The sequence below is a fragment of the Mustela nivalis genome (genome assembly GCF_964662115.1).
Source record: "Mustela nivalis genome assembly, chromosome: 4".
In the NCBI taxonomy this organism is placed as follows: domain Eukaryota; kingdom Metazoa; phylum Chordata; class Mammalia; order Carnivora; family Mustelidae; genus Mustela; species Mustela nivalis.
In genome coordinates, this window is record NC_139023.1 from 30493936 (window position 1) to 30554883 (window position 60948).

The 60948-nt window shown below is 35.5% G+C and overlaps 2 protein-coding genes across 3 annotated transcripts; one reads left to right on the forward strand and one right to left on the reverse strand.

The window, feature by feature from the left end:
* Positions 1-8062: 8062 nt before the first annotated feature.
* GNPDA2 (glucosamine-6-phosphate deaminase 2) lies at positions 8063-32392 on the forward strand. 2 transcript variants are annotated; one of them, XM_082728501.1, is made up of 7 exons: positions 8063-8208; positions 11640-11800; positions 14884-14985; positions 16470-16652; positions 21815-21999; positions 25528-25702; positions 31381-32392. In XM_082728501.1, exons 2-7 carry the CDS (start codon positions 11677-11679, stop codon positions 31440-31442), a joined length of 831 nt encoding a protein of 276 aa, XP_082584627.1. In that variant the 5' UTR covers positions 8063-8208; positions 11640-11676; the 3' UTR covers positions 31443-32392. The 2 variants fall into 2 exon arrangements, with proteins under 2 accessions (XP_082584627.1, XP_082584628.1); XM_082728502.1 differs by lacking the exon at positions 8063-8208 and having other exon boundaries at positions 11640-13971; positions 14020-14985.
* A 2436-nt stretch (positions 32393-34828) lies between these two features.
* On the reverse strand, positions 34829-58956 carry GUF1 (GTP binding elongation factor GUF1). Its single transcript, XM_082728492.1, has 17 exons — positions 58514-58956; positions 55974-56085; positions 55673-55821; positions 55326-55406; positions 54141-54218; positions 52894-52977; positions 48434-48498; positions 47343-47546; positions 45893-46032; positions 45040-45163; positions 44211-44343; positions 43036-43179; positions 41939-42072; positions 38807-38908; positions 37401-37520; positions 35820-35856; positions 34829-35005 (listed from the first exon to the last, which is right to left on the reverse strand). The coding sequence occupies exons 1-17, from the start codon at positions 58676-58678 to the stop codon at positions 34868-34870; spliced, it is 2010 nt and encodes a 669-aa protein (XP_082584618.1). The 5' UTR covers positions 58679-58956; the 3' UTR covers positions 34829-34867.
* Positions 58957-60948: the final 1992 nt, after the last annotated feature.

Here is a 60948-nt window from a genome sequence, read left to right on the forward strand (position 1 = left end):
AATATTAGAGCAGAAATAATCAAAATAGACAACAGAAAACTTCAGGTATCTCTGATGAACATAGATGCAAAACCCCTCAAAAAAATGCTAGCAAAACAAATTTAACAACATATTAGAAGGATCATACCCCATGACCAACTGGGATTTATTCCTAGATTCAAGGACGGTATAACATAAATCAATCAATGTACTAGATCACATTAATAAAATAGAGGGTGAAGATTGTGATCATCTCAATAGATACAGAAAAAAAAAAACATTTGATGAAATTCTACACCCTTTCACAATAAAAACTCTCAACAAACTAGATATAGAAAGAATTTACTTGAACACAATAAAGGTCATATATGATAAGCCCAAAGCTAACATCATATTCAATTGTAAAAAAACTGGAAGCTTTTTTTTCTAAGATCAGAAAAAAAACCAAAGATGCCCACTCTCACCACTTCTAAACATAATACTGGAAGTCCTTGCAAGAACAATTAGGCAAGAAAAAGAAATAAAAGGTATCCAAATTTTAAAGGAGAAAGGAAGTTATCTGTTTGTAGATGACTGCATTTTATATGCAGAAAACCCTAAAAACGGGGCACCTGGGTGGCTCAGTGGGTTAAAGCCTCTGCCTTCGGCTCAGGTCATGATCCTGGGGTCCAGGGATCGAGTCCCGCATCGGGCTCTCTGCTCAGTGGGGAGCCTGCTTCCTCCTCTCTCTCTCTGCCTGCCTCTCTGCCTATTTGTGACCCCTCTCTGTCAAATAAATAAATAAAATCTTAAAAAAAAAAAAAGAAAAAGAAAACCCTAAAAACTCCATAAACTGTTAGATCTAATAAATGAATTCAGTAAAGTTGCAGGACATAATACTAATCAATATATAATAATAGTTGCATTTCTTTATATTAACAAAGAACTATCCAAAAAGGGAAATTAAGAAATTAAGAAAACAATCCCATTCACAATGTTATAAAAAGTTAACCATGCAGGTGAAAGACATACATTTGAACTATAAAACACTGAGGAAAGAAATTAAAGACAAAAATAAATGGAAAGACATCTTATGTTAACGGATTGGATTGGAAGACTTAATATTGTTAAGTCTTGCATTCATCTGCAGATAATTTCCTTTTTCTTTTAACAATAAGCCAGTGACAGAAGGGCAAAAATTGCATGATTCTACTTTATATGTGGTATCTAAACATAGCTAAACTATTGTAGTGGGCGATACTTTGTTGCTTGCCAAAGGCTGGGGATAGGAGAAAATGGCAATTTGTTGTTTAATGTATATAAGGTTTCAGTTATGCAAGATAAACAGGTTCTGGAAATTTACTGGGTAATGTATTGTCTATTATGTTAACAAAACCGTACTATACACATAAATATTTTGTTAAAAGGGTAGATCTCATGTTAACTGTTCTAACCACACAAAAAAGGAGGCAGGGAAGAAACTTTTGGAGGTGATGGGAAAGTTTATTTCCTGGATTGTGATTTTCTTGGGTGTATGCATAGGCGCAAACTTATAAAACTGTATACATTAAATATGTGCAGTTTTTGTATATCAATGATACCTCAATCTATTTTTTTAAGAAATAAATTCAAAACAAAGACATGGATAGGTTAAAAGTAAAAGAGTGAAAATATATGCCATTTGAACACTAATCAAAAGAAAGAGTGGTGAAAATAATACCAAAGAGATAACAGAGCAAAGAACATTACTGTGGATAAAGAAAATCCTTTCATAATGATAAAATGGTCAATTTTGTAATTTTGTCTGAAAGCATTTTCACCACATAATTGGCATAAGGCAATTTTGCTATACAAGATAAAATCAGAAAAGATAAAAAGGCATTCATTAAAAAAGACAAACACAAAAAAGGAATAACAAAATTAAAAAGACTCTTGTGAAGTATGAAATATTTGAATATACTTAAAATGTGTGTAGATTCATGTCAATGCTGTGCAAATAGTTGGTTTTATTTTTGTGAACTGTAACTAAGCACTTGTCTTCAAAGTCTTTCATTCATAGTATGAAACATTATTTTTGGCTTGCTAATTTATCTCCTCATTAAGTACTGTGCTAAAAGACAAATGAAACCAAACTTCAACCAGTTGATAAAACCACACTGCCAACCAGTTTTGTCGTTGTTATTGTTTGTCTTTTATTGAAAAATTGCCTTGTGGCCAATTAAATATTTAGTGAAAATGCTTTTGGCAGGTCTATGGAAAAGATGCTTACTGTGAAAATACCGGACATGCCTTGGAAGAAGCAGCCAAAAGGCTTGTCTTTTACTTTATCAAACTCAGAACTTTCATCTTGTGCTAGAGCCAGTCCCAGGGGAAAGAAACATTTGTCAAAAACATCACAGTCAAGTGTTCAGTTGCTTCTGTTTGAAAGACCATGACCAAGAAAAACCGTGTCCAAGTCAGGTTTGTCTCAGCAATGCAAGGTGTATTTAACATTCAAAAATCAATTACTGTGATTCACTAAACCATACTATAAATGATGCAGGGAATATTTGATAAAACCTATGTCCATTCTTAATTAAAGGGAGTTGGGGGAAACTGGAAGGGGAGGTAAACCATGAGAGACTATGGACTCTGAAAAACAACCTGAGGGGTTTGAAGTGCGGGGGTGGAAGGTTGGGGGAACCAGGTGGTGGGTATTAGAGAGGGCATGGATTGCATGCAGCACTGGGTGTGGTGCAAAAATAATGAATACTGTTATGCTGAAAATAAATAAAAAAGAAATTAAAAAAATAATAAACACTATCAGCCATCAGTGAAATGTCTAATAATAGGGCTGGGCTTAGAGTCTTTCTGAATCTGGAAATTTGCTTCTACAATACAATCCCCACCCATTCTACCTCCTTCCTAAAATATAATCTGTTAGTCTCTTACTCATTCATGAAGTTTAAGAGGCTCCCCATTGTTTACAATAAAAATCTAAGTTCAATGCATAGTCTACAAGGTACTTCATTTCACCTCTCTCTCCAGATTCAACTTCTGCTAGTTTTTCAAATATAATCTACTCCTAGCTCCATGAGAGTTGTTCAGAATTCTATGCTTTTTCCTTTCTTGGCTACATACTTTGTGCAAGCTATTTCCTGGGCTTAGAGGGTCTTTCTATCATCCTCAATGGGAAAAAGCTTGCAGCTTTCCCGTTGAGATCAGGAACTTGACAAGGATGCCCACTTTCACCACTCTTGTTCAACATAGTATTAGAAGTCCTAGCAGACAACAAAGAGAAATAAAAGGTATCCAAATTGGCAATGAAGAAGTCAAACTCTCTCTCTTCGCAGATGACGTCATTCTTTATATGGAAAACCCAAAAGACTCCACCCCCAAACTACTAGAACTCATACAGCAATTCAGTAATGTGGCAGGATACAAAGTCAATGTACAGAAATCAGTGGCTTTCTTATACACTAACAATGAAAATACAGAAAGGGAAATTAGAGAATCGATTCCATTTACTATAGCACCAAGAACCACAAGATACCTGGGAATAAACCTAACCAAAGAGGTAAAGGATCTATACTCGAGGAACTACAGAATACTCATGAAAGAAATTGAAGAAGATACAAAAAGATGGAAGACCATTCCATGCTCTTGGATTGGAAGAATGAACATTGTTAAAATGTCTATACTGCCTAGAGCAATCTACACTTTTAATGCCATTCCGATAAAAATTCCACTGGTATTCTTCAAAGAGCTGGAGCAAATAATCCAAAAATTTGTATGGAATCAGAAGGGACCCCGAATCGCTAAGGAAATGTTGAAAAACAGAAATAAAACTGGGGGCATCACGTTACCTGATTCAAGCTTTATTACAAAGCTGTGATCACCAAGACAGCATGGTACTGCCATAAAAACAGACACATAGGGCGCCTGGGTGGCTCAGTGGGTTAAGCCGCTGCCTTCGGCTCAGGTCATGATCTCAGGGTCCTGGGATCGAGTCCCACATCGGGCTCTCTGCTCGGCAGGGAGCCTGCTTTCTCCTCTCTCTCTCTGCTTGCCTCTCTGCCTACTTGTGATCTCTCTCTGTCAAATAAATAAATAAAATCTTTAAAAAAAAAAAAAAAGACACATAGACCAGTGGAACAGAGTAGAGAGCCCAGATATGGACCCTCAACTCTATGGTCAATTAATCTCCGACAAAACAGGAAAAAATATACAGTGGAAAAAAGACAGTCTCTTCAATAAATGGTGCTGGGAAAACTGGACAGCTATATGTAGAAGAATGAAACTCAACCATTCTCTTACACCGTAGACAAAGATAAACTTAAAATGGATAAAAGACCTCAACGTGAGACAGGAATCCATCAGAATCCTAGAGGAGAACATAGGCAGTAACCTCTTCGATATCAGCCACAGCAACTTCTTTCAAGATATGTCTCCAAAGGCAAAGGAAACAAAAGCGAAAATAAACTTTTGGGACTTCATCAAAATCAAAAGCTTCTGTATTCTCTTTCTGAAAAAAAAATCCAGCTAACCCTGATCTACTCCTGACCTAGCTTCAATCTGTTCTTCTTCTTCTTCTTCTTCTTTTTTTCCCCTTACATACAAATTGGATCATGGTTTACCCTATTAAAACATTTTGGAGCATAAAGAAATCTCAGAGGTCACAAATTCCAATATGTCATTCTTATTTTTCTTTAATAGCTCTATATAGTCTACATCCTTAATATAGCTTTTACTTAAATCTTTCCCTCAGGCCCCCTTCTCATGAGAGTGGGAAGCTTAAGTCAATTATTTTCAGGTTCATCAAACTGTTTTAGTGTTTTCTTAGTCATCTCAAACATGAATTCTGTCCTGGGTGGCTCAGTTAAGCTTCTCCTTTAGGCTCAGGTCAGGATCCTGGTGTCTTGGGTTGGAGTGCCACATAGGGCTCCCTGCTCAACGCAGAGTCTGCTTCTCCCTCTCCCTCTGCCCCTCCCCCCTGCTCACGCTCACTTGCTCTCTCTCAGATAAACAAAATCTTTAAAAATATATACACACATATGTGTACGTGTGTGTGTGTGTATACTTTCCTTATTTTCTGAGTATCCCCCCTTCCCTACATTTGACTCAGAATGCAATCTAAGGTAGAGACACTACTACTGGTATTTATATCAGTGGAGGCATCTCTACTGGTGTCATTTTCTCTTCTCCGCTATCCACTAAAATGATAGTTATCTCTTCCTGTGTATTTTTAGTCTTTGACTTCTATCCCTGTTGGTATCTGCTGAAACATTTTTTGCCGTTGGCCTCCATTTGCATGATCTATGTTGACTAAAACACTGCTTCACGTTCTCTGTCAGCCAACTTAAGCTGTATGTCAGCTACTCAGGATTACAGGGTATGACTGCTGTCTGATGCTTCTCTCTGTGCCCTGGAGTCAACCAGGGTTGTCACCAGACATATTTTCCTGTCGCCTACATAGCCACCTCCACTGAAGCACTCCTTTGGCACTGTAAATCTGTCATATTCTGAGTGACAGCCTATTAAAATTTTTCTTTCAAACTCTCCATCCAAAACTTTGGTTCTAGGGACCTTTCTGTTAATCCCGCCATTCCTTGGGGATTCATTTGGAGAGCAAGAGACAGGTCCTTTCTTGCTCAAGCCATGTCTAAATATAAATATAAAGTTAAAACCTTAATTGAAGTCTCATGACCGAGAACACTTGGCCTTTTTTTTGGATTTGCTGGGTGACTTCTATATCCCCACAAGACTTACTTTACTCCAAGCAAGGACTGTGTGTTTTACTCATGTTTAGCACATAATATGAGCTTGGCAAGTGTTTTTTGAATGGACAAATGAATAACTCAAATGTCTCTGCCTTTGTCAAAAACAATTTTTCTGATTAGCAGTGGGTATTTTTATTTTTTTAAAGATTTTATTTATTTATTTGAGAGTAGAGAGAAAGGGACACCACAAGCAGGAGGAGAGGGAGAGGAAGAAGCAGGCTCCTTGCTGAGCAGGGTGCCCAGCATAGAGCTCGATCCCACAACTCTGGGATCATGACCCGAGCCAAAGGCAGACACTTAACCAACTGAGCTACCCAGGTGCCTCAGGTATTTTTCTTTTAATTGTGGTAACCCCTTACTTTAATCTTGATACAAAGAGAATGGCATATAGGTTTCAAGAGGTGAGAAACATCAACTTGAGAGAAAAGGAAGACAGGATATTACATAGGGCAATCAAGGCAGATTAACCATAGTCAGTACCTACAGTAGGGGCAGAACTTACATTTCTAGTGTCAGAAACACAGAAAGAAGTAAAACCATGAGGAAAGAATGCATAACACAAATATCCTTCTATGCTCCAGTAATATTCCCTGCAAAGCTCTTTTTTTATTAAGTTGCAGGTCTTTTTAACTACAATAGATGTAAAATAGATTTTTGTTAGATTCTAAGTTATAGTACTGGAAAGGTGTTAAAAATTGCTGTAGTAAAATGAACTCATGTCTATAGTGCTAACAAATGTTGTCCTCTAATCAGTTCAGGAGAAACTTTGCTGTGTGAAGTCTTATCATTGAGAAGGAACCTCCTACTCTTGCCTGAAGAACTGTAGAATTTGACCCTGAGAAAGGATTTACAACCCATGTACAGAAGTTCGGACAAAGACTTTAAGGACCTAGCATTTTTCATTTATCTTAACCTCGTCACATTCAATGAAATAGTAGGTTGAGTAGTCCGCTTGTCACCTCATGGTGGTAGTCAGATTATATTGTTCCTAATAGAACCCAAAACAGTGTTTCTAATGGAAACATCAGTGAGGCCATAGGACCCTTCTTTTGAGTGACTGCTGTTTTAACAATAATTTCTCTATCCCTGCTTCCTTCCTTCTCCATCCTGAACAAAGATCTGTGATACCAGTTTAGCTGATTCTGCTTCCTCTACTTCTTCTTAGAATGGTTCAGCACAAGTCCATGTCCTATTAAAATCCTGAGCCCAGCGCAAGCGGCTCTGAAATGTACCATATGGTGTATTGATTATTTTGAATTAAACTCGAGGAAAAACCTGTGCAAGGATACCGAGACCCTCCTGTCACCTCAAAAGCAGAAAACCAACCTGCATGAAAAATACCCTACCTGTACTAAGAAAAAAAGATTCCAGGGGCACTTGGGTAGCTCAGTGAATGAAGCCTCCTACTCTTAATTTCCAATCAGGTGATGATTTCCAGGTCCTGAAATGCAGTCCCACCAAGGGCTCTGAGCTCAGCACCAGTCAGCATGGGATTCTCTCCCTCTAGCTCTGCCCTGCTTCCTACCTCTGGTGCAGGTGTCCGTGCTCTTTAAAAAAGGGGGGGGGGGCATTCTTATCACCAGAAAGTGACTTTAAAGTTGAGAAAGCTGTAGAAATAAACCTTGTTACATTTTTACTAATCTACAGCCTCAGCCTAAATTCCCCTTAGTAAACTCCCAAAGGCCTGTTTTCCTTAAATTCCTCACAAATTTACTGTTTAAATGTGTGAAAGCTACCTGACTTGGTCATTTTTGTGTGTGTGTCTGAACGTTATTGGTTTTCTATGCATGGATAAAAACAAAACAAAACAAAACTATGTGTTTTTTTTTTTTTTTTTCCTCCTGTTAATCTAGGTCATGAAAATTGAATTCTCAGGCCAGCTGGAAGACGGTGAGGGCTAGAGGAAGAATTCTGCCCTACAGTGTCCTTCTAGGTTTATTCCTAGTGAGCCACTCCAAGGCTTCCCAGGGTTTACACTTCGCTTTTCTGCAGCACGTAACAAACTTAACTTTGATGAGCTTATTGATAAGAGGCTCTTAGGAAACAGTGAATAGCTGTGCGCGCGGAGTAAACGTTCAATAGCTTAGAGATACAGATGAATTCGTACTGCTATTTTAAGGAACAATTTAAGTAATGCTTATGTATGAGCATGGCAGTCCTACCTACTACATTCCATAAGCCCAGAGAATCTACCTCAATTCAACCTTTGAGAGTTGATAGAAAGAGTAGCGGCAAGGTGATGGCCCAGGAACTGGAACCTCCGGTGTAGGCAAGAGATGTGTTCTAAGAATCTCCGCACAGCCCATCCCTAGAGCGCTAGGGGTGTGCGCACGCGCAGTACCCGCGGGCTGCGCCGCCGTCCCTGCAGCGCCTTGGGTTTACATCCGGGTCTTTGGGCTTCACGCGCCGCGCGCCGGCTGGGGTCGCTCGGGGTTGCTGGGTTCTTGTTATTTCCGCTGTTCCAACATCGGAAGTGTCGTTCGGTCGGCAGGTGAGTCCGGGGTGGGGACCAAGCAGGGGAGTCGGGCGGGGAACGGAGAGGGCATTGCCCCCTAGGGTGGCCTTTGTGCCGAAATGGGGACGTGCGGCTGGGGCCGACTGGGGTCCTGGGAGCTTCGAGGCGGGGCGAAGGGTGACGCGCGGCTGCTGGTTGCTGCCCTTCGAAACGGGGCCTCAGCGAGCGGGTGCCTGTTCCTTCCTCTGCTTTGGAGGCGTTCTCCTGACGTTTGTTAAAAATCAGGAACGGTCGTCCGCATTTGTTGTAGTTCGTTGTGGTTTGCGGAGTGACTGGGGCCAGCAGCCACGGAGCTGAGGGGGGTGTGCAGCCCTGGCCTCCTGGGCAGGGACCACAGGCTTTCTCCGCGGCTTCTCGCGGCTCGCAGAGATGCGGCTCCCCTGCCCTGCCCTTCAGAGACATTTTCGGGTCTGGTGTAGAAAAAAGGCTCAGAGCAGGGATTTCTGAAGTTCAGAAGCCAGTGTAGATTATAGAATAGCTGCAGGCTAAGTCGTGTGCAGGTTCCCATCCTGCTCCAGAGTTCTGAGGTTGGTGTTCAGCAGCCCGTTCTCCAAGTTAGTGCACACTCAGAGTGAATCAGCAGCAGAGGAAGGAGAGGGAATTGAGGGAGTTGGGACGGGGCTTAGGGGCGGCGGCGGCGGGGGGGGGGGGGGTGAGCAATGTCATTTTTTGTGAGTGCTCTTTGGTTGTGATGCCAGAGAACTGCCCAGAGCCACCCCCACTTTGAATCCGTGAGGATTAGCAGAAACACGTTTTTTTTAAGCTGCATAAGTGTGACCAAAACATTCTGCTTAACTTTGCCTGGGATGATTCATTTGAGACTTTTCGTAACCAAGTCTGAGTTCTCTGCGTTTAGAATAAACAAAACTTGCCTGTACCTGATCTGAGAGACTTCACTTCTTTGCAGTGAGATCTCTTCCTGTGGTGGTGGTTTCGAAATTTAACCGGATTGTAATAATCATCTGAGCTATTTATGAAAGGGCAGATTCCTTGGATCCCATTTCACGTCTGTTGAAAGACTTGATGTCCAATGAGAGGGCCTGGGAATCTCTGTCTTTAGCAGGCGTCCTAGGTGCTGCTTTTAAGGCACCTGTGGAGCATAGGTCTTTCAGTCAGGTAGACCCTCTACCATTAATAGCTTTATAAGTTTAGCAGTAAAGTCCTGAGTTGCAGTTTTCTATATCTGACAAATGAAGAGTTAGTTTTTTGTTTTTTGGTTTTTTTTTTTAGATTTTATTTATTTATTTGACAGAGATCACAAGTAGGCAGAGAGGCAGGCAGAGAGAGAGAGGAGGAAGCAGGCTCCCTGCTGAGCAGAGAGCCCCATGTGGGGCTGGATCCTAGGACCCTGGAATCATGACCTGAGCCGAAGGCAGAGGCTTTAACCCACTGAGCCACTCAGGTGCCCCTGAAGATGTTAATTTCTACCCCAGAAACTATTCGAGAATTCTAAGCCCTTACTAACAATCCTCCAATCCCCCAATCTTTTTTTTTTTTTTAAAGATTTTATTTGTTTATTTGACAGAGAGAAATCACAAGTAGATGAAGAGGCAGGCAGAGAGAGAGAGAGAGAGGGAAGGAGGCTCCCCGCTGAGCAGAGAGCCCGATGCGGGACTCGATCCCAGGACTCCGAGATCATGACCTGAGCCGAAGGCAGCGGCTTAACCCACTGAGCCACCCAGGCGCCCCCCAATCCCCCAATCTTAATCATTTTTGTGACTACAGAACTTAGTGCTTGCCATTGAATAGGCCCTCAGAAGTGTGTTGAATTGAGAAAAGAGCGTGCCCAGAAGACAGAAGGCACTTGGAAAATTCTAGTCCTCTTCCTCCTTAACTTACAGTTTGTGTGTGTGTTTTTTTTTCTTTTTATGAATAATCAGTTTGGTGAATATTCTTGTTATAAGTAAGTATATCTCTTGCTGGCCATACTTATTAGAATTAAGTCTGTTTCTTTATGGCCAGGAAATGTTCCTGATTCTTAGTGTAATTTTGAAATTGTTTCTGGCATTAGTTCATTAATGAATTTAAATAGAGGTCAAGTCCATTTATGTTGGAGTGAATTTATGACTTACTATGTAAATTATTGTCTGTAAAAGCTATTTGTTTCTTGTTACTATGCCAGAATTTTAAATTATGGTGATCATAATTTCTTGTTATGCCAGAATTCTAAATCATTGTGTTTTAAGGATAGCATTCGGGTTTCATATATTCATTGTAATAAGACTTACTATTCCCATTAATTTCAAGAATTTGACTTAATTTTGTATGTAAAGTGTATGGGAATTCGGGACTGCTGAAGCCATTTTACAAGGATTGGTATGGGTGATAGATGCATCTAAGTATGAAACTAAGAATTAAAATATGGAAATTATGGTTCTAGAATACAGTGTATGTGTTATAAATCTTGTCAGTATAAAAATAATACACTCTACAGAAATCAGGGGTTGTGAGTTGTGGTAGTAGGTCGGTCCACATTGTGTAAAATGGAATTATAGTTTTTAAATGACTGATCTCTTAATATTTGTGAAATATTTTGTCTTAACCTTAAAGTACTCATTTAGGAACCAAATTTGCTTTTTATGAAGAATTTTTCTTTTTCTTCAGAGATCAGCAGTTTTAGTTCACTTTTTCTTTTGTTAAATTTAGGAAGAATTACATGTTATGCTTTTTATTATGAAACAGCATATTTAGTGTAATCTCACTTGAAAATTTCTATACATTGTACTTATATGTGTGCACATTAGATAGACATCTAGAATGTTGTTTACTAATAGTAATAGTTTTTATTTCTGAGTGTAGGATTTGGATTGATTTTTTTTTTCCTCTAATACCTTTCTATACTGAAAGAAATTTATAAAAAGTGTCAAAAACATTTAACAAAGGGGAGGCTTGGTTTTTACAGTATTTATAGGGAGAGTTCTGGATTTTTAGCAAGTAACCCAAAGGATGCTAAGTATTCCTTACTATTAACTTGCATTCAAGAAATGAGTACTGCTTTGTTTGCCTTTAGGTTTGTTTTATGTTGCTTTATATAACATCCCTCTCAAGACAGTGTACTGTGGTGTCTTATAAAAACTTCAAGTTTGCCTTGATGTCATTTCTGGCTTTGTCATTTAGTAACTGTGATCAAATTATGTGACTTCTCATCTAAAAGTGGGTGTTATATTTACTTCAGAAGATTGTTGTATGTACTTAAATTACATAAGCCACTGCTCAGAACTCAGGGTCTGTTTAACAAGAAAGGCTATTACTATTTTAAAAGTATAAGTTGTATTTGTATATAAGTTTGTCTTTCTTAAATAATGTCCTTTTTAAAGTCATCAGTTTTAATACACATATGTTTGCATGTCTGTAAATTACTTAAAGTGCTCTACAATGGAATTTTCTCTACAATGGAATTTTCTCAGGTTTGAATTCTTGTCCTGGAACCTGTGCATCACCATAATGAGGCTTGTAATTCTCGATAACTATGACTTGGCTAGTGAATGGGCAGCCAAATACATCTGTAATCGCATCATTCAGTTCAAACCTGGACAGGACAGATACTTTACATTGGGTTTACCAACAGGTAAGATGCCATTTTGGTTCCATTTTAGATACTTAAAATCATGGGATGGAAGAGTTTCCTTTAGTAAAATATGTTTCCCCTTTATTTCTTGCCATATCACTTATTGAACATGTTATAACTATCTGGTATCTGTGTTTCATTACTGTTTCTTTTATATTAAAATTATATATCACTTACCACTCCAAAATGCAAAAGGAAATATCCTAACTTAAGTGATGGTCATAATATTTTTGTACCTTTATCTAGTCATCTTTTGTTTTATTAAGGATGTTACTTTCATTATTTATATAATCAATTAGTAGATTAGCCTTTCTAATGCCTGACATATGTACTCTTGCCTCTTGGTTTCAACTCCCTTGCCTCGTACACTTTATTATCTTATTAGCCTTTTATAATTTCTGTGTTTATTTTCTTTTTATTATAGAAGTATTATGACTGAAAAATTGAAGACTGGTATGTCATCATGACAGGGTAAACATAAATATGAATTACATATTTTATTGTATTTAGTTGAGGTGTTTCTTAAAAATTAACCAAGTGGTGTCATTGATCTCATGGCACTTACCTTGATATTGTTGACTTCCACAGGAAAGATTATTGGACATGGAATCAGAGCTACCATTTTCTTGGTGACTGCCAGGCATTTATTCCACCTCCCTAATCTTTGATTTCCTTACCTTTAAGAAAGATAAGGATAATAATGGCCAATAATGCAGTTTGAGGCTCAGTAAGGCAGTGTTTATGCCACTCCCTTGTATAGTGTAAATAACCATATAAATTTAAACTTCCCATAAGTGTGTCTTATTTAAACAGTATTTTTTTCCTTCTGCTCCAAGCACCATATGTGCTAACTATGTAAAAGCTACAATCATAGTTTTTTCCACCTAATTTCCATGAAAGGTATTGTTTAGCTTAAGTTATTATCTTGCTTTTTGTCTTTTGGTCTAGGGCAGTCAATCTTGTGAAAATGACAGAGGGATTTTTAAAAATTGCATACACCAGACTGGCACCCTCAGCACCCACATTTTAGATACATGAACCCAAGTGGTTGGACATGACCTCTGTATCAGTCTGCATACTGCATACCTGGGCTGCAACTGGCTAGCTACTTTGATCACACTGTCTTAAATATGAAGTAGAAATAAACAATATTAGCTTGGGGGCAGAAAGTCTTCAAAGTCATGAATTCAGGCAGTTCTAAACATTTATTCATGTGTTTAAATTTACAGGTTTGGCTTATTTTGGGATAATTTAACTGCTAGTAATACACCTGCCAGTGACATATCTTGGAAAACCTTTGTTGACATTTTCCACTTCCTTCCTTCATTGACCATTGATAGTATTAATCATGCTCTCTCCTCCTTGCTTTTGAAGTTTGAACATAGATTTCTGTAATTGTGTATAGCCTCCCATATTGTAATCATCCCTCCACCAAGCACAGTTTCTGGGCAATCTTTTCAGTGCTTATTGATGTGATCTTAACAAGCTTCACATGTAAGGGCCTGCATGCTTCTTGCCTCCCAGACTTATTCCCTGATTCTCTTACTCTGAGTCATGATAGGAAGAGTAGACTACTTGTAGTTCAAAGAATAGGCCTGGCCTTGGTGGCTTTACCTTCACTCATGTTGCTAGTATGTTATATAATGAAAACTACATGAGCTGTGGAACCAGACAGAATCTCTTGAATCTCTGCCTGCATTACCGTATGATTTGGCACCATATGATTTGGCAAATTCCTTAATCTTTTTGACCCAGTTCTTCATTCTCAAAATGGGAAAGATAATACCAGTTTCCCAGGGTTGTGAGATTTAAATGAGCTGATGTATAAAAATACTGGTATATAGGATCTAGCACATGGTAAAAATACACATATTAGTGGGCCATAGTTCTTTGAGATGGAATTGTAAAATTTGTATAAATTATTGATTACAATTTAAAACAGTATGTTTGCATTAGCTTTAAGAAACTCTTTTTGTCTTCTCTGAACCTATATTTAGTATTTATAACCACTTGTATTATTCTTTTATCTCAGATAAAAGGCAATCTTTTTACTATCATGGAATTTCCTGGGTTTTTTTTTGTTGTTGTTGTTGTTGTTTTTACCAAAGACTATTTAGTTCTGTCATACTTCTGTCTGCCACTTGAGTAGAAATTTTGTGTGCAAATTTTTTGTTTTGTGATGGTGGATATTATTAGGAATTAATCAATACTCCCATCAGCACTGGGAGGGCCAGATCACTTGTTAAGAATGCAGTCAAGCTGACCTTCCAGTTTTTAGTTAAAATGAAAAAATACAACAGATTTGAAAATGGAAGCCGTCTTCAAGTGGATAAATTTATTAATCTTTTTTGTGCTATGTCAAGAGGTACTATCAAACTTATGTTAGTTTCATAAAACATGTAAAAGAATCACATTTATAAAACAATTAAAATCAAGAACTCAGATGAAGGATCCAAAGCCAAAATCCCATTTCCCAGAGGTCATTTTACTTTATATATTTTAGCTGATACATGCTGAAGATAACACAAAATAGGAAACAGAGCCTCCAGTTAAAATCATAAAGGCTAATGTTCATCAAAGAGTCCTTACCAATTTCTGAGTCTATTTTGAAAGTAGAGGCAATATTTAAATTTAGCTCTGGTTTCCCTTTTGATTGCATTAAATGGTCAATTTGACCTTTTGATATTTGTTTATATGATACAAATCCTGAAAAAAAGCTTTTTCTCAAAAGGTGAGGTGTTTATTTTTCTTTTAATTCAAATGTGCTTTCTATAAGTTTCTAAGCTTGGAATATAGAACATTAATTCCAAATAGTGAACAACTCTAGAATAATTTTCTAACTATAATTTCTATTGACAGATTTCCAGTTTTATTCAGCAAATTCTAATTTACTAGGATTTCAGGGTACTTTGCAAATGTATATATGATTCAAAATACATTTGTTAATTGAATGTGTATTTAAATTATTGTTTCCCTCGTAAATTAAAGATAGAGAATATCATTAAGAGAGTAAAGTAAATATAACCTTTTAAAAAAATAGATTATTCATGTTATGTTAGAAAATGGAATTTCTTTCTTTTTAGGGAGTACACCTTTAGGATGTTATAAAAAACTAATAGAATATCACAAAAATGGAGACCTTTCTTTTAAATATGTGAAGACCTTTAACATGGATGAATATGTAGGTAAGCTGTATTACTTGAATATATTATTTGGATGTGTTATATTTTAAATAAAATGAATATTGTCTAAGAATTAGTATATTATTTGCATTTATGTTTTGAATGTAATATGATTATTTCTAGAAGATAATGTACTGCTTTGTGATGAGGTTGGGAGTTTATATTTTTAAGAACACTATATTTTTATGATGCCAATACAATATCCTGAAGGAATATGGGACTAGAAATCAGAAGATCTGTTTTCATTCTTGGGCTCTGCCACTTACCAATTCTGCAACTTTGAGCCAGTACCTCAGTTCTTTCTTTTTTTTTTTTTTTTTTTTCCCTTAAGGCAAAGTTAAAACCAGTGTTGTGGGAATAGAGTACCACATATGTAAAAGTAATTAGTAAAATAAAGATTTTTCAAATATAAGCATATTTATAAGTATGGCTATGAAGCTTTTGTTATATTGATTGTTAACTTGCTTAACAGGTAAGATGTATGATGTGAATAAACTCTTGTTTTAAACTTTGAACATAGGAATCCTTTTTTTTTTTTAAGATTTTATTTATTTGACAGATCACAAATAAGCAGAATAGCAGGCAGAGAAAGAGAGGGGGAAGCAGGCTCCCTGCTGAGCAGAGAGTCCAATGTGGGGCTTGATCCCAGGACCCTGAGATCATGACCTGAGTTGCAGGCAGAGCCTTAACGCACTGAGCCACCCAAGCACCCCAGGAATACATTTTTAGTGGTAACCTAAGTGATAGCCAAAGAATTGTGATTTGAAATACTTTGCATGCATATAGGAGAAATAGGTGAGAAACATTGACCAACATTTCAGATGTATGGCCAATTAATTTATGTTGAAATTAACACATAACTCAGTTCCATTGGTGGAAGTTAGTGCGCTTGAGAAATGGAGGACAATGATTAAATGCATGTAAACTAGACTTCTTTGTTTGAATTCCTGTCTTTCTATGAGCTAGGTGATCCTGGGTAAGTTAACATTTCTGTGCTTTTGTTATTTATAAGCTGAGAATGATAAAAGTAATTCCATAGATGTTCTGTAAATTATTTGAATTAATACATACATGTAAGGTGATTAAAATAACATCTGGCATGTAATGAGCACGTATTTCACATAAAAATTTCTCTTTAGAGGCTCCTGGGTGGCTCAGTGGGTTAAAGCCTCTGCCTTTTTTTTTTTTTTTTGGCCCAGGTCATGATCCCAGGGTCCTGGGATCGAGCTGCACATCGGGCTCTCTGCTTGGCGGGGAGCCTGCTTCCTCCTCTCTCTCTGCCTACTTGTGATCTGTCTGTCAAATAAATAAATAAAATCTTTTTTTTTTTTTTTTAAGTCTTTAAATTGGATTTAATTTGGATATCCATTGGATATGCAATAAGAAGGTTATATATTTTAAATAGCATTTATGGCCTAATCAGAAAAGTGAACTTTGGATTTATTCCTGGAAGTACTTACATTTATATTTATTAATATTTTATTTAGGACTTCCCAGAAATCATCCTGAAAGCTACCATTCTTATATGTGGAATAACTTTTTTAAGCATATTGATATAGATCCTAAGAATGCTCATATCCTTGATGGGAATGCTGCAGATTTACAAGCAGAATGTGATGCTTTTGAAAAGAAAATAAAAGAAGCCGGAGGAATTGACCTTTTTGTTGGAGGTAAGTAAAACATTTTGTCCTTTATCTTACCTTTGTGTAATGTAGGGAACACCTGTAACTGTCTATAATACCCATTTATTCAGCCACTGGTTTTTATTTTATTTTCATCAAAAGATAATATTAAGGTTGCAAGTTAGAATTGTTCAAATTATGTCTTGAGAAATAAGTTCCAATACCTGCTAAACTTTTATGTCTTTAGAATTAATGGTTTACCACATCTTACAAAATGAGTGATGTTTTTTTCCTAAATGATAATTCTTATCTTTTATGCTTTCTTTAAATTTCCAACCCCACTTTCTTACCAGATTACAAAGTTAAATCTCTGACAGAAGTTTGCATGTGGAACACATGGATTTTAGCATTTCTGTATTGATTGCTTAAATTGCTTCAGTTCACTAAAAAAAAATCAGTTAAGAAGTAAGACTTTACCATCACCCTTTAGTTAATGTGAACTAAGCTGTATAACTGTCTTTGTAAACTCCACATTAATAAATGCTTAATTGGCTAAATTCCACTTAAAATGTGTATATACATCTACGCATGTGTGTGTTCATAATGTACCATTGAAAATAGGAAGTTTCTTTGTAATGACAACATGGTTTTCTGTTGTCGTTATGAAGCCTGAGACAGCTAATTAATTACCATAAAAATATAACATCAACTAAACTGAAACCAAAATGCTTTTTGCTAAAGCTTTTAGTATTCAACTAAATGTGCTAAAGCTCTAAATTTAGTTCACCACATATATCTTATATTTAATTTATTAAAAGACTGCTTAAAAGTATATGAATTAGATCTTCACTAGTGCTGAATTGAGGCTGACTGATGGTTTAGGTGACCAGGTATGGTTGCAGTGGTTGATTGCCACTAGGGAAGATTGGGTATTACAGTCAGACATGATTTTGCATTCTGTTTTGGTCAGTTATTACGTGTATGACCTTGGGAAGTTTATTGAAATTCAGTAAAACTAAGTTATTTGTAAAACAGGCATGACTATTAACCATTCCAAAACTTGGAAGAATTAACCATGTTAGAACATGTAAAATGCTTGGTGTGTAGTTGGTACTCCATTAAGTGTTACTTCAGTCTTCTCTTAATTGTTCCTTAGTTCATTAAATTTACTGCTTTTTTACTGAATTACCTCTAAAGGTATCCAGTGAGATTAAGATTTTTTCTTTGAGGAAATTCTTTTCTCTGCCTAACAGAGCCAGTGTCATTTACTTTCTTTCATAGGTGAGATGGTTTTATCTAAGAATCCAAGCTAGATTATTTTGCTTTTCATAATAGAAATTTCCCTGTGTTTGAAATGAAATTTGCTAATAGTGCTTCAGTATTCCTGGAAAACATTTGTATTCCAGTTTTGTCGATATTGTTTAATTCTGAAATAATTACTATTTGTAGTTGCCAATATCAAGGCTATGGCAATCCGTATTTGAGAATGTTTAAGAAATGAACTACCCGTGCATTCTTCAGGTTTTCTCCATACCAGAATCAAGTAGAATTATTATAATGTATACCTAATTACTGTAATGTAATTATACCTAATGTATCTGTATTTTAGTTATATCAAGAAATATTTTCACTCCTTTACCATTATACAAAAAGGCATGGAGCTAATAGAGTTTCATTATTAAAAATGACTTAATGAAAAATATATTTTTTACTTCTTCATTTGAATATCCTAAAAACTCTTAACTCCATTTCTCCCTTTGTCTGCTTTCTAGAAAGTACTTACAGCTAAATAATGTGTTTAAGCCTGAATATCCCTTCTCAAAGATTTCTCATAGAACTTTCTTCTTTTCCTATAGCTTTAAGTCACTTCTCATTTCTTTTTAGCTTAAGTTTTTTGGTATATTTCCTCACTATAAGTCTTTTTTCCCTTGGAAACAGATGGAGCATAAATTTTACTTATGTATGTGTATCACTGACTCTTCTTACTAGAAAGAACTTTACTTTGTTTTCTAACCAATTTTTGTCTTAAGCTTCCTGTAGACATTCTCTTTGGACCAACCAACCAGTTAATCAGTTAATAAATAAGATTTCCTTACCTCTTCCATTAGTATCTTCACTGTAGTCATGTCATGATCCACGGTCTGCCATTTTATATTTACCATCCAAAGGACATAATTACTCTGTAGATAGTGGAGAGAAGGGTTAGCTTATTGCATTATCTTTGAACTTTTTCCTATTTGGGGTACTCTATTATTGGATGTATATTCATGAAAGAATCTCATTTGATTCTTTGCCTTTGTTGATCTAGGTTTGTTATTAGATTTTCAAGATGAGGCTTGGTATTTGGGTCTTACCACTTACCCTTCTTTTGTTCCAGGGTTTGTTGGTTAATAAAAACACTAAGAACTGAGCCAAATGGGATCAAAATATCAGCCTTATTAAAGGTAAAGTTGGATTAGAGGTTTCAGGTTGGGCTTGAGGCCAAAATGGAGTTTCCTATCCTTCCCCTCTAAACTGGGAATAGTAGAATGAGGACCTCAAGACTCTGAATCCCCCGCTTCTTACTCCTGGGAAATAGAACAGGAATTCCCTTTCCTATATAGAAAAGAGAAAGGAAATATATACTGCCAAAAGTTATTATTCTCCCTGTGACAATAGAATTGTTAAAAAAAAAAAAAGAGTAAAGTGTGTCATGCAATCCCTGACCCACCTCCAGCAATAAAATACACAAATACAAAATTTTGTAGATAAAATCTAAAGATATTACTAACTTTAAAATTTCTTAAGGTACTATTTTTAATCCTTTCCTTTGGGTACATGATTAGAATCTTTGGTCTGCAAGTAACTGTAATCTACTTTGGGACCAAAAGTGAATTAACTGGAATGACTGTGGGCTAACTTGCAGAATTGTTAGAAGAGTTGAAACAGCCAAGTCTGTGGAAGAACAAGAACCAAGGAGCTTCAAATTTCCAAAGCAGGAGCTCACAGATACTCTCCTGCAATGCTCTCATCAGATACCTCAGCTGTAGATGCCTTCCTTCTTTTCTGCACCCTTGCGCAAGGTTCAGAATTTCTTGAGAGAAATTGTTTCAGCTTGGGATGAGTATTTTTTAGTAGACCACAATCACTTTGACTCAGGGAGATATGGAGTAGATAAAGCTCCCCCCACATTGTGAGGGGGGCACACCAAGGTAGAAGGAAGAGAGAGAAACTATACTGAGCATAACAAAGAATAGTAACCATCTATTCCTCAGCCGTTATTTATTGAGGGCCTCCTATCTGATGTATTTTTCTAAGAGGTAAGGGTATAGTAACAAAGAGCAAGTCCTTATTGCAATGAAATTTACATTCTACCCCACAGAACTGTAGGAAGACAGAGAAGTCCTGTAATCCAGACTCAGGTTTTAGAGATGTTTCATAAAGGTGTAAATATATTAGTTTAGACTTAAAGCCTGAATGAGAATGTGGCGTGGTTTTTAGATCTCATGATTATTTTTTTTTTTAAGTTTTGTAAAGCTTTGTGAAACATTCTGAATGCTTTTAGAACATTTATATCAGAAAGCTCAAATTTCTAATAGCTACTTATAGTCAGTAAGGAAATATATTACCATGAACCACTGCTGATAATTCAGTCTTACTGTACTCTTTTGTATGACCCACAATACTAGTTAGAACACTAATGTTGATCCTTAAGGACTTCCTATTTTTTCTGGAACTTTTATTTTCCTGGTTCCAGCCTTTTCTCCTTATATACACATAGAGAAATACAAATATTTACAGATGTATACTTTAGGAGGAGAAACTATAGTTTTACAAATCTAGAGAGAAATGGCATTTCTGTAATTTAAAACTTATATTTATAGGCAGGTATATGTATGCTAATGGAAAGATCCATGTATATTAACTATATGTAGGTCAGACATTATGTCACCACATTAAAAATTCCTAGAATGTGGTGCTTTGGTAGCTTATATTTGTTCCCTAAGATTTTCATTCTTCTTTGTTCCATCAAAACCAGGTTATTCTTTGTCGTATTTTACTTTGTTGTAATCTGGGAGAAATTGGTTTGAATTTTAGGCTAAGAGTCAATAAAATTCACATAGCTATCATTAAAATAAGATGTAGAGTATAAATGTAACAGGTATTTCGACTCAGAACTTGTGGGTTTATTTTTTCATGGAGGTTGTGAGAACTCTGACTAGTTAGTAGGGTACACATACGTAAAACTTGATTTATTCATGCCATGGAAAGATTCTTCATTTTTAAAAAAAGATTAACTTCCAGTTTCATTCAAATAAGGAATATCATATTTTTATCTACATTTTAGAGGCAGTCCTAGAATATTAGAGCTGGCAGTATGTCTCTTTAAAGGAGTGTTTTCAGGTTGTGGTGGTCACCCATTATTAGGCCATGAAATAGAGTCACTTACTTTCTGCATTTCTCTTTTGTACGTTTTGCTAATGAAATAGAATGACTCCTAGCAGGGTAAGTATTGTTTTCATGCAGTTCTTGTTCTTAATTACATTTGCATGTGTGTATATGTATGCTAGATTACAGTGTCAAATAGATTTCTTCTAGTAGGCTGTAGTCAACATGTCTGAAGAAAACTACTGCCCTATATGGTCCAATCTAGACATTTTTGTAAGTGAGGAAACTCTACTACAGGGAGGTCCAGTAGTTAATCGCACCGTCTAGACTAGAACCAGGCAGGTTAAAGGGTTAACCATAGAAACCACTGGGTTAGGCATCAGAAGATTTGGATTTGAGTTTTGCTGCAGTATTTACTAAATTGTTACCTTGAGCAGTCATGTATTTTTCATGCATGTCTGAGTTTCCTTTTGAGCTCAAAGAAGGCTTGAGGAGAGGAGGGAAATAGATATTCCTAATAAGATTATCTCATCAGATTGTTAAATATATATATATATGCTGAGATGTGAAAATACTATGTAAACTGTGAAGTGTGCTAATACAAGCTAATATGCTAAATTCTACTGTTGTTACAATAATGCTAGCTCTGTGCTAGGTGTATGGAATATATTGAAATACTTGTTGAGTCAAATACAGGAACAAATATTTTAATGCAGCATTAGAAATTCAGCTACCCTATAAAACAAGGTGAGCCTGTTTATGACTATTTTCTCTTAAAAACAAGTTGAACGTTGAGAAATCTTACTTTATGTGTCTATGTGTGTGTATACTTCTTTTAAAAGGAATCGGTCCAGATGGTCATATCGCTTTCAATGAGCCAGGATCCAGTTTAGTATCAAGGACAAGATTAAAGACTCTAGCAATGGACACCATTTTGGCAAATGCTAAATATTTTGATGGAGATTTGTCGAAGGTGCCAACTATGGCTCTAACAGTTGGTGTGGGGACAGTGATGGATGCAAGAGAAGTAAGAATTCAATGTTCTTTGATGTCTGTAGATTTTGGAGGAATTATGGCACCAGATAATTTCGGTTACATCCTATTCACTATATAAATTGTTATTTGGCTTTCAGTGACTTCTGTCAGTGTCATTGCCATGTTGAGAATCCAAGTAAGTCAAGTCTTCTGGAGCTTATGTAAACTAAGAATCAGGCACCACCCCTTCTGGAATACTGCTACATTGTTTGCTTCTTCACAGTTTGAGTTTCTAAAATCATACTGCTCAAATGGTCTGTTATTAAGTGAAATGGTCAGGTGAAAGGTCTGTTGTAACAAAGATGCAATGCTGGTTAACACTAAAGTATTTTTGGAGGCTCAGGATAATTTAGTGTCAAGTACTTCTTGACTATGGGAAGATAGTCAGTTAGTTTCCAGCAGAAAAAGAACCCATCAAAGGCTGAATCTGTTCCAAATTTGGGATACGTAAGAAGGCAAATAGTCTGAATAGACCCGGCCTAATTTTTAAATTTTTAATTGGGCTTTCATTTCCTTCCCTGAGAAAAGCAGAACAAATTGTAGTCGGCTCATGATTATCAGTGATAGTTACATGGAAACTCCATTCTTTCCTGATAACAAGATGGGAGAGGTTCAGAGGAAAGCACACAGACAAGTTATGATGAGTAAGAAATGGATCTTAATGTAAATATGACTAGACTTGAACATACAAATAGAACTGTCATTCAGAATGTGGTTTTTCATCTAAAAACAATCAGTATGTGAAGAAAGCCCTTTCACGAGTTGAAATTTGTAGTAATTGAGAAAGATTTTAGAGCAATTGTATTTCTAAAATATGAAACAAAGTTATACAAATAGATTTCTTACATTTAACAAGATTTAAGTTGTAACAAGCTAATTCTTAGAGTGAAGAGAGAGTTATTAAGATACTGAATTTTTTTTTTCCTTTTGGTTTTTCCAACAAAAGTTTATGATGCCACTCATCTCACAGTACTCACTCGCAGCATGATTACAGAGAAAATTATGGCAAAACTATTTTAGGACTTAATTATTTTCTCAGGGGCCTTAGTGTGCTCTTTTATGTCATTCTTTGGAAACAAGTATCATGTCATCATACTTAGTGATTTTCCTATCTTTCATTGTAAGGAGCTTAATGTATACAGATTTTTATTTGCCAGTGATTTGAACCGTGATGTGGGCTGTTCTTCAATTTTAGTTTCATTAAGAACAAATACATTTAATAAAATTTTGAATCAGTGTGTGGGGAAAATGCTATTGTTAGATGAAAAGTACATATGAATGGTAAAATAAATTTCTAAATGGTTAGTGCATCAGGAAGAGCTTCACTGTCTGGCAGCAGTGAAGGACCTTCTGTACACACCTTGGAAGTGACACCCTGGAAGTCATTATAGGTTCCCTTAAGACTTGGGAATTACCAGCTAGATAAGGAACCACACCGATCACTATTTTATCACTCTTTCCTGGGCTTGAGGCTTTTTACGCTGATGGTATGTGTGAAATGCTCTACTTTTCCAGACTTTGTTTAGCTAAAATGGCACTTTTCAGTTTTCAACTTTCAGAACTCCCTTTCTTGACCACAATTCTTATAGTCAAAGTTACATTTTCTCTTAGACCACTCTGTTATTTTCCTTTGTAGCACTTTTCATAATTTCTGATTTTTCTTGTATGTTTTCTGGTTTAGTCTCTTTTTTCTCATTAATTTACAATCTCTGTGAGCTTATAGGTCATGTATATCTAGCACCTTACACTGCCTGTCATATAATAGGCATTTAATAACCATTGGGAATAGTGTGAATGAATTATATTCATAATTCATGTCAGACAAAGTTCTATCGACAACTTCGTCATTTACTTGAACCATCAAATCTGATTTTTGTTGACTTTTGGCTCTTTGCCAAAGTCTAAATCTACCTTCAAAGGATTGAAATTTGTTTTTACTGAGGTATATTTAAACATAATATCATATATTTTAAAGGTAATTTCAAGAGAAAACAAGATGTTGCAAAATTTTCCAATATTGCAACATCTTTATAATTGTTACATATAATACTTCGGATATTTATTCTTAAGGTGACATAGGAAAAACCAAAAAATTTTAAAATCTGCTTTTGATTTTGCTACCTTACTGAAAATCACCAAGGTCAGTAATGATTTCTTCATTGCCAACACTGGCATCTTCTCTGTAGGTCTTACCCTACTGGGTCTCTTTATCACCTACTGCTGTTGACTATGCCTCCCATCATAAAATTCTGCCATTGGTCCTCTTACTTTCTGAGCATTTCTTCTCAGTCTCCTTCTCAAGCTTTTCTTCTTCATCTCCCTTTTGAATATTGCTGTTCCCTAGGGTTTCATTCTGGAGCTGCATATTCACTCTGCATGCTTTGGGGGCATGACTTTTTTTTTTTTTTTTTTTTTTTAAGTTTTATCACTCTTCCAAAAAGGTAAAGTACTCTTAATACAGTGATAATAATGTATCTTTATCTTGTACTCCTTCTGAAGCTGCTGTTTTGTATTTCCAACTTCCAGCTGACATCTCGATATTTAGATGCCTTATATTTAAGCTGTCCCAAAATTAAATTTATCCTTCCACAAAATTTGTCTTTCTTCTGAATATTCCCTGCCTTGCTGAATAGCAACACTCCCCATGAAAATTATCTGAGCTTGAAACATGTGTCCATTCTCGGTTTCTTTATATCTCATTAGTCACCAAATCCCAACCATTTAACAGATAACTTAGAGGTAAATAAGGATCCTACCCTCCATCACTACTGCCTACTAAGTCTATATATCCATTTTTTTCAAGGATTATTGCAAACTCCTTCTCAATCACAAAAATGAAAAGATTCATTCTGATATATATACACTTAGATTTGCGCATGTTCTCTGAATTGCAGGCTTTTAGGCATTTGGGACCCAGAGCTTGGATTTTCTATTAGTTCCTGAGGGTATTCTTTGTCTTGTGTGCTTAAAGGGCTGTTCTTACATGTAAATAGATCCCTAACCCTTCTTTAAATCTAGGTTTTGTGTCAAGACAACTTTGACAACATCTGTTTCATAAAATAGTCTTCAGGCTTCTTTCTCTAACTTTCAAAGTAGTATCTGCTGTGTTGATTGGATTAGAGCAGTTTGGTATATCATTCCTGGTTATGTAAATTCTTTGTTGACCCTCAGTTCTGCTTTTGCAAAACAGCTCTTTTCTTTCTTTTTTCTTCATTTTCCTGGTCACTTCTATCAGTATCTAATCAGTATCTAATGTATTAATAAGTACCTGCATTATGGTTTATTCAGTAACACTTCATAAGAAGATACTATTTTATTTTCTTAAACCAGAAGAGAATTACTTTATGCTTGCCTTTTACCTTGAGGAACAAAAATACCTCGAACTGTGAAGAAATATGTAGCTATTTTTATTTTATGAATATTCATGCTAACATCTTTCTTTAAAAAAAAATAGAGCTTTTTTAGTCATTTGAAACAAATTTTAAGAATTAATTAACATGTCATGGTCATGATTTTTCAGGTAATGATCCTCATAACAGGTGCACACAAGGCATTTGCTCTCTACAAAGCGATAGAAGAAGGAGTAAATCACATGTGGACTGTTTCTGCTTTCCAGCAGCATCCTCGAACTATTTTTGTGTGTGATGAAGATGCTACTTTAGAATTAAGAGTTAAAACTGTGAAATATTTTAAAGGTGAGCATTGAAATTTCAGAAGCAGACTGTGAAAATGTCCAATTGTAGATGACAATTAAAACTTAGTAGACTGTGGAGTTACATCCTGCTCTGTGCCTATTGAAACGAGCATTTTGCCAACACAGTAGCCAGTTCTTTTTAAGGAAAAGAAAAATCTCACCTCAAATAATAGTAGCTTTCATAATGGTTTCCTATTTTTTTCTTGAAATCCAAAATTTAATAAAATATAAAATATTTTACTTTCATATTGTATATATAAGATGAAATAATCCAAGAGGAAATACATATGTTACAATGTTCTTTTCTTTGTTTCTCAGTCCCACCTTCCTCACCAAGCTATGGTTTAGAGTCTAATCAGCTTATAAATTAGGTCACCCACAATTTCAAATTATTCCCATACACCAGTTAATAACGGTTCAGTGTCAGAGCAGTATGGAATGAACTCTGCAAGTAAGCGGGGGTTTGACTGCCCACACTTCTGTATGTAGCTTGTCCTTTTGACTCTTCCTGCAGTCTAGTTCAGTAATTCTCAAGCCTTACCATACCAGGTTGTATATTTGAAACCACATGTGCTTGATGTAATGGGTGATTTAAGAGATTTTCAAGGAAAATTTGACTATTTAGAAACCATTCCCTGCTTAAGAGTGAATTCCACATATAGATACACACACATAACAACCTGTATAAATAGGTGCTCTTTATAAAGTACTTGTATTTCATATAGCTGATATGGAAATATTATATAACTGGTCATATATATATATACATATATATCTATATATATGTATATATACATTTATATATCCGTAATTCATAGTGTGTGTAGTATGTGTACTGTTGATATTACATTAATATGTATTTTTAATCTTTTTACTCTAGTTACTAGGTGTTTATTTAACATGTATTAGAAAAAAATACACTAAACTGATCAAACCTATATTCCATGAGTATCAATATTGACAGAGATAAAGAAGGTACCATATTTTACTTTCTCTGAGACACATCTTTTTTCAGATCACTCTTGACTGAAATTGGGATGTGTTTAAAATTGGTCATTATCAGTTACCTGGTAGCATTTTTTTCTTAATGGTACGTAAAATAATGTGTCTTACAGTCTTCAGCGTTTCATTCATGAAATAATAGTATATGATTTTAACTTATAAGTTAATTTAAAGGAAATCTTTAACTTATAGTTCATGTAAATGGTGTGAATGTGGCAAAAATCTTGAAGATGAATCACAAATGAAGTTTAATGAATTGTGAACAATCAAAATTTTGATCCTCCTTATAGTTCTTTATTTGCACTTAGCTGTTGTGAGCACTTTCCTGTTCCCCTGTTCTTCAAAAGCTTTTTTTTTTTTTAAAGATTTTATTTATTTATTTGACAGACACGAGATCACAAGTAGGCAGAGAGGCAGGCAGAGAGAGAGGAAAGGAAGCAGGCTCCCCGCTGAGCAGAGAGCCTGATGCGGGGCTCGATTCGAGGACCCTGGGATCATGACCTGAGCATAAGGCAGAGGCTTTAACCCACTGAGCCACCCACGTGCCCCTTCAAAAGCATTTTAATGGCTTTACGTGTAGATGTATTATAATTTACTTAAATCATTCCTTACTGTTAAATGCTTAGATTATTTCCAGTCATTTATATTTTTATCAAAAATTATTTTTTACCAAGTCAAAAAAGTATCAAACTGAAATATTGTCAAGTTTTTAAATAAGTTGGCAGGTAAAAGAGAAAGATCTGTGATGAGTTGTGAATAAGAGCCCTTGTATGAAGTTTTACCCATATATTTCCATGTAGTCTTTCATTTTATTACAAATACTAGATTCCTTGAAAAAAATAATAGAAGGAATCCCTATTATCCACATATTTTAATGCCAGAGCTTTATTTAACATTGCCATGTCCTGGTACCAGTAATCCTCAGGTAAACCCTTGTGCTTATCAGATGTTGTCAGTTACGTTTGTAATGTTTACATTTTAGTGAAATAAATATTTAAGAAGATACTTAATAATAGCCAGTACTTGTACGACCAGGCATTACTCAAAATGCATTATACTTGATTTACTTAATTCTCACAATTCAGTGAAGTGGGTATTCTTAAAATCCCATTTACAGATGAGCTAACAGGCTTAATAGAGATGTTAAGTCACCCAAAGTCATAGAGCTCGTATGTGGGCAGAGCTGGGTAAGTGAAATCAGGCTTATGTGGCATCTGGGCTTTTGTCCACTGTTTATACTGCTTCACAGAAGAGGAGTAAAACTCTGGCTATGTTTATTATATTTGTTTGTTGTGTTGCTTTCATACCATAACTATTGCTTCCAAAAAGGTATAGACATAGGTTAAAGAGCTTTTAAAACACAAGAGACGTAGGTGATGACATGTATTTTGTTCTTTAATTCATCTATCCAGATTCTAAACTTTTCTGAAACATTTTGAATTATAGACTATTGATGAGAGAATCGCTGCACTGCTCTTTTGAGGACATTGTATTTTCTACTATGGATCTGTATATATTTTTGGAGAGGTTCAGGGTATCAGCCTCAGAGTGCCTCCCATCAATATGGAAATAAATGGAATTGAGATATTATTTTGGGCTGGAATTGAGATATTATTCTGGGCTGTATGCAGACCTCATTTTACAGTAAGGTATTTTAATACAGGGTAGAAGTGAATATTCATAAACTTACATGTATTATAAGTATAGTTTTATATTTTGCCATATTCTCGAGTTATTTTATCACTTCAAGATGTACTAAAGAATATGTATCCTGTAGTTATCTTTTGTAATACAGATTTCTGTCACATTACTACCCTTTCTTCTGCTATCACTAAAATGTACATAAAAGGGCTCTAATTATTTAGGTCCTAAAGAAAATCTAGGTCAACTGCATCGAAAACAATAAAAACCATTAGCAAGTGGAAGTTCATTTCAGTATATACCTTTTGGAAGATACAAGTAAATCACAGGAAAACAGTCCAGTATTCAATGTTTTTTTCTAATTTTTTTTGTCTTTGATTTTATATAAAGCCTTTATGTCCTTGAGAATATATTTTCAAGACCTCATCATTATGGTGAACATTTTTGTTTCAACCTTTGTAAGCCCTCCTCAGTAGCTTGATTGAATGAGTTCAGATTGAGTCAAAACCATAAAATTGACATTCAGAATCTATAACATTTAACAACTTCTGGCAGCTTGTTAGGAAGTCTCTACATTTTAGTACTCAGAATTTATTTTTTTCTGTTAATGATTTAAGTAGCCATAATTTGTTTCTATCAAAATCTTGTATAAAAATTTGTCAGTTTTGCCTTAAATCATAATAAATTCTTTATGTATCATCCAAAATACATTTCTAGTTTGGAAACAGCCTTATATGTAAAAGTTACAGCCAATGTATAGTTAAACTTTAGAGTTGAATTTTTAATGTTTATTCTGATATTTTGTGTTTTCAAGCTCTGATGTATTATTTCCATGATTAAAGCTGTAAGTAAGTGATAGATGAATTGTATCAAGTAGAATGATCCTATTAATTGCAGCTGATTCTCTGTAAGAGGTTACATCTTCTAAACTGAGTGGCTAAAATTACCACTGTTTTTGTTGTCCCCTCTCCTCCTGAGTTGATCTCCAGTTCCTATTTTACTGCTCTTTACATTCTGGTTGTTGAAATGGATTAAACTTCTCAGTTAAATCCTGCTTTAAATAGGCTTGGTTCTGTTTAGAGATAACCATCTGGTAAATAGTTTTCATTACCAAATACTACTTCTGCACTATAAAAATTACCCTTTAATGTATAATTTTGGTAAATACAAATTATATTTTCCAGTTAGTGTCATCAGCCAAGAAAACAGGCCAAAATGCTTTTAAGTACATAATCTCTTGCATGGTGTTTAAAAAAAAAAAAAAAAAAGTATAAGAAGTATCTCTTTCTGAAAGTAGTTGACTCACCATCATAAAAAATTGGCACATTAAGTGATTTGAGAAAATAAAATGTAATATATTTCATTAAAATTAAAGCTCCACAAAGGTAGGGACTTAGATTTTGTTCACTGCATTATTTCAGCATCTGGAAGTGCACCTGGTACATGGGGGCATTTGATAAATTGTGGGCGGGTAGTTGGACAGGTAGATGGATGGGAGAACACAAGTCTGTGAAACTACCACCGTCTAAGCATTAAATGATGTAAGTCACCCTATGAAGCCCAAAGGATGTTAAATAAAGAGCAAGAGTTCAATAGTAGTTGAAGAAAACTTTTGAGTTGATAGAGTGGAAAGCCCTAGAAAATGGGTAGTAGCTCTCAGATTGGGAGGAAACAGCATAATTTCCAACAGCACAGATACAAGGAAGAGCTAACACAGGAGCAGAACAAGTTCCCATTAATAGACTAGAGAACAGTTAAAGTATATTGATAAAATGGGACTAGATTGTACGTATGTATGTATTCTTAGTAATCTCTACACACAACACGGGGCTTGAATTTACAAACCCAAAATCAAGTCACATGCTTTTCAGCTTAGCCAGCCAGGAGACCCTGGGCTAGATTATATTTTGAAAGCAAACGGGAATGTAGAGGTTAAGAGCGAAAAGGAAAACCAGGGTTCACCTCTTTTGGGTCACGGACCACTATGATAATCTGGTGAAGAGACGGCCCTCAGGAAAAAACGTGCACATGCACACACACTTGCAGACACAAATTTGTATATTAACATGGGAGAGTCAAAGACTCCTTGAACCTTCTCTAGCTCTATTATATTCTACGGTTGGGCTGTACTTGATTTCTGCCAGGTGAACAGCTTCCAGGCGTCATCAGTTTGGGAGTCAGAAACGATTCAGTATTGACTGCTCTACATTTTTCACATGTGAAGTTTAAAACTTTGGTTTTGTTTAAGTATGGAGTCCTCAACTTTTTTTTTTTTTTTAATTTATTTATCAGAGAGAGAGAGGGGGAGAGAGCGAGCACAGGCAGACAGAATGGCAGGCAGAGGCAGAGGGAGAAGCAGGCTCCCTGCTGAGCAAGGAGCCCGATGTGGGACTCGATCCCAGGATGCTGGGATCATGATCTGAGCCGAAGGCAGCCGCTCAACCAACTGAGCCACCCAGGCGTCCCTGGAGTCTTCAACTTTTTAATGGCACCTTGGATTTTCTGATTAACCTCCTTCAGTAGTTTGTTATCACCCCAATTGTAAACACATGTCAAAATCGTGGCAAATAATTTGCCAGATGAATGGATAGGATAATACTTCGGAGAACTTAGCTATCCCAGTTAAACAACAGTTCTCTGAGTTCCTGGGCTGAAGTCTGGTAGAGAAGTGCCAGAGGATCAAACTCAACAGCTTTATAGGATAAAATCAAAATGTATTAACCACGTCAGTATTGAGATTTGTTATTTTGCCATATTGAAGCTTTGGAAGCAAGAACTGCTGCTACTCCAAAGGAATTTGTACTCATTCTATATCTACAGCTCCATAAATAATTGTAAATTGCTATTTGCTAGGTAGTACAACCAAACCTTATGAAACATTTCTATTTAAAATACATTTTTCAGTAAAACCTAACTATTTTGTATCAGATGGGAACCAGCATTCTTATGGTATCTTACAAATTCTTGTTTTCTAAGGTAAATGAGATAATTCAAAATTAAAAATAAAACTAGAACTGTGCTTTTTTTTCTTTTAAGGTTTAATGCATGTGCACAATAAACTTGTGGATCCACTATACAGTATGAAAGAAGGAAATTGAAGGAGATTGAAGCAAATTCTACTTGAATGAACAGGACACTTTTTAAGTAGTAGATGAATTTTCAGCTATGCAATATGATAAAACATGGGGATTTTTTGAAGATTGTCATTTTTGAAGTCCAATATCTGTATGTTAAACATTCCAGATTTAGAATGTGTCCATTTTATACTAAGGTTTAGAAGTAGTTGGCTGTCAAAAATAGCTGTTTATTATAAAGTATGGAAGCCACACAGCCACTCTGTAAAACATCTTAGAAATGACATGTCTGTTTAAAAGTTTCAAGTCATTTTAAATTTGAAGAATCTATACATCAAATATTATTCATATGAATCTGGTGGCATTCTCAGAGTTTTATTTTTTAATCACATAAAGACACTCCAAGCCTTTCAGGTATCAATCATTGCAAACCTTTACTTTTGGAATGTAATCTTTGTATTTTCTGTGCATTACACACAAGCTTTTCTGCACGTGGTTGCCTTAGTCATCTTTCTGCAGTAGCATTTGGACATGAAAAGTCCTGCTATATATTGTTGGAACAGAGAATCTGAAGAGATGCCAGTGCCTAAAAGTACAGTTTACGTCCTTTTGGAAAGTATGTATAAGTGCATGATTTTTGTGCACCACCTTCTATAGCACTTTTTTACAAATGTGCTCTTATTTTTATTTAATGACTTGGGTTCATGCTTTTAATATAAGTATTTTGGCAATTATGAACTTTATACCTAGCAACGCACTTAAAGAAATTCTTTTGAAGACAATTTTCTGATTATTGTTAAATTCATAAATGATTAGCTTTATTCCTGACTTACATGTCTAAAAGGATAACATGATGAAATATTTATAAAGGAATTACTGTAAACTTAAAATTGCCATTAACTTGCATCATTAAATTGCAAATAAAAGTATATTGTTTTTTATCTTTAACTCAAATAAAGCTTATAATAAATAAATGTTATCTAAATTTTATTTCCAGAAGTAAAACTGAATACATGCATTTGAGATATTCCAACATTAGTAGTAGTATTGATTCTGCATTTACTTTTTGTTTGTTGCCATCAGGCATTTAGGAGATTTAAGTTAAAAGACAATAATTCTACCTATAATTTAGTAGTTGCTCAGTGGAGAGTAAAAAATTCTCCCATTTCTTCAGCATATTTTGCATATTATAAGCCCATCACAGAGAAGCATTACTTACATAACTTAATAGAAATGTGACTGAGATGTATTTATAATTCAGTTCCTTAAAATAAAAATAAACAAAAAAAAAAATAAAAGTAAATAAAACTGTTTGTATAAAATATGTTCCTTAAATTCCAAATAATGTAGTTATAATTGCCTTGGGTGATACACATGGTCCTGAAATGACTAGTAAGTTGTATCACCTTCCAGTCACACATCCGGTAATAAAGTACTGTGTTACTACAAACCACCCTATCTTAGAAAATGATAGTTTTATAGTGAAAATGCTAAAGATAACTGTTCTGGTGCATGACTCAACTTGTTATTTCTGTGCTTTAAATGTGCTAGGTGAAACACAATTTAGAAGATCTTTCCATCACTGCCCTTGATTTTAGGGGACTAGTTTGAGTCAAGCCCATGTACTCAAGACCCTCAGCACACTGATACCTGGCCACTCTAACTCCGTAACTCAAAGGCTAAGCTGCTATTAAAGAACAAAGAAGCCTATTAGATTTCCACAAAGCAATAAAGCATGGCAGCTAAAAAATGGTAGGGTTTGGATAAAGAAACCACTGTTTGAATTCCAGCTCTGTCAACTACTGACACCGGCACAAATAAGTCTGAGCTGCCAGCCCTATATGATAAGGTGGTAATAGTACCTGTACCTCAACTGTTGTATAGACTGGGGAAATGCCTACGGAGCTCAGCTCAATGGCTGTCATATACTCAATAAATGGTGGCTATTCTAATACACATATTTAAATATTGTAAAGTTTGCAAAAATGTCAGTATTGTTAAGGTCCTCTGGGGAATATACTTAGAAGGCACACAACTCCATATCATGAAAATCATCTGTTTAGGAGAATGGTCAGGGGAGCGAACTTCAGCTTATACTAAAAAATTTGAAAACTACTTTTATCACTACTACTAATACTGCTTAAAAGAAGAGAACTAAATGTATCTAAATTATACACATACTAATAAAGCACAAATATTAAATGGTAGACACATGGTGCATACTTTGTGCCAGGTACCAACCTGTAACTTTCACCTGATACTGGTAGAACAGAACATTTAGAAATTATATGTAAATGATCTTCTAGTTTCAAATATACTACTCAAAATACAAGTATTATGGAACCTCATATTTCAACTGTTCTATTACAGCTAGAGAGGACAGGGAAGATACCTGAGCAGATGATGTAAATAGGACAAAGTCACAGGTTAATTAACTTCTATACACAATTTTAAGTAAATCCCACTATCTTATAGTTAGAATTACCTCATTATGTAATAATCCTAGTATAAAATACATTGATAGTCTTATCCCTAAAAGACATTTACTTCATTTAGTTCATTCAAGGTACAGAACAAAATTAAATGGCTAAAGTATCTAATTATTGTAATACAATTTACCCTCTGGTTTGTTCACCAACAGTGGAGTTAAGAACACATGCTTTGAAGCACGACAGCCATTCACTGGCTATGTGACATCAAGTTAACGAAAGCTTTGTCTCATCAACTATGAAATCTAGACAATAATTACTAAAATTGCTATTAATAACAGCCTCTGCTAACACCAAACACCTACTGCTTTGCACCCAATGCATGTTCATGTTAATAGCCCCTACCCTTATTTTAATTTAGATGTGTATTAAACTTTTATTTATAAAAATTTTAACAAAAACTAGACAGCACATGTTCAGCTAGAATGCTACTGACTTTTTAAATAACTGACTGCTATAAATCTAAACTTATGCAGCTAAAACTGATACTTAGGTGATTCTGAAAATATCATAGACTTGAATTAGAATCTTAATTATGGGGTCGTTCAGTGTAAGAAAAAATGTTCAAGAAAACAAAATAGTTAAGATTCACTAAACATTACTGTGTCATACACTGAGTATTTTAAACATACTGTATGATACAATCTTCACAACAACCTATGGAGGTAAATAACAGCATAATCCTGACTTCACTAAAGAGTAAACAGAGAGGTTAAGTAATAATTTACCTTGCTCTAGTGAGTGGTGGAACAGAAATGTGAAACCGGACAATATGGCTTCAGAATCCAAGTTCTTAACCCCTTACTTTTCAAAGAGCAAATAGGTTCTTTAAACCTAAAAGCCCAGAAAGCAACTAGCAAATTTTATAGTTTTCATTGTCATCAACATATAAATTATGAAAAAAATTAAAAGATACACAAGTTTTAATTTATGAAAATTCACTGTATTTTTTTCCACCAATTACTTATCACATTGTGTTTTTAGAACTTTTATGAAAGCATCTTTTGGAACTTCAATGTTGCCAATTTTCCTCAGTTTTTTTTTTCCTTCTGCTTGTCTCTTCAAAAGTTTCATCTTTCGGGTAATATCACCACCATACTGAAAAATATTTTTAAAAATTGAAAGTCCAACAAATCACTCCACAGAAAATCATACAAGTACAAACAGACATCAACAGAACTATAATAACCTTACAATTATTACCCATGAGGTAGACATCTGCAAAGTTCCTTTTCGAATCACCTTCATAGCAGGTCATAATTTAACAGCTCAAAGAATAATAAAGGGTTTATATATTTTTTAGATGGAGATGAAGATCACCAAGGAAACCCAACATTATGTTATGCATGTCAAGAATTAATTATCAAGCCTCTTACTGATTCAAGTCTTAAAATTCTGGATCATATAGCCATAGTCTAATAAATTCACACAGGCATAACTGGGCCAGTCTCACATTAAGGATTTAAAAAAGCATTAACCATTTATTTCTCATAACTGAGTTAAGAAATTTTAATAGAGGAGACCACAAACGGCAAAGCCATGCAGGAGAGGTGGATTTCAAATTGCCATACTCTTCCCAGAGAAGAAGAGTCATTGTCTTCAAAATTTCTCCTTATAAATTAGATCAATAAAACATGTTATCCTGATCATAAGTATTACAAAAATACTTCATATAAAGGAAATTATATATACTTCATATAAAGGAAATTTTTATAAATAGGATGAAAAAGAGAGAATGTTATCAAAATGAATATATTAACAGTCAAGCTGAGATAGAACTATTTAAAAAGAAAATAGAGATGAAATGGTTATTATAAAAACAATGGAAACCAATATATTTATATCTCCCCCTTACTTTAAACTTAAGAAAACAGATATATTAATAAAAAGTAGAATACAGGCAAATACGTACACATTTTGCCAAAACGTTTTTCCTATAAGCTTTCACACTGTAAAACAAGAAATTTTATATAAAAATTGTATCATTTCAATATACTCTTCATAAGAATTTTATTTTCAAAAGCAATCTCCTCTTTGCAGATTTAAATAATCATGTCATACCTAAGTAAAACTGCCATAAACAAATAGCTCAAATGCTCTTGCATCTATTTTTATGTATTTGACATAAAACAGAAAATGGATTCAACATGAACATTAACATAAATTTTATTAAGAATAAAAAACATCAGGGCTTGTGGGTAGTCTTGATTTAGGCCAAATTCAAGAGTAAGTATAACATCCTAACATCATTTCTGGCTCAACCTAAAACTGTTCTTACCACTACTACTTCCAAAAAACTGAAAAATGGTTATCACATTACTAACTCTACCACATGTGGGTTAAGAGTGACTAGGAATATAAAAAAATTATTTCTTTTATAAAGCCCTTTTCAGGGCAAACTAAATAATTTTAATATATCCACCCAAACAGATACAAACTAATGCATTTCTACAGTGTTTCTAAGAAATTTAGAAATTTTAAAAAGTTCCATTTATATGTATTTCTTTTAAGATATAAAAATCTATTTTTTTTTTCCCTCTAAGGTATCTTCTACCTCAACACACATGTTGGAATTATTTGCTATTTTAAATTGTGCTTTCCAGGATGTTCCCTAGTTATCAACTATGTTCTGCCCAATCTCTGGGTACTCATGAAATTCAGAATAATTAACTAAAACTAAATTGCCTTAGGAAATGAAACTCACTGCAAATATAGGCATAAAATTTGTCCCATGACTATGTAAAATGTTGGCTGTAATTTCACCACTACTGATACATGAAGGTTTGAGTTTAAACTACAACTGGCAATTTCCAGCTAGGGGACACTTCTGATTTTCCAGAAACCAAGGAAATATGTTACACAATATTTCCTGCACTTAATGTTACTAGTAGAGCAGCTTATTCTGTGTTCTGATTTGTGTATCACATCTCTCATACATAAAGACCAATTCTCTACATAAATTAGTCTATCTTCAATGTCTGCTACAGATCTCATAATCAATCTACAATACAAAACTCAACATATTAGCATTCCTCTGTCAACCCTCTAATCTCTAAATTGGGTAGTTCTGAAAAGTGATATTAAGTGCTTCAAGTAAAAACCATAATTTAGTTTTATCTTTTGGAAGAGTATCTCCAAAACCTTTTTTTCCCCTCAGAACTTCTTAAAAAGTTTCAGTTGCTATTAGTTTATAAGCCATACCTTACCCAGGAAATTCAGCAGTCACTCAGTAAATTGAGTGGAAATAAAGCAATTCCTCAAACCCATGCCCATTATATTATTATAAATAATATCACTAAATGTTAAGTAAATCAACAATTATCAATTAAGTGGAATTAAAAATCAGATTATTATTTATTTCTACATGTAGGAACAAAGTTTAGGCCAATGTGAAGTTAAATTTTTCAATATTATTTCATAATACAGTTCCAATCCTATCATTTCTAACCATTTGCCATTTCTAAAACAAGAACAAAAATGAATTTCAACTCACGTTTCTCTTGCAATGATTTTACTTCCAACAGCAGCCTGAATTGCTATCTCAAACAGCTGCCTAGGAAGAGAATCCTTAAGACGTTCACATATGGCTTTGCCAACAGAATGTGCTTTGTCTCTGAGAGAGAAAATGCAACTATTTACATATCATAAATATGAACATTTCAAGTACCTTTCTAGTCCATATGCATAATCAATGTAAAGGTGAGTTCTCAAGAAGATTCAAATGGAATTCATCTGTCATAAACATCTCTTACTCTGAATCCTATGACTTTTCTGACTGCAAAAATAACATTATGACCATTACAGGCAATGTAGAAAAACATACATAAAAACCATTATTGGGCGCCTGGGTGGCTCAGTTGGTTGACCAACTGCCTTCGGCTCAGGTCGTGACCCTGGACTTCCAGGATCGAGTCCCACATCGGGCTCCCAGCTCTTTGGGGAGTCTGCTTCTCCCTCTGACCTTCTCCTCTCTCATGCTCTCTCTCACTAACTCTCTCTCAAATAAATAAATAAAATTAAAAAAAAAAAAAAAACCCAAAACCATTATTGATGCCATTCCCTTCATCTATAGAAAACCAGTGTTAAACATTTTAGAATGTCTATGTTAAAAACATATATCCTTCCATTATTTTCCTGTATATTTTACAGGAAATTCCTGTATATTTCCTGATATTTTATAGTTTGAATCATAGTGAATATATGTCTAACCTTTTATTTAATAGGCATTTTTATGTCACTTAAGATTATTTCATAGTATAATTTTAATAGCTTAACAGGATTATTAAAGAGGTGCTCCACTATTTATTTTTATCAATGGGCTGAACATGTAGGATATTTCATTTTTCATTATAAAATTAATATAAAAAACGTCTTGTTCTTAAAAAGAAAACCTTTTTGTTCTCAATTTTACATCTATCATAAAGTTTAAAACCGTTTCTTCTACATTACTCTGGTGAGGGAAATATTTCTTTCCAAGACACTCTTCTTTTTAGCTATTGCAATTCTATTCTTTTGCATTTAACAGTATGGAAAAAGAATGGAAAGAGAAACTAGTACAAGGAAATTTTTTCTTTTTAAAGATTTTATTCATCTATTTGACAGAGAAAGATGCAGCGAGAGGGGGAACACAAGCAGAGGGAGTGGGAAAGGGAAAAGCAGGCTTCCCACCAAGCAGGGAACCCAATGCGGGGCTCAGTCCCAGGACCCTGGGATCATGACGTGAGCTGAAGGCAGCAGCTTAACAACTGAGCCACCCAGGTGCCCCAGTACAAGCAAATTTAATTACTTGTAAGTTTTCAAAATATAGCTGTCAAATAAAAATAAGTAATCCATAATTAAATAAAAACATGTCAAAAGTGGTTACTTTCACATTCCATGATTAGTTTCTATTCGACTTACTTGTGTACAATAGTTACCAGCTCCTCTACAGGATTTCCATTCAGTAGAATATCCATTTTTACAAGTTCTGCAGTCTGGTAGCCCGCATCTTCGTAATCAAAACTAACAAGAAAGAACATCCAAGTAATAGATAAACATACTTCCCAAAAGACTGCATTATTTTTCTTTGCAAAACATTTTTTCTAGGGGCACCTGGGTGGCTCAGTGGGTCAGAGCCTCTGCCTTTGGCTCAGGTCCTGGGATCAAGCCCCACATTGGGCTCTCTGTTCGGCAGGGAGCCTGCTTCCCCCTCTCTCTCTCTGCCTGCCTCTCTGCCCACTTGTGATCTCTGTCTGTCCAATAAATAAATTTTTAAAAATCTTAAAAAAAAAAAAAAAACATTTTTTCTACCCACTCTCTTACACCTGACCCAAAGATCTATCAAAATAGTAAATATACATTTCACATAAACAGGATCTATATGACCACAGTGAGGAACAAACTCCCTCATCTTTTCACATTTACAAAATGAAAGGCAAAAGCAAGGGAAACATGCTTCACAGGGGAAAAGAAAATAAACTTGTAAGCCAGTCTAGGAAAATGGGACACAGAAGGCAAATGTCACTTTCTTCCCAATGTTTCCTCCCAAGAGCTGGCTGGCTGTAGACAACAGTATGTATTAATACGTCATTCTCCAAGATTCAGTAAGTATGGATTTGTTTAGCTTTCTATTACCAGTTAAATAAATGCTATGGTACTGATAGTCACTATAAATAAGATTTTTGGATTTCTTACACTACTCTTCGGCTTGAAAGCTTCCAGGGCTTTTTTGAGGATGAAATGAGTTAATCCGTGTAAAGCACTGAAACAGTACCTAATACAAAAACAGTGTTTAAAACAGAGCCTAGCTTAGCACTTTTAAAGCACTTGATTAGCATCAGCTATTACTATTAAAAAATATGGCAAAAGCTTACAATGCTAATCAAAACAGGTGTAACTCTCAAAACGGAAGTTTAGTGAGAAAGAAACTTTCATTATGCTTACATATCTTTTAAACTATGGATAAGAACATATATAGTCCTAAACTGTCTTAATTTTAAAACAAACGAATGCCTAGAGCTGCTAATTTTTGGTTTCTAAAGCAAAAAGGTCACAAGTTGATACTAATACTCTCTAAAACCATAAAATCCATATTACCTAAAGTTTTGCTAAAATCCTTTCAATAAAATTAAGCATTTACTATATGAAAAATATCACCTTAAGTATATGCAGAAAAATAAAATCTAGACATAGTCCCTCGATTTCACCTGTTTACAACTTTAAAATTCTCTGTGCTCCAAAATTTTAGAATTTCTTCATTCATTTTTTTCCAAAAGAAACCATGAAGCAAACGTCTCTGTTTCCAAGCCAGCCAAATGGAAACCTAATCTCTATTCAAAACACCGATTATTCATTCAACTGTACCCCTGGATGCAGGAACACATTTAGGACTCAAAAAGGCTACGTGCAGGCTTAAGGACAAACAGTTGCATCAAGTTAAGTATGAGAAGCAGCCTCACTACAGTCCTCAAAAAACAAAGGAATTCTTCTGACCCAGCTGCAGACGATTCTTGCCACCTGGTATAAGAGAAATTGTTCCTTATCTAAGTCCAGGAGAGGCCAATGGCTAGGCTACTTAGACTATGATGCATTTTTATTCTTAGGAACTGACTACATGTAAAAAAGATCCATCTCGAACATAAGAATCACCTTAATTCTGAAAGGTGGCATTATTTTATTTTCACATAGTTCAAAATTAAATATGTTTTTTCATTAATCTGAAGTACGTTTAAGTTTCTAAGCTAAAAGATTTTAAGACCACTTAACTCATAAAGAAGTATCTAAATGCAAACTACAATTGACAGACTTCGTTAAAAATGTTTATAAACACTCACCTTAGTAATTATTCTTTTAACCACAATAATTTTTATTTTTGTTTGTTTAAAGATTTTATTCATTTATTTGTCAGAGAGAGAGAGCACAGCAGGGGGGAGAACAGCAGCCAGAGGCAGAGGGAGAAGTAGACTTCCCGCTTAGCAAGGAGCCTGACTCGGGGCTCAATCCCAGGACCCTGTGATCATGACCTGAGCTGAAAGCAGATGCCTACCTGACTGAGCCACCCAGGCGCCCCACAGTAACTGTTTTAATGACATGCTGCCTCAATTCGTTCTACTTTAAATCCCACTGCCACTTATTTGCTTATGTTCTTGTCTGAAAGAAGACGCACAAGAAAAAAAATTGGCTGAAAAGGTAGAAAAAATAGTTTCTCAATACATAAAAAAAAAAAGAACACTCCTTTGTATCAATTATGATAACTCTTTCATCTAACACTCATTTCATAAAGCTAAATTTCCAGATCACTGTAGCATGTTCTTTGAACACGAATCTTTCTTTGAATGTTAGTATTAAATATGCCCGCACATGCATGGAGATGCATGTGTATTTTACAGATGTGAATGTTCATTTTCCCTACTTTCCCAGCGTATTTTATACTTTCTTTAATATCCCAATATATGTTATCCAATAACTTAAGATCTCAGGGTATTAAGGGCATCTAGACTTATTTACCCCAACATAAAATACTCCCAAAATGCTATGCATGGAGTTCTTTGTTACTTAGTATTAAATCTTCCTTCACTTCTATCAGGTTGTTCCTCCAAACACTCCTGGAGATTAGACAATGGTTTTCATAATGTGGACCACTTATTCTGGAAGACCGAGTTAATAAAGTGTCCACAGGTATGGGGACACATGTAGCATTTTTTACAGACTAAATATGTACTTCTGTTTTCCAAATATATACAGGTGCTCCTTGGATTATATAACACAGGAATCCAATGTGCCACCATACAAATGTGCCACTAAGATCACAGTGGCTTCTTGAAATTACATGTAATTTTTAATGGACAGAGGAGTATACTCTTTCATGAAGAGGACACTATAATTTTTTTTTATTAGAAGAAGGCTAAAAGTTTTATGAAGTAAAGGAACTCATTCTTCCATAAGCAAATTAGGAGTACTCTCTAATACTTTTAAGGTTGCTTCAAGCCTTTCTATATTCATGTTGGTCAGTATTTCAAAAGAATTATCCAGGTATCTGAATTTAAGTTTTACCTAGCATATCCAGAAGACAAGGATTTCAAAGAATCATAAAAATCCACCACAATTTCATTCAAAGGGAAGAGATATTTAAGCATTACTCTATTTTGATCAATATACATCATATTCTTTTGAACTGCTCTTCGAGCCTAAAAAAGAAAAAAGAAATGTGTTTCATGATAACCTATTGACGAAATGATTTACAATGACTATAGAAAGAGGTCAATATCCCAACCTAAAATTTCCTTACAAACCCTAATAAACAATGGACAAAATGAAGGAATATTTAATGGTCTAACAAAAACTTGCAAATAACACTTTTAATACAGAGACAACTATTTCATATTTTAATTGTATTTATTACCAAAGCTTTTAATCCTTTGTCTTTATCTAACAATTTTATCTTTTTAAAATTATAGAGTACTTAATGATAAACCAAATTAACCACAGATAACATCAAAGTTCTGATTTCTTGTTTTACAAATAAACTTAGTCCCAAGAAATTAAGCAACTGACCCAAGTTTTCTAGTTTGTGATTACAGAATTAAAATTCAAGTCCACTAGAAATCATTTGAGAGTTCTTTCCAATATATGTCTTCAAATAGTTTTTTTGAGGACTATGATTTATAGATTAAGTCCTTTATTACATTGTGGCAAAAACTAAGGCAAAATAGGGAATACCCACCCTTTAGTCAAAAGTGTAAAGTATTACAGTAATCTTTCAAACTATCCTCACTTTCAAGTACTATAAAGGCTAAAATAAATTGTTCTTTGAGCTAGTAAGTATAAATAAGCATCAAATCACTTTCCTGTGGGCTAATATTTCAAGTCAGTAAATTAACACAGATGACCAAAATTCTGGTTCTATTTTTCTCATTTAAAATCAAAATTATTTTAGAAGTATATCTATACCTACATCTCTCATATACATATATATATATACATACATAGTGTGTGTATATATATACACATTAGATATAGATCTTTATGAAAAGTTCTTACAAATTCAATGTGCTCTACAGAGAGAAAACTTTCAGAAGAAACCTAAGTGGGAAACCACTGTTAGAGAGGACTAAAATTTACTTTTATATTAAACTGTATCACACTTATACCTGGCAAAGCATCATCACTTTTCCAGTGTATTCATCTGGTGTGATAATTGTACCCAAAACAACTGGTTCCAAATATTCTGTTACTTTTGATTTATCAGGGAATTGTGCAGGATTGATGATTGTAATTTCCTTTTCTCTGTATTCCTAAAAATAAGAAAAATCACCAACAGCTAAAAATAAGTCTTAATTACCACGCTTTAAAATCTTTTAATTTATAGTAAATGTTAGAATTTATTATAATTGCATTTGCTGAATTAATAAAATCAAAAGAACTCCTAAAGGTTAAGCTATTATCTTAACAGGCTTTGTATTTTATTGTATTTTATTTTTTTTTAAAGATTTGACAGAGATCACAAGTAGGCAGAGAGGCAGGCAGAGAGAGAGGGGGAAGCAGGCTCCCTGCTGAGCAGAGAACCCAATGCAAGGCTCGATCCCAGAACCCTGGAATGATGACCTGAGCTGAAGGCAGAGGCTTTACCCCACTTAGCCACCCAGGCACCCCTAACATGCTCTGTACTTTAAAAACCACCCAATCATAACCCCTTAATAACAATTTTTAGTAAGTAATGTATCCCGCTCATTGACATCTACTAAGCACATCTTATGTACCACTTAGAAAAAATATGATGTAAAAGTGCCCTTATAAGGCATTACCATTAGTTTCCTAAGTTCATTTTGTTGGAAAATATTTACAGATGCCAAAGTTAAAATTTGTTTAAAATGAAGAGACTACCATTCAGATAGAATACTGTGTCTCTATCACTCAGAGACAATACTGTCTCTAACACTACCTTGAAGTCTAAAATTTCCTATAGCCAGGTAGCCATGAATACTTCACCTTTCATTAAGATAAACTACTTATGACCAAATTATATTCTTAATTTCTGTACTGGATTTAGACATAATCAATGATTCTACGTTTTACTCTCAGTAACAGGATAGTATCAATAATACATAGATTTCTATCAGGTTAAGAAAAATACTGCATAAATTAGTTCTCAAGTGGCTTCTTCAGCATTAGTCATAAAATAATTCAATTTTTAATGCTACTAATCAAGAAATATTTCATGTAAAAGCTAGTCAGGTAATGGTGTACTAAAAAGTTTCTCCTGCGTTCTGCATATATAGACACACACTTATTTAGTTTTCCCTTGTATGCTGGTTCACAATAGTACCTTTATCAATTTTGCTGATGAAAGAACAGCTTTATATGGAACAGTTGGGGTTGTCAAAATTACAGAAGCATTATATTCTTGCTCCAGTCGCTGGTTGAAAACTTCCATATGCAAAAGTCCAAGAAATCCCAACCTGGGGGAGAAAAAGGCAAACTCCAAAATGTTTATGCCTCATGCGTTCTGGCTTCTTTGACGAATATAGTGTGATAGACTATAATACTATATTATGCATATATTATTTATATACTATATATTTATATATTATAGTATTATAAAAAATTATAAATAATAGAATATTATTTTGTGGGGGATGGGTAGAATCAAAAGGCAATCCATAAAAAAAGGTCATTCAAGCAATTCACATAATAAAATGCTAACAAAACTTCATTAAATAGGATTGAAAATTTCAAAAAAAAATTTCTATTGGAATTCTATTTAAAATTGCCATAAAGTTTACCCATAGAGTATGAATACAATGTGAAATAGGCAGATGTTTATGTTGGTTCACTCTACACTATTAAGAATTTATCTTCAGAGATGAAATGTTCAGGACCAATGAACCACTTAAACTTTACTTTTCAGGGCGCCTGGGTGGCTCAGTGGGTTAAGCCGCTGCCTTCGGCTCAGGTCATGATCTCAGGGTTCTGGGATCGAGGCCCGTATCGGGCTCTCTGCTCAGCAGGGAGCCTGCTTCCTCCTCTCTCTCTCTCTGCCTGCCTCTCCATCTACTTGTGATTTTTCTCTGTCAAATAAATAAATAAAATCTTTAAAAAAAAAAAAAACTTTACTTTTCAATAAAAATTTGATCCTACAGAGAAAAGAATCTTACCTCCAGCCAGCACCTAAGGCAAGGCTACTATCCCGATGAACTGTCACACTGGAATCATTGATAGTCAACTTTTCTACAGCACTCTTCAGGTTATTATATTCAGATTGGTCTATAGGGTACATTCCTGAGGACACAACAATGTCTAATTATCACATGTGAAAATCTGCCTAAAAATAAATACGCAAAGCTTCCAGGATCAAAATTAATCATCCTCATCTCTCACATCCTCCAAAACTCAAATGACTGACTCTGCCTAACGTGGGAGTAAACAAACTTCACACTTCCCAGTGACACAAACAAAGGGAGAAAAGCAGTGCTAGATATCCAGCACAGAGTAACTTGATGACCTTCAACCAAGCCTTCCTTTTCCAAATGTCTTTAACATCACAGAGTAGTAAAAGGTTGTGAAGTCGTGCATATGAGAGGTAACACTATCCTCTGCCATGTCTACACCAGTACAGTACAATATTAAACAAAGTCCAACTAACAGAAAGGCAGTCAGTAAATGTCCACTGACAATTAGTAATGAAAACATCCTAACTAAAAAAATATTCCAAATGCAATGATTTACTCTCTAGTGAAACAAAGAAAATCTATGTTCTTTAAATACCAGAGAACTCGTTTAAGAGCTTATACTTTCTGACAAGTGATAAAAAAAATATGTAGGAAATGATCTCCCACATCAAGTTGCACTATACATACGAAATTAACTGATACATAAATAGCACACAAAAAAACTAAAAGAAATAGAATATTTTGGAATTAGCTGTTATTTAAAATGAGTATTTCTAATAATTCTTATTTCAATTTACATAATAAATTGGCCCTCATCCTGCATTTGTGAGCTCCTCACCTGCAAATACCATTGGTTTCGCTGATTTAAACCCAGGCAAGGGCTCCACTGGTTGTTTATGTAAATATAATGTATCTCCTATTTGTGCTTCAGTGACATCTTTCATCCCAGCAATCAGATAGCCCACCTGTCCTGCATATCTAAATAAAATTATTATATGGAAATATTTACTGCTTTAATGTTTCAAGTGCATACTCACAATTACCCTTCCCGGAAATTATTATATTTTCCAAAGAAAACCTCATCTAATTCAAAGTAAGTATTACGTATCAATTCTCAACATTAAACTGTCAGCAAAAGAACATACCATGCCTTACAGTCCATTATCAAGGACCTCTAAAACACAAGTCTATGGCCTTCCTCATGACTCTGCCCACCTCTGCATATTAAACAACAGCTTCCAAATATAATGTAAACAAAGTAAAACTAAGCGCAGAAACACAAAATAACTTCTTGAAGTGTAAAATACTATTTTATTAATGAATTGTGTCACTAAAAAAAATAAATTTTTAAAACCAAGCAGAAAAATGTGAACTCTAAACAAATCTGGCACCAATTTGATGTTTCTCTTGTATGAAAAGAGCATATCCCAAGATTTCAGAGTTTTAGCTTAGTTTCTTTTTTTTTTTTTTAAAGCAAATTTCCTACATGATAAACTAATTTACATTTAGGATAAGGTATCAGAATCTAAAGTGAAGATACAGTAATGATCAATGTATGCACTACATGATGGAATACAGACTTCATAAATCTTTTGAGTAAAATTAAAATAGACTTTATGAGTCTATTAAATAAAAAATGTATTGAGCAAAATAGTGCTGGTTTTAAACAAGCATTAAACTATCAAGTGTGACCTATATGGTCACTACCTTAAGGAAACAAAGGAAACAAAGACCTTAGAATGCTCCTGGTATGTGCCAGATGATTTATCTCATCAGTGCCTTTCAGTACTGATGGAGCAGGCACTCTGTATTTGTCAGTGAACTCAGAATTCAGTTTTTCTAATACACATGACCTTACTAACCCCATGTGCCATGGATTTTAAACAAAGTTTTACAATGAATTCCATACAAAAGGAAAATATTACCAAATTGTCTTCACTACTTTTGTGTTGAAAAATCTAACTACAAAAAAATTAAATATCAAAATTGATACCCAGTATGATTTGGATGGTGACAGAACCATCTCTTTCACTGGCTCATCAAATACAGCAGATCATAAAATTTGTTATGACTAGTAAAAAGGAATAAAAATATATCAAATTTATACTGTCCTGCACACATGAGATTCCTTTTGCAAGAGCACTTAATATTTAGGTGCATTAAATTATCAGTTTGGGTTTTTCTTCTCTGACTTACAATACTGGGATCATTCTAAGCATACCAAGCTGAGAAAGGCAGAAATTGCAACACATACAAATCTATTTTAATTACTACTACAGATTACTTACAGTTTATGTGCTGGCTGCTCATTAGGATTCAGAACTCCTACTTCATTAACTTCATATGTCTTTTTAGTATGTGCAGATACAATTTTATCTCCTTTGGAAACCACTCCATCAAATAACGCTACATTAGCTATCACGCCCCTATACTGGTCAAATGTGGAATCAAACACCAAAGCTTTGAAGGGATTTTTGCGATGCACTTTAGGACTATTAAAAATAAGTAAAAAGAAAATGTACATATAATTAATTAAACTCTTAATGACTATTATTTAAATATTATTATGCTTAATTTATTCTAGTACCTAAGAAAGGCTAATAAGTGACAGCCAAAATAAAAATATCTTCCAAAAAAGTATAATGACTATTTTTATATTAATTTTATTTCAACCTTGAGTTTAAATGTTTTAATATGATTTATGAAACTGATGAAATACATTTATTCAGTATTAAAACACAATAAATGCTAATTTATTCAAGTCTCTTTATTACAATGATTTTTTTTTAAAGATTTTATTTATTTATTTGATGGAGAAAGAGATCACAAGTAGGAAGAGAGGCAAACAGAGAGGGGGAAGCAGGCTCCCGCTGCTCAGAGAGCCCAACATGGGCTTGATCCCAGGACCCGAGACCATGACCCGAGCCAAAGGCAGAGGCTCAACCCACTGAGCCATCCAGGTGCCCCTATTACAATGATTATTTTTTTTTTAAGATTTTATTTATTTATTTGACAGATAGAGATCACAAGTAGGCAGAGAGGCAGGAAGAGACAGAGAGAGGGGGAAACAGGCTCCCCGCTGAGCAGAGAGCCGGATGTGGGGCTGGATCCCAACACCCTGAGATCATGACCTGATCCAAAGGCAGAGGCTTTAACCCACTGAGCCACTCAGGCACCCCTATTACAATGATTATTAAGAAGAGAACTCATTCACCCTTGTTTGCTTTCTTTTTCTATACTTGACTTGACTTCTGAATCAAGTCAAAATAATGTATTATCACTCACCACATGTATAGTCTAATCTAAAATTAGAGATCAGACTGATGGCCTTTGTACTATTAAAGATAAGTAAAAAGTACAAAAATAGCAAAATACTTACGGTGGTATTCTTTCAATGACTGCCTGAAGAACTCTTTCAACATTTGTTCCAAGTTTAGCAGATATCTAAAATAAAAAGTATATTAAAAAAATAAGGATTTAAAGACTACTTTTCTATCCAGATGACTGAGCTTTATAATCAGAAAAAAGAAAGAATTCTAACAGTTATGAATTTGAAGACAGTAATAAAAGGAAGCACAAAGCATATACTATACTGACAAATGTCCTTCCAATACAGTTAGGTGAGTCTGTGGTTCTTGGATTAAACTGCAAAAACATTCTGATTACGGTAATGAAATAGCAGCGGTCTTAAGAGTTTAAAAACACCTGAGTAACAGTTATGACTCTATGGACTATATGACTTAAGCAATACATATTTGAGCTTCAAGTTCCCCATCTAATAAATTAACATTCATGTTTTTCCTAAATCTCAAGATTGTTGTGTAAAGACAATAAACAATTTATGTGGATAACACACATGCAGTTACAAGGGATATTACTACTATTTTTCTCGCACTGAGAGCGCAAGCCTGAAGACTCAAAAAACACAGGTATGACTCAACTTTGTCATAACTAATAGCTGAACTATCTCTGAAATCTTGATTTTAAAACCCATTTCCTAAACACCACCTCTTAACCTTTAAACTCTCTCCGGATCAGTTTCTCAAGTCAGCACTAAGGACAGTTTGGACTGATAATTGTCTTAAGGGATTTTTAACAGAATCTATGGCACGTCACCTACCCACAAGATGACCATAGCACCTACTCCCCAGTATAACAACAAAAATCACCTCCAGATATTGCCAAATGTTTCCTACAAGAAAAAAATACCCTCTAACGAGAACCACTGCCCTAGACTCCAGTACCTTCTTTGCAACAATCCTGCAAGTTCCCATCTCTAAACCATTGAATGGACTATCTCCTTTCACTATCTATTAGCCCCATGCCCCTTCCTTTCCCAGCGGAAACTCCGAGGTCCACTATTTACAATCACTGTTCAACCACTACCGATTCTCTCCCTATCATAAGGTTGGTAAAACTCAACTGTGACTGCTTCCAACACTGTGTCTTACCTTTTTTTTTTTTAAGACTTTATTAATTTGAGAAAGAGCGAGTGAATGAGCACAAGCGGGAGGAGGGGGGACAGAGGGAGCAGCAGACCCCCTGCAGAGCATAGAGCCCAACACAGGGTTGGATCCCAAGACCCCAAGATCATGACCTGAGTCAAAGTCAAACACTTAACTGACTGAGGCACCCAGGTGCCCCAGCAAGTGTCTTTTCTGTGCCTATAATACAAAGGGCTCAACATTACTGGAGAAAAATCAAGTAACTGGTCTGGAAAGTTTCTCTGAATTCATTCCACACATCTGAAGGTGCAGTTAAACTTCCTAACTTCCCAAGATGCAACCCATAGTAAATTCACATTACCACTCAGTAAGGTGTTTCACACTACCTTCTTTTTCAATCTACACATTTTCCCCTCTTGCCAATTCACTCTTGGTTGATGACTTTGCCTGTTATTTTCTTTAAGGAAACAGAAAATATCACAAACTTCCTTATCCAAAATATATGAATCTATCTGTATCTATACTCACAACCTCTTTGCAGTTTCTATAATTTGGAAATTATTCCCCCTTCTCTGAAGACTCAATCCTTCCATACTTTTTATTCTGAATTTGACTCAAATCCTTCTCTAGTTCTTACTTGTAACACCCTCAAATTCACAATAATGTAGTTTGACTCTTAGGATCTTTTCTCTACACTTCTCCCTATGAAACCCTATTTGTTGACCACATACATGTTAACAACTCCTAAGTATCTATCTCTGATCACAATTATCTCCATGAATGCCTGAATTAAAGATTTATACAGTATCTCTTGGGGCGCCTGGGTGGCTCAGTGGGTTAGGCCGCTGCCTTCGGCTCAGGTCATGATCACAGGGTCCTGGAACTGAGCCCCGTATGGGGCTCTCTGCTCAGCTGGGAGCCTGCTTCCTTCTCTCTCTGCCTGCCTCTCTGCCTGCTTGTGATCTCTCTCTGTCAAATAAATAAGTAAAATCTTTAAAAAAAAAAAAAAAAAGATTTATACAGTATCTCTACTTGGATGTCTAATAGACAAAGCAAAGCTTTCTATTTTCTCCTATATCATTTCCTTTCCAACTCCTCATCTAGTAGCAGCTACTTGCTTAAACCCAAAGCTACCCGATTCTTCCCTTTATTTCACTTCCTCACATGTAACCCACACCAAATCTCTCCTATCCAAGTATCTATTTCCTATCTCTCCAAATAAACATCAAATCTGCAGACTTCTCCAACATCAACATCACATACTTAGCCACCTGTATAAGCACTTTAGCTATTACTGCAAACCAGTTTCCCCTCACCTCTTCTTATTGTTTTCTAATGAACTCTCTATAAGGCAACCAGATCAGTTTATTTTCCTCACTTACCTTAAAATCCTTTATCATAGAATCATTTTCATACTTCAGCACAGCAAGAGTCTCAGCATGACCTGATTCCTGCCTATCCCTACAAAGCCATCTCATCTAATGTGCCTCGGCTCTGTTCCTTAAACATGCCAAACCTTGCTAAACATGCCAAGCCTATACACTTGCTCTTTCCTCCTCTTGGAAGTTTCTCCCAACATTCATTTCTTTAGTCTCAGTTCATCAGAGATGCCCTAAGTTACTCTGCATCATAGCATCTGAGAAAAAATTACTTTTCTATAGTTAAGTATGAGACTCCACCTGAAACAACACAATCTGCTAAATGAATTTTTTCTTTTCTTTTTTTTTTTTTTTTTAAAGATTTTATTTATTTATTTGACAGAGAGAGATCACAAGTAGGCAGAGAGGCAGGTAGAGAGAGAGAGATGAGGAAGCAGGCTCCCTGCTGAGCAGAGAGCCGGATGTGGGACTCGATCCCAGGACCCTGAGATCATGACCTGAGCCGAAGGCAGCAGCTTAACCCATTGAGCCACCCAGGCGCCCCTAAATGAATTTTCTTGATAATACCTGTCTTATTCAATAATTACTACACTTACTCGCTTACTTCTTTCTTTACTCATTTAATGACGGCCTCCCTAAGGAAAACATAACACAATGATATCACAGTCTTATCTAGCCTGTTCACAGCTGTGCCCCTAGCTGGCACATTCCAAATAAGTATCTGAATAAATTTTGTAAAGATGTATTAAAATCAGAATAGTTCATTATACTTTAACATAACCCAAGTTATGAAACCATAATTCCAGGACTGCTTTATAATGAGGTCCCTCTTTGTAATAAAAACCATTAAATTCTCTATGTGTGTATCTATCTCCAAGGGAAAAAAAAAAACAACAGTTTTTCAGTTAATACCATGTTGTATGTAATCCTCCACTGTGTTAAAGTTAAACAAAAGAAAATAATTCATCATCTGAAACTAGCTTTTTCAAAAAATCAAATGAGACCGAAGTGGAAGCTGATGCTATACTGTTGCACTGACACACTTACAACATAGCACAGTCTGGCCATGGCTATTCAACACCTAGTCATCATTTAAAAGGTAAATAAAAAAATTCAAATTTGAAGTAATATGAACTTTGGGTCCCTGGGTGGCTCAGTTGGTTAAGCATCTGCCTTGGGCTCAGGTCATGATCCCAGGGTCCTGGGATCAAGTCCCATATAGGGCTCTCTGCTCAGCAGGGAGCCTGCTTCTGCCTCTGCCTCCTTCTATCTCTCTGTCTGTCATGAATAAAGAAAATCTTAAAAAAAAAAAAGTAATATCAACTTTGATATAAATAAAATCTGTTGTTTAAGACTATTACTATATCTACTTCTATTATTAAAAAAAGCTTTGTCAATTCCAAAACTAATACATACAAATGCCTTGTAATTAATTTGAATCTGTTCTTTAAAGAGAGTATTTCCAGGCATGCTGGGGTGGCACAGCCAGTTAAGCCTCTGACTCCTGATTTTGGCTTAGGTCATGATCTCAAGGTCTTGGGACTGAGCCCTGAGTCGGGCTCTGCACTCAGTAGGGAGTATACTTGAGGATTCTCTCTCCCTCCACCTGCCACACCCACTCTTGCATACTCTCTCCGTAAAATAAATATAAACAGACCTTCAAATAAATAAATATATAGAGAGAGTATTTCCACAGAGGCAAAACACTAACAAGAAATACTACTGTAATCAGGTGCAAAGACTTGCATTTTAGTCCTGGCACATTAACTAACCAGCTCTGTAATCTTAAGAAAGTGATAAAACCTTTGTGCCTTAGTTCTTTCAACTGGATTGTAAAAAAAATTCCTATCTGTCCTAACCATGTAATAAGGATTTTTGGTGAAGATCAAATGAAATATTAGTAAAAAGAACTTTGTAAAACTATGAAAACTTCATATATCGATGGGCTATCAAATACTATGAAATTTCACTTAGGCCAATACCCGACATTTTTTAAAGTATGTCTTCATACTTACCTTAATACATTCATCACTTGGAATATCAAACACTTTTTCAATTTGCTTTTCAACCCTTTCAGGATCAGCATTCTTCAGATCTACCTTAAGAAAAAAATTCATTATGTCTTAACACAGTAAAAATAAAATATATTACATATTAATAGCATTCAGACAATCAAAAGCATACCTATAATAACTGATACCTCTATTTTTCATAGTCAATATAATTTTAACAAGTATGGCTACAGAAAAACAGAGGGTAGGCAAAGCAGAGCATGCAAAAATTTTAGGAAGCAGGCAATTCAAGGCAGAAGAGTTCAATAATAACATATCAACCAACACCGGGTAAACTGATTTTACAAGTTAGATGTAACTTATGACAACAAACTGTCTTACCATAAACAACTATGCCTCATTTAAACTTAACTCCATTATAAAAAAATTCAACTGAATGCAATGCAGTTTTTTTTGGTTGGTTGGTTGGATTTTTAAAGTAGGAACCATGTTGAGCAGAGCCCAATGCAGGACTTGAACTCACAACTGAACTGAGATCAAGAATCAGACACTTAACTGACTGAGCCCCCCAGGCACCCCATAATGAAGATTTTAAAATTAAAATTCTTTATTAATTTCAAAATATAAAAGCTAAGGTTTATCAACAGTACTCAGCTTAGTACTTAACTGTTATGTTTCATATGTTACACTGTTTTCCCCAAGATCTTAAGTGCTTTTTCTTTTCTAATATATGTTTTAGTGTAATAAACATAATTTTTTGGCTGCTGTGCATATATTTCTTTCCTAAAGAAACAGCCTTCAATTACTCCATGTCAATTCAGGGAGACTGCCTTCTCAACTACGTGTAAGAATACAGGAGTTTGAGTTGCAATTCTATCATGTGCAATTTAAAGAAATAAATCCTACCAATACATTTAATATATAATTGAAGATTCCTCATATAAAAAATAGTATATTTAATAGTCAAACACCAAATTCACTTTTAGAAAATAAAATAATAAACATTATTGTTGTCTCATTAGAATCACCTTGCTCATTTATTTATTTATTTATTTATGATTTTATTTATTTATTTGACAGAGAGTCACAGCAAGAGAGGGATACAAGCAGGGGGAGTTGGAGAGGGAGAAGCAGGATTCACGCCAAGCAGGGAGCCCAATATGGGGCTTGATCACAGGACACTGGGATCATGACCTGAGCCAAAGGCAGAGGCTTAACTCATTAAGCCACCCAGGCACCCCTAGAATTACCTTGTTTATAACTGGAATTATTGACAGCTGTGCCTCAAAGGCAAGAAAGAAGTTTGCTACAGTTTGCGCTTGAATACCCTAAAAATATCAAGACAGAAGATACTGATATGACCATTCTACCATTTATCACAAAACTTATAATTTAAGCTACTCCATACATCTTCACCAAAAGCAGAGGTACAGAGTAAAGTACAGTATCTATACTTCCATGAATATATACAAAGTATTTCCACAGAGGAAAAATGGCTAACAAGAAATACTATTGTAATCAGTTGCAGAAAACTTGTGTTTTAGTCCTGGCACATTAGCTAACTAGATCTGTAATCTTACAGTGATAAAACCTTTATACCTTAGTTCTTTCAACTGGATTTCAAGAATAATTTCTAGCTGTCCTATCCATGAATCTGGTTAATTCCTTGTGAAAATTCCTTTCATTTTGGGGAGCATTACTGGAGCCAAAAAAAAGTGAAACATGAATCTCAATGTCATGAAAGCCTACTAAAGGCACAGTCATACGATGTGGTTTATAAAACCCTGTACTATGTGTATAGGCTAGAGATAAACTTTCCCTGACAGGAACAAGGAAGGTTTAACACAACAATTATCTTGGGTTTTAAATGAAAAGTTTGTGAGAAACTGAATTATAACAAAAGCTTAGTTTAATATACATAATAGGTCTTATATCATCAATAAATATGTTTTTATGGTTCTCACAAGAACCTGGTAATGTTACTGACATGTTTCTTTAAACTTAAACAAGAACCTGGTAATGTTACTGACATGTTTCTTTAAACTTAAAACATTATTACCTTAAAATCACCCAAAATTACCTCCAAAATAGATTCATTTTCAAGTTCTGCTAAAAATTAATATTAAAACCCCCAATAAAGAACTACTAAAAAATGAGTATTTGGTAGGATGAATGTAAATATAATATACTTCAACATTCTCTTCATTCATCTGATTAGCTTAAAGTGTTTAAAATATGAACTAGTCAATTTCACAGACTGCTTTAGTGCAATAAAATTCAAAGTACCAGGACTAAATCATGTGCTTTGGGCTTAAATAATACAATAAATCTTATTATTTTCAAACACAAAAATTCTATTTCCAAAATACATTTTAAGGAAAATATCCTGAAATAACCTAAAGTGTATCACACCACATGAAATTAAAAGTACCTACCTCGTTTGCATCAACCACAAGTAAAACACCCTGGCAAGCAGAGAGTGATCTGGATACTTCATAACTAAAATCAACATGGCCCTGAAAAACAAAAAATATTGATATTTCTAAAGTTAGCTGTAATATTTTTAGGGAGGAGCATTATGGCAAATCTACTCACTCCCCTTGATAAAAAGTTAGTCATTTCTTTTTTTAGCCTCTACTTGAGTGAAACAATTACTCAAACGTAAGAACACTGAGAAAACAAAGAGCAAAGTGTTTATGTTCAGTTCAAAAACTGAACAAGGATTTTTCCCCACTATTCATACAAGGCTGACTTAACAAGAGAGATAAAATATTAAACTTACTGGTGTATCAATGAGATTTAAAAGGTACTGCTTTCCTTCACAATTATAGAAAAGAGATGCTGTCTGGGCTTTAACAGTGATTCCTCTTTCTCGTTCCACTTGCAATTTATCAAGAACCTGCTTATTATTTTTTGTTTTATCAATTGTGCCTATAAAGAGAAATACTTATTGATACTTCAATGGGCTTTTAAAGACACAATATTACATATAAAATTAAAACCAAAATGTTAAAGATCATAGTAAAAATGATGATTAATTACTCATGGCCATCAATTAACTATATAACATAAAATGAAAATACCTGTTAATTCCAAGAGCCTGTCAGCTAAAGTACTTTTGCCATGATCCACATGTGCAATTATACTGAAATTTCTAATATTTTCAACAGAGAATCCAGATAGGTCAATTTTTTCCTAGAAAGGGAAGAAAAATAAAACATTTATGAGTATCCATTTTGCATTATATGAAAAAAGAATATTAATTCAAAGATTATTCCTTTAGTCTAAACCATTTCATGTTATAACATTTATATTATTCCTATGACAATAAAAAGGTGTATGGCTAAACTCTAATTACAAGCAAATGATTAAAACCACACTTATCAAATATATCAGTTTCACAGTCAAGGTGACAACCAAGCTAAAGAAGAGTCCTTTATAAATATTTCCACCACTTAGAGGGCCAATGAGGAAATGAATTTATTTTCATGAAAGAACAACACAAGATACCTAGAACTCCTGATCAGCCTTAGAGTGCCTGGTCTAATAAAACTGTTTGAAGCAAAAAAAAAAAAAAAAAAAACTACAGTAAAGTTTTAAGAAAAAAAGGAAATTCTTTGTCCTCATCACACATTTAGTCAGCAGTCAAATCTATTTTATTTTTATTTTTTTTTTTTAAAGATTTTATTTATTTATTTGTCAGAGAGAGAGAGAGAGAGCAAGCACAGGCAGACAGAGTGCAAGGCAGAGTCAGAGGGAGAAGCAGGCTCCCTGCGGAGCAAGGAGCCCGATGTGGGACTCGATCCCAGGACGCTGGGATCATGACCTGAGCCGAAGGCAGCTGCTTAACCAACTGAGCCACCCAGGCGTCCCAGTCAAATCTATTTTAAAATCTGTGCTCCTAATAGAATCTTCAAAAGTTTAATCAGATACAATTATGTTATTTAGCAACTTCTTTGGAGAGGGAAAAAAAAGATAGCAAAAAAAAAAAAGATAAAAGAAAGAAAGAAAAGAAAAGGAAAAAACCTCTTATCATTCAAAATTTTAAAATATTTTAAAATGTAACTCCCCGGGGCGCCTGGGTGGCTGAGTGGGTTAAGCCGCTGCCTTCGGCTCAGGTCATGATCTCAGGGTCCTGGGATCGAGTCCCGCATCAGGCTCTCTGCTCAGCAGGGAGCCTGCTTCCCTCTCTCTCTCTCTCTCTACCTGCCTCTCCATCTACTTGTGATTCCTCTCTGTCAAATAAATAAATAAAACCTTTAAAAAAAAATGTAACTCCCGATTTTTAGTTATATACATCTTCTTTAATGTTTTATCTAGACTCATTGCAAACTGCTAAAAATGGTTATTCAAGTAGAATATGCCATCTTTTTGGGTACTCTAAACATTTTATTTTTTCAAGCAAATCCATCTTATAATCAGCATTAAAAAAGTAAAATTCTTGGGGCTTCTGGGTGGCTCAGTTGTTAAGTGACTGCCTTCCAGTCATGTAATGATCCTGGGGTCTTGCGGTCCTGGGAACAGCCTCTGCGCTGGGCATTGGGCTCCCTGCTCAGCAGGAAGCTGGCTTATTCCTCCCCCACTCCCCCAGCTTGTGTTCCCTCTCTCACTGTGTCTGTCAAATAATAAGTAAAATCTTAAAAAGAAAAAAAAAAGTAAAATTACAATGAAATACAGAATACTCAGGGGCTTTACGTTTTCTTTTCATAAATGTTGCGATACAAAGCAGACAATGAAAGTGCAACTTATATTTGAAAGAAATTCTGATTAAAAACTAAACCTGATTTGTTTGCCCGGTGTATTTCACACACTGCCCTTTCAATTGCCATTCAATTAAAAAGATACACAGGACTGTACCACTTTTAAGAACTTTGAATTGCAAGACAAATCCATTTTACATTCCACAAGCATGTTAGAAGAGGGCATTATCATACTTTAAGTCTTGTTTTTTTCCAGGTACTCCTAACTTGTGTTCAATTACTCTACTTCCCTGCCTAAACTGTATCTTTTCCTAGTAAATAAACAGTGTATTTTTTTAAAAGTTGCTGAATTCCTCACCTTCTCCACCACAAGAACACTCAGAAAACAAAGTTTGCTTTGGATCACTTAAAATCAAATAAGAAACAGAAGCTAAAGCATACCCAGCACGTCTTCCATTCTAGATACCGGACTAAAAAGTCTTATTCCTTACGTAGTTACCATCCTCAGGAAGAGCCATTCTTTTATTCTTATCTCATTCATTTACCACTGAAAAAAAGTCACAGGACGTTCAAGTAGCTTCCCCAGGCCACAGAGCTAGTAAGCTGCAGGAAAATGGAGGTTACACTAGCCTCTTCAGCAGGCTTGTAGAATTAAAAACACGCATCAGTGCCTCGCATAATCAATAAATTAGTTACTGACATTACAAGGCAGTGAACTCGAGAAGTGACTTGCCCAAGGTCGCCGTGGGGAGCGGTGGAGCCTCCAGAAACCCGAGAGCGAGGCGCTCTCTTAGCTCTACCTCCCCCACGCAATCTCAACCCGCATTCACACGCCGTCTAGGAAGCCCCTCCAGCCTACATTTCTGCAAGGAACGTCCCCCCTAGTTTTAAAACACGGTTAATCAGAGACTCATGGGGGTCACCTTGCGGTCGGCAGAGCTGTAGAGCCGGTCGAGAGTCCTGGACTTGGCAGCAGCCTCACGGGTCGGCGTGGGACGAGGCTCCAGGAGCCCCCGATGTGCAGCTGCGGCGGCCCACACCGTGAGCGCGCGACCGTGCCACCTGCCACGACCCACAGGAGTCCACATCCCTCCGCGTCAGGACAGGGTCCCGAGAGGAGGCGTCAGGACAGGGTCCCGAGAGGAGGCGTCAGGACAGGGTCTCGAGACCGTTCGACGCCATGGCCTGCGCCCCAAGTTTGCAAAGACGCCCGCCGCTAAGAGCCCACGAGAAAGACGCAACCAGCGTTACGCCGCGGGAGAAGAAAAAGTACTGTGGCCGCCGCGGCCCAACTAGAGCTTCCGGCGGCGCGACACCCGAGACGCGGCGCCGCGGGTCGGCGTCCGCAGGTCGCACGGCCGGATGACGTCAGCGCGCTTCCGCGAGAGGCGGTTTGGAAGTCACGTGAGGGCGAGCGCTGCCCTAGTGTTTGTCGTAGTCTGAAAGCGTGTAGTGATTCAGGTTCCTACCAAATACCAGAATAATAGAGCAAATATTTTAAAATTTGAAAGTCGAAATAAACTCCCCCTGCTGTTACTGATGTGGCTGATATTTTACTGCCTCTGTAAGGAAACGGGCGGTAAAATTGATTCCAAGAATGTATCCTGGGAAAGTTTGGACCAGAACAAAAGGTGGAAAAGAGTTGCACCCTGAACTGCCATAAGTCTCCCATTATTTTCAAATTACGGTTTCAACAAATACTGACCTTGCGGAGGGCAAGTCTTTGGCCAAGTAACGTGGGTGATGATAAGAGATCATGAGACCTCTGTAGCACGTTCAGTGTCTGTCTCCCACTCTCTCTCTTGGGCTTTTCTAGAATATCTGAAGTTTGGTGCAGAGGAATGAGACAACAGCTGCGTTGATGTTCACCGTTGTATTGGTTCTAGTTCGTTGTTGGAGTACTATAAATCAAAACAATACTTGATACAACAGTAATTGCTACCACCTTTGTTAGAGAGTAAATTTAGCAGCTACCTTGAATTATAATGAACACAATAATTCATAGCAGTTGCATATAAATCAGTTGCAAAGTGCAAGAATTTGAATGTTATTCTCTTTGCTTTCACTATATATACTGCTATTATATACTTAATATTTTCCTTAAATCAAATTACCTTTTATACTTAATTTATTTAAAAAAATTTTGTATCATTACCATAAATAAAAAAGCATTGTGACCTGCCATGAATTAAAATAAAACCGTAAAAATAAGTGTAATTCGTTTAAAAAATTGATTCAGGGGGCGCCTGGGTGGCTCAGTGGGTTAGGCCGCTGCCTTCAGCTCAGGTCATGGTCTCAGGGTTCTGGGATCGAGTCCCGCATCGGGCTCTCTGCTCAGCAGAGAGCCTGCTTCCCTCTCACTCTCTCTCTGCCTGCCTCTCCATCTACTTGTGATTTCTCTCTCTCAAATAAATAAATAATCTAAAAAAAAAAAATTGATTCAGTGCTAAGATCTCACCTAGTAAAGGCTCTGAATCTCTCTTCATTAAACATATAGATTAGCAGGACTCCTGAGTGCTCAGTCAGTTGAGCAACTGGGGTGGGGGTTTCATAATCGGGTGGTGTGTTCCAGTCAGATGTCTGGCTTGGAGCCTGCTTAGGAGTCTCTGTCTCTCTCTGGCCCTGGCCCTCTCCCCTAACTCGTGACTCTTACTTGTGGGCATGCTCTTTCTCAAAACGAAGAAGCAAAAAACAAGAACAAACAAATGTAGATCAGCAGACATTAGAGAAACATTAAAAATGTTATGTTAAAAACATAGCAGTAAACAAAGGTTTCTCTCCTTGACCTAATTAGTAGTATTGAAATAAAATTAAAGGAGAATTTTCTTGGGGCAACTGGGTGACATAGTCAATTAAGCATCTATGTACCTTCTCCTCAGGTCGTGATCCCCAGGGTCCCGGAATCCAGCCCCAGTTTGTTGGGCTCCTTGCCCTGCAGGGAGCCTGCTTCTCCGTCTCCTACTGCACCTGGCTTGTGTTCTCTCTCTACCTCAAATAAATAAATAAAATCTTAAAAAGAAAAAAAGAAAAGGTGAATTTTCTCTTTATGATTGGCTATTCTCATCTAAAAGCATCTTGGTACTTTCATAAGTCCCACCCTTTGGGAACACTGCTGTATCTTATGTAGTTGATGCTACATTCCCAAACCTACAGATGTAATATGTATTCATTAGAAAAATAACCACTGAGAATTCCTAAGGGTACTGTACTTGATACAGAAATTCAAAGAAATTAAGTAAGTTGTCTGAAATTATATAATAGTTAAGTAGAAAAATCTGTATTTGAAACCAAAGCTCAACTGTCTGCAATATCTTTAGCAGCACAAGTTTATTTAGTTTTCAGTTTGGGAAGAAGGGGA

Excerpts from the sequence above, each read along its gene's own strand:
- GNPDA2 (XM_082728501.1), top strand. The coding sequence starts at position 11,677 with ATGAGGCTTGTAATTCTCGATAACTATGACTTGGCTAGTGAATGGGCA. Across the intron at positions 11,801-14,883 it reads TACATTGGGTTTACCAACAG|GGAGTACACCTTTAGGATGT; the intron begins GTAAGATGCCAT and ends CTTTCTTTTTAG. Across the intron at positions 25,703-31,380 it reads AACTGTGAAATATTTTAAAG|GTTTAATGCATGTGCACAAT; the intron begins GTGAGCATTGAA and ends TTTTCTTTTAAG.
- GUF1 (XM_082728492.1), bottom strand. The coding sequence starts at position 58,678 with ATGTGGACTCCTGTGGGTCGTGGCAGGTGGCACGGTCGCGCGCTCACG. Across the intron at positions 47,547-48,433 it reads GTCATTGAAAGAATACCACC|TCCTAAAGTGCATCGCAAAA; the intron begins GTAAGTATTTTG and ends TATTTTTAATAG. Across the intron at positions 38,909-41,938 it reads TTGTCTTCTGGATATGCTAG|TTTTGATTACGAAGATGCGG; the intron begins GTAAAACTTAAA and ends CTTTCTTGTTAG.